This window comes from Apus apus, chromosome 1 (genome assembly GCF_020740795.1).
Source record: "Apus apus isolate bApuApu2 chromosome 1, bApuApu2.pri.cur, whole genome shotgun sequence".
Taxonomy (NCBI): Eukaryota; Metazoa; Chordata; class Aves; order Apodiformes; family Apodidae; genus Apus; species Apus apus.
In genome coordinates this window covers 29419853-29491941 of record NC_067282.1, presented here as the reverse complement: position 1 = coordinate 29491941, position 72089 = coordinate 29419853, and the positions used below count along the sequence as shown (strand labels likewise).

General features: G+C 41.8%; 2 long non-coding RNA genes across 4 annotated transcripts; both read right to left on the bottom strand.

Annotated features, from left to right (window-relative positions):
- Positions 1-36267: 36267 nt before the first annotated feature.
- LOC127392003 (uncharacterized) lies at positions 36268-53608 on the bottom strand. The gene is made up of 3 exons (XR_007891158.1): positions 39448-53608; positions 38161-38223; positions 36268-37760 (listed from the first exon to the last, which is right to left on the bottom strand). It is a non-coding gene; the product is annotated as an uncharacterized LOC127392003 (long non-coding RNA).
- Positions 53609-56003: 2395 nt separating this feature from the next.
- LOC127392006 (uncharacterized) lies at positions 56004-65720 on the bottom strand. Of its 3 annotated transcripts, XR_007891161.1 has the most exons (4): positions 65484-65720; positions 64778-64900; positions 59829-61504; positions 56004-56228 (listed from the first exon to the last, which is right to left on the bottom strand). It is a non-coding gene; the product is annotated as an uncharacterized LOC127392006 (long non-coding RNA). The 3 variants fall into 3 exon arrangements; XR_007891159.1 differs by lacking the exon at positions 56004-56228 and having other exon boundaries at positions 56240-61504; XR_007891160.1 differs by lacking the exon at positions 56004-56228 and having other exon boundaries at positions 56240-61403.
- Between the last annotated feature and the right edge of the window lie 6369 nt (positions 65721-72089).

Below are 72089 nucleotides of genomic sequence, written 5' to 3'. Positions count from 1 at the left end.
TACAAAGCATAATTTAAAAGGGGAACACATTCCCACAAATTATTCCGAAGGCCAAGACTTGCATGAAATTGAAAACAGAATTATCAGTTTACAAGGTAATAATGACTGCAGTTATACGGATGAGGTTTTATATATAACCATTAGTTATGTGACAGAATAACACTGATTATTAATATACATTGTGCATATATATGATGAGCACAGACTTGAAGAGGACAGTTTTCTTGTGACTGTATTATTCAGTATTTTTAATCTGTTATTCTGAAGCAACTGGCACCAGATGCTGTGAAAGTCCTTACCAGAACCAAACTTTTGGGTTGAGGTTAGATATCAAACCCCATTTTCTAGCTGCATAGAAGAGTATGTAGGACTGTATAATGAAAGTCTGGAAGGAGAATTTTGCCTAACATGAAATCTACCTGGTGAATCTTGGAAAATGGTAGAAGTAAAACATAAATAGCACTTTTTAATATAAGGCGCTGAAACAAATCTGTGCTGTTGCCTTGGAGTCAGCATTCTGCACTGCACAAGAATTCCCTTGTCTGTAACAAGAATACCTTTCAGGCTACAAGGACAGGTAAATGGACCAGCAGAGCAAGACCAGCTCCTTTAAACTCTTTATCAGTGATGCCACTGTCTAATTAGCACTTGATTGTTCCTGGGAAATATGTATCATTGCAAATTAAGCCAGTACCCTTCAGAATCAAAATGGAAAGTTGGTTATAAAACTGTACCAGCTGGTAATGGCATCAGCTACTGCTAATGATGCCAGCTGCAGTATGACTGATTGGCCCACTATTCAAGCTTCTATGGAAGAAGCATTTGGGAGAAACTGGCTAATTTGCAGCTCTCTGAGGGTGATGTCATGGTTTACTAGCATGGAAATATTCACCATAAGACATGGACTTGGCTTTAAGCAGCAAGGGATGTGGGGACTTGGGAGTTTTGCATTGTTGTTTTTTTTAATTATACAAAATATTTCCCACGTATAAGTACCTTTCCAATGACTCACAATTGTTCTGGGCAGAGCTAAATTAAATACAGCATGAATTTAAATACATGTAATATTATAAGACACTGGCAAGATGATTTTATGGTCAAGTGCATTTGTGAGGGTAAACAGCTATTCCAGAGGGAAAAAAAGAAAGGCATTTGGACAGATACTTGCTCTTTTATATTTGCTCTTTTTATTGTTAAAAATTTTGGTTTGCAAAGTTTAATGATAAGTGACTGTCTGTAATGGTGAATTTTCTCCTCCAAAGAAGTCTAATGCTACAAGGCCCTTACAACCACAGAATGCACAGAGATCAGAGATGCTGCTGCACCAGCATCCTGGGAGCCCGCAGGTTCAGTGATGTGTATTGAGTTTCTTATTGGGCTAAAAGAGTTTTGACAACACTAATTTTAACCTAAACATGGCTAAAGAGGATCCTTATCATGCTGTGGGTGGGAAATAACTCATATACCCTACATTTGCTCCATCCTCACCCTAACTTAGGACGTTGGTTCTGGTTCAGTAACATGCAATGCTGCATTTGGATTACCATCACAGCTTGCTTCTTAGTATTCACAGCAATCTTAAACTCATTCTCAGTCACATAAACCTATTATGGCAGCTTAGCAAACTATGCTGTATTAGTTGCCTGTTCACAGACATGACAAATAGATATTGCTCAACCCTCCTCTGCTTTTGGGCTCAACCTTCAGTCTGTTCTTAGCATAGTTCCTTAGTTGCTATAATAAACGTTTCATGCACTCAGTGATCACATCAAAAGCCTGTACAAATACTGAACATTGTGTCAAAATACTTTGAAATATGATCCAACCCATGACTGAATTTCCTTCTTTTATCCTGGAATGAACCACCACCTTGCAGGGAAAAAACTCCCACTTCAGCAGAAGTCCTGACACATGGGGTTACCCCATGGGACCTGTAGGATCAGGCTCATTCCTTGCTGCTAAGCAGCTAAGAAAGGCACCTAAGCCAGGAAGCTGGGTGTTCTCAGTCCTACAGTGTTATACAAGCAAGACCTCCTCTCTGCAGGGTGATTTGAGCTCCTCTCTGGTGATGCCCCACTCTCTCCTTTGGCCCTGAGGCAACCTGAAGAAGCCTGTGGTCCCAGGTTGGGCATCTGAGCTGCATGCAGCTGGGTGCAATGAGGCAGAGTTCCAACCTGACCAGGTTATTTTTAGCTGTGTTAGCAACTGTAAATCACCAGTGGTACCCAGGAGCCCTGTGGCACTGGGGGCTGTACACACACAAAAGGAGACAGCTCCTGGTCTACAGAGCAAGTAACAAATGTGTTTAGGGAAGGCCATGTTAAAGAGGTGATATGGCAGCACTAGTACACTTCTGCAAACTCTGGCTAAGAGAATATCTAAGTTATGGTTTTATAAGGTAGACACAGGCCACAGACAAGGGGCTGTAGAGGGGACAAGTTTTTCATCTTCTCAGCAAGGACTCACTACTGAATATCTTCACCACTGGGTACAAAATGGAGGTTAAAAGTTAGAGCTAGTCTGGAGACAAGGTCAAACATTTTAGTTTCTAGATTTGCAAGGTAATTTTATAGAGCATTCAGTATACTACCATAGCTACAATGACGATTAGATAGAGGAAGCTCTTTGCCTTCAAGAAGTGCTCTTTTGCTCTTGCACTCAAGCTCAGGCTGAAATTCTTACTTGGGGGTAAATGAAACCTTGCAACTTCATGCTTAAAATTCAATGCTTGGGCAAGATCTATCCCCAATATGCTGGCCTGTGTTTTAAGGACTTATAATGCATGTAGATTTTCCTATTAGGACTGTTTTCTTTTCATTAGGTTACACTGCATGTGCACTATTTGATGCAATATTTGTTTCTTTTTTCTTTTTTTTTTAATTTGTCCTCTGTTTTCAACAGTTAAAGGTTCAATGAAGTTCTTTTGAATGTAGGTCTTTTGAGCACTTAGGAGGTTTGGGGAACTAGTTCCCTGAACTCTCTCACCTCCTCATTGACGATACTCCATAGGGTTTATGTTGTTACATCAGTTGCTTTCACAGAGCTGAGTAGTATATAGAAATTTTCTCCAGTGAAGGTATTTTTACATGCAGAGAAGATAAAGCAGAAATGAGTCACTTCCACGTTAGGAAGGGAGGGGAAAATAGTGTTATTTGAATAAAAGTCTTCAGGAAAAGGTTTCACAGCAGCTTAGGAGACCTCACAACAAATAAACAAAGAGCTTTACAAGTTGCACATCCCTTCAGGAAATGCTACATGGTGTGTCTAGGAATAGAGGTCACATGGGAGGGGTAACCTAAATGAGCAGAGAACAACTCACCTTGGAGAATTTTTCTCCTAGTCCTTGAATCCATGGAAAGGTATAAAATACCGTTGCAAAAATACACAAAGGCAGGAGTCTGGAGACTGGTGCTTTCAAAATAAGTGTCTGGAGCATTTTCTGCTGAGTCCCTGCTGACGTTTATGAACTCTGAGAACCTTCAGCTACTCTTAATACAAAAGTAGTTCATCTTATTGGCAGAAACATACACATAGACTACACAATTTTAGAAGTCTCAGTTTTCATTTCTGCTGCCCACTGAAGGCCACACAGTATGGATTTGCACTGCATATTTTTTGCACAGCTGGAAAGTGAAAAGGCATGAAAATTACATGAAAATACCCTCCTGCCCCTGCAGACTTTCCAAAAGCTCTCTCTTTCCGTGCTGCCTGAGCAAAATAATTCCTCCTTGGGTTTTCTTGAAAATAGAGCTTTTGAGCCATCTTCCCTGTGAGAGATTCTAAAGCTGGAAAGAGATGAGAAGGATGATTCCTTTATCAGCTCTTTTAATTGGATCCAGTCCTTACTTTTCTGAATGACATATTCCAGCTCCATATTCACAGCTGGCTGCTCCATCAAGTTCCTTATACTTGCATAGCATAAACTGTGTGGAATCCCATATTTTTTAAGAGTAACAAACTTTTCCATCTACTTTTCACAGAATCACAGAGTCACAGAATCACCAAGGCTGGAAAAGACCTTTAAGATCATCAAGTCCAGCCATTTCATGCCATTGGCCTCGGCCCATCCACCCAGCCTGTCCAGGTTCTCCTGCAGCTTCTTCCTACCCTCCAGCAGGACGGCATTCCCTCCCCAGATTGTTGTCATCTGTGAACTTACTGAGTGTGGACTCAATCCCCACATCCAGGTCATCAACAAAGATGCTGAATAGGACTGGTCCCAGTACTGATCCCTGGGGGACACTGCTGGTCTCCAGACACCAGCTGGATGCAGCTCCATTCGCCATCACTCTCTGGGCCTGGTCATCCAACCAGTTTTTAACCCAGCACACGGTGCACCTGTCCAAGCCATGGACTGTCAGCTTCTCCAGGAGGATGCTGTGGGAGACTGTGTCAAAGGCCTTGCTGAAGTTGAGGCAGACCACATCCACAGCCTTCCCCTCATCCACTAGGCGGGTCACCCTGTCATAGAAGGAGATGAGATTGGTCAGGCAGGACCTTCCTTTCCTAAACCCATGTTGGCTGGACCTGATAACCTGGTTGTCTTCTACAGTCTACTCTTTTGTTATTCACAGGGAATTCTCACTTGGAAGCTCTCGAGTCACACACTGCAGGATGATTGCTCTGAATCTTTATGGTGAATCCCATTTCCAATGACAATCTACTCTGTGAGTTACACCAAATAGCCCATAGTTACCAAGTAGTTGGTAAATGCTGGTAACCTATGACTGATCTCCCAAAATAACAGGAGTTGCTCCCGCCATGTGACTATACTCTCTGGACAAAACAGAAGATATGGGCAACTGAGGGAAGTGTGTTTGGAAAAATAATGACAGGAATGAAATTTCAGGAAATCCCACACACTAATAAGGGCTGGGTGGAGATTGGATTGAGAACAGTCCTGAGAAGAAGGAGATGGGGATGTTGATGAGAAGATCAGCATGGATGGGCAATGTGCACTCGCAGCCCAGAGAGCCAACTGTGTCCTGGGCTGCATCAAAAGAAGTGTGGCCAGCAGGTCAAAGGAGGTGATTCTGCCCCTCTACTCTGCTCTCAGGAGGCATGCAGTAATAGGAGAAGGGGTAATTATTTCAGACTGGAAAAGGGTAGATTTAGGTGAGACATTAGGAAGAAATCCTTTAGTGTGAAGATGGTGAGACACTGGAGCAGGTTTCCCAGGGAGGTTGTGGATACTCCCTCCCTGGAAGTGTTCAGGGCCAGGTTGGATGGGGGTTTTGAGCAGCCTGGTTCAGTGGGAGATGTCCCTGCCCATGGCAAGAGGTTTGGAACTAGATGGTCTTTAAGGTCCTTTTCAACCCAAACCATTCTATGATTCTGTGGAACAGTTTGGGAAGGAAATGCAGCCACCAAAGTAAGCTGAGGCATAACCAGCCTCTGAGAGCTAAGAAATCTGGAAATGGTGTATGAAGAGGCTGACAGTGCTTGTCATGGGGCTGAGGGTGCAGACAGCTTTGGAGGACCAGACTCCTAGGTCCCTAGGGACACTCAGCCAGCTTGTGGGGGACCACTTTTCACTGCTGAGTGTGGCACCTTTGTGTTTTTATCTAATGCAGTCCATATATCAGGGGACAGACTGTCTTTCCTCAGTCAGGGCTGGTGAGGGTTCCACTGCCCAGAGCAATCATTGTGGCAACAGTGACCATGGCAAAAATAAGGAACTTCTCGCTAGATAAAAATCTAATCTGTGTGTTGTGTGGTGATGACCCATTACTTCATTAGCTCTGCCCAGTTAGTGTTTCAGACTGTCTGGCTCAAGCATATCAAAATGAGTTCTCAAACAAATGTAGCAGTTAAAACACCATCTTCTAAATAAAGCATGAAGTTCTGCAAAGGATGGATGGTCAGAGCGGGGGTTTTCATGATAGAAGCAGCAGGAGGGTCCCTGCTTCTGCATCACAGAAACCCTAGACACTCATGCTAAAGAACTGTCATTCTACAAAAAGGGCGCAGGAAGGTTTGGGTAATTCAGACCTCTCCACAGGGATTCAGTTGGTGTCAGAGGTTTCTGGGAATACTGACAAACTGACTGAGAAATTGGAGAATGAGCTGGCAAATCTGGTGGCATAAAATAGCTGTCTAGTACTAATTCTGGGGAGTCTGGAGGAAAAAATGCTCTGAGCTATTTTAAGGCATGGATATTTCAAAGCTTGAAATTCAAGATGTTCCTCTCAAGACAGCAATAAGGTCCCTGTGAGTCAGAAGTGAAGGTTAAAAACTCAGAACAAGCCCTATTTACATGTTTTTAACAAATTATAGTATTTGAACCCTCCATATTGTTTTAAATTCTGATTTCTATTGAGACATTTATATTTCTGAAGTCAACAAACAAGATTTTTTTAACTGTGCCATTGAATTTGGGCAATGGTGTAAGACCCACCCTTGCCATTAAAACTTTTTTTGCCCTAAAATTATACACATTTGTTTTGTTAATGTCAAAGCAAGCAAGCAAACAGCAAGAACACACATGAAAATAAGAGAAAGTATTTCAGTTTTACCATGCTGTAGTTTTACTGAGTTTGGTCTATGCCTTTGCCTTGGGTTATTGTGACAAAACATTGATTATTTGGTTACATCTGGTGAAGAAGGAAGTGGATTGCATGAGAGAAAAAGGAGCCGAAGGGCATAAGGATTCAGGAGTGTCATTTCAACAAAATCTTAACTCTGTTTCATTCCACTGTTTCTGAGAAAATAAAACTCACTGCTGTCCCAGATAAAATGTTTTTAACAGTTTGTATAACCAATTCAGAAGCAGATGATGGAGAAAAATGAATCTGTATTTATTGCAGGATGGGCAAGTTCCCTGCCTGTTGGATTACAGAGCTAGCTAAGAAATCCTTCTCTCTTTGCAATATGGAAAGGAAGAGTATTGTTGGCCTTTTTAAAATCATCTTTTTGTGTCAAGAAGAACAGCTACTAAGATGGGCAGAATGGTCACATTTGTTTCCTCCTGAAAAGAACTGATAAACCAGTGGGTTTGAAAAGTGGAGTACAGCTTCAGTGGCTACTTATGCAGGCACAGCAAACTTCAGCCACTTTTATCTACAGTCTTGCAGATGCCACAACCACTAGGCTGGTACCTGTTTAGCACAACCTGTTCTCTCTCTGCCTTTTCAGAAGACCTTGTGAAAGATGTTAGTTTTCTCCTATGGCAGAGCAAAACATCTTTGTCATCTTGAATGTGCATGTGGAATTGGAAATCCAGCTGTGCTCATTCATTAACCCAAGAGAAGAAGAGCTGTATCTTTGCTGGGCTCAAAGACAGGTCTTTAAAAAATATGACATATAATATTGCCAGCCAATCCAAAAATCACCTCTCATGTGTTTGACTGCTCTTGAGAAAGCCAAAGATTTCTAGTGAGCTTTCGTGCTAAATTTTTTTAATACCAAATCAAGTGTTTCTAGGCTTGAATCAATGTGTACTGAAATCAGTATCTTCAGTAGACACTGAGTCCTTTTTGTGTCTGGCTAACGTACAGCAAAAAGTCTGAATTTGTCTTGTTCTCTTTCCTAATACTATCCTTCTGCTCAGCTTCTTCTACCCTATATATTAAAATCTATTGATTTACCCTTATGTCTTCATTTGTATGTTCCACACAAGCATAAACATTTACATTCCAGACATCCAGAAAAATTAAAGTGAACAAGCAAATAAATAAAGTTCACAGAAACTGCAAGTAACCATTAGTATTTCCAAACCTGGATAATTTTTAATTCATTTTCATAGGATCTCAAAATAGTTGTGCCATTTCTCATAACTAAAAAAATGCAAGGGAATACTGACATTTGACACATACTAAAACTGTAATATTTTTTCCACCTATTTAAACCTAAACAGTTCCCTTAATGTACAACAAATTTTTAAAGATACAGAATTCCAAATACACTGAGCTCCTGAATGTGTAGGATTTTTAATTAAAAGCCCATCCCATATGTTAGCACTATTACTTTATACATAAAACTAATTAGCCAGACTACAACCTCTTTTCTGTCTTCTGCTGCTGAAATATTGTTCCAGTACCATTATTTTATTAGAAACCAAGTTAGATTTGGGCTCAAAGGACTCCCACTAGGAGTCTGTGCTGGAGAAGAGTGATCTCCAACAGTACACTGGTAACAAAAGAAGTGTATATGGCCTGTAGCTTCAGAGGGTTATGGAGTAAGTTACATTTTGAGTTGTAGACCTACATGGTCACCTGAAATCTTATGAAAAATATTAAAGAAGATAAAGGGACATAATAAAATTTGACTGGACTTCAGCAGTGTTCAACGTCTAGAGCAGATGTTACTGCAGAGGCCAGAGAGAAAAGAAACATGTGTCGTATGTCAGCAGTACCACCATAACTCACAACCAGACAACACATCCATAATTCCTCACATTTCTTATTCTGTCTTTCTTTTGAGGATCATAAGAGAAGGAAGCCTGGAGAAACAGACACTCTCCCCATGTTTTCAACTACAGTTATCTTCTCAGGAAATAATCAAGAACATTAGAAATGTCTGCCTTGGGTCCTAATCCAGATAACTCCCATCAGGTGATGGGTTACAGTCTTAATAAGAACATCTACAATCTGTAAACAGTGTCTGTAACAGGAATAAAGGGAACCCATTTTTCAGACTCATCCTTTGGCTGATTGCCATGTGCCATGGGATTCTGCAGGGTAAGGATGTCTACCAGAGGAGTTCCTGCTCAGTGAGACCCTCTGCTTCCCTGCAAGCACCCATACAGGAACAAATAACTTTGAAGCATATCCACAGAATTTCTGATTCATTCAGCTCAGGGGAGGGGCCTGAAAGAAGGAAAAGAAAAAGGAAAGATATTTTTGGCCCAACCATCCATTATTGAGTAATATAAATTCAGGATAATACGTTTTGGGCTATTCACTCTCTGAGTCCAGTACAGTGTCTTCTGCTTTTGCTTTTCTATTGTTTTTCACGACACACTCTTCTATGCCCCACATGCCTTCTTATTAATTGAAGAATCATTATTGTATTCCCAAGACCTTTTGAAAACACTTAACTGTATTGATTCCCTCATGAGGCTTGTCATCAGTTCCCATTATTTATAACATGGATTAATGTTGGGTTTTTATATAGAAAATACTGCACAGAAATTCAAGTCAGGCTGATCATCCTCTTCTGTTGTTTTTCTCACCAATTTAATAAAAAGGTTTACTGTCTTTAAAAACAGTGTAAATTAAATCCTGCCTATTTTCTTGCCACTTCTTATCATAGTTGAAATGATAAGTTTTCTAATCTAGCAGGCACTGCCAAACACCCCACAAAGTGTCGCTTGCGCCATACGAGGATAAGCTACTTGATGAGACATTTATAAAAGGCTTGAAATGAAAGCAAAAGCTCAGTGAAAAAAGAGTCGTGTTCTTGAGAGAAGCAGGGTAAGTCCTCCACCAATATAAATGCCTTTGATTCCTACCAGCTGAGAACCTGCTCCTGGGCTGGTCACTGAAGCCGTTCCCCAAGCCTGAGCAAACTTGTTCTTCAAACCCTCTCTACAGAGCTGACAACTGGAATGGTGGAAAACATACCTTTTTTCCACCAAACTCCTGCTGCCTTTCCTTTCCAAACTTAATCCACACAAAAGCCTACAGGAAGGCTGGAGAGGGACTGTTTACAAGGGCGTGTAGTGATAGGACAAGGGACAATGGTCTTAAACTAGAACAGGGTGCATTTAGATTGGATATTAGGAAGACGTTGTTTACAATGAAGGTGGTGAAGCACTGGAATAGGTTACCCGGAGAGGTCATGGAGGGCCCATCCCTGGAGACATTCAAGGTCATGCTTGATGAGGCTCTGAGTGATCTGATCTAGTTAAAAACATCCCTGTGCACTGCAGGGGGAGGTGGACTAGATGACCTTTAAAGGTCCCTTCCAACTCCACACATTCTATGATTCTATGACGAGGTTCCCTCTGCAGGTCAACTCTTGGAAAGTTTTCCTCTTGGATGAAGTTTGGCAGGAGCCCTTGGTTTAGCTTCTTTTTTTTTTCCTCTTTTTTTTTTTTTTTTCCTTCTCTTTTTTTTCTCTGTTATTTTGCTTAGATTGTTGAAATTTAACTGTTACAAACTCCATTGGGGCTTTTGGGACTCACATGTTCTGCCCACCACCCTTGTATATGCCACAGAGATTTTCTCTAATCACTAAAAAATGCTTTGGCCCTTGTGACACCAACTCTGAAGGGCGTCCAGGCAATTTCTGTGGGTGCACACTCTGAGTTTGCATACCATGATACCAACAGTGCCTTCTCTGCATTTCTGCACTGTGCAAAAGGAAATGCCCCAGTGCTCTACCGTGGTAGTCTTTTTTAATTTCCTACACCAAAGGTTCTTTTATTGAACCTTGTATGGTGGATGGCATTCATTGTGTCTCATCTCGTCATTGATTTCTACAGCATTAGCCATCCAGACTTATTTTACCAGCTGAATGAAACAAGCACCTATAAAGAGAAAGTCACGTTGGCAAAATCTGAAATGCAAAATCTTGTAACTGGGTACATAACTTTGTTACCTGTTACCACGTGAGTATGACATAAGGAGTATGATACCGCAGATGGTAAATATGGAAAACTGAAGTAAAATAGGGTGACAACACCCTTCTCACACATGAATACAGACTCCTCTGAAGCACTTCAGAGTATTTAAGAGAAGATAACTTATACCTGAAAATCTGCCTATGTTTATTTCATTCCTCAGCTTTCATACTATTTAATTGCTTTTTTATCTGGTTTTCATGATCCCGCTGCTCTGGTTTCTTTCAAACCTGTTTTTCAGACAGCAGTATTATTCTTTTTCTCCCTCCTTGACTTCCCACCTTCTGTACTTCCCATTTCTATTCAATCTCCTCCGAGCTATTTCCCCTCCCTCAGGCTTTCTCATTATCTTTCCCTTCTCACATGCTTCTGTGTGCCATTTTCTCTCATGCTTATCCCTTTGATGTTGCTGTTTGTTGTGGGTTTTTTCTTTTCCCATGACTTTTTATTCTTCACATACTTTTCCCCATCTTTCTTGACACATAGTGTTTTGCACACATTGACATGCCACCATTTTTTGCTCCAGCCCTGTGTTCATCCATACCCTTGGTACCGTGCTCTCTAGCATGGGCAGAGAGGAAAGAGAATGACTAAGAGATGTTGTGTTGATGGGGAAGGGTATTGAGGGGCTCAGAAGACAGACAGGGAGAAAAGAAGGAAATCACTCTGCCAAACTGCAACCACACTGCACCCCACTGCAACTGAAAGCTTCCCTCTTCAGCAAGCTTGCTTTTCTCCATTGGATTTCACTAACAGAATTCTAGAATTATTTGAGTTGGAAGACACCTTAAAGAACTTAGTTCCAAACCCCCTGCCATGGGCAGGTTCACCTTCCACTTGAACAGGTTGCTCAAAGAAAGGTCCATCCAGTCTGGCCTTAAACACTTCCAGAGATGGGGCAGCCAACAACTTCGCTGGACAACCTGTGCCAGTATCTCACTGCCCATACAGTCAAGAATTTCTTCCTAATATCTAATATAAATCTACCCTCTTTCAGCTTTAAACGATTACCCCTTGTCCTAACACTCCACACCCTTGTAAAAAGTCCCTCACCAGCTTTTCTGTAGCTTCTTCAGGTACTGAAAGGCTGCTATAAGGTCTCCCCAGAACCTTCTCTTCTCCAGGCTGAACAACCCCAATTCTCTCAGCCTGTCTACATAGGAGAGGTGCTCCAGCCCTCTGCTCATGTTCATGGCCCTCCTCTGGACTTGCTCCAACAGGTCAACATCCTTCCAGTGCTGGGGGCTCCAGAACTAGATACAGTACTCGAGGTGGGTTCTCATGAGAGCAGAGTAGAAGGGGAGAATCACCTCCCTTGACCTGCTGGTCACACTTCTTTTGATGCAGCCCAGGACACAGCAGGCTTTCTGGGCTTCAAGTGCACATTGACAGCTTGTGTTGAGCTTCTCACCAACTATCACTCCCAAGTCCTTCTCAGGGCTGTTCTCAATCCATTCTCCACCCAGCCTGTCTTTGTGCTTGGGATCTCCCCCAACCATGTACAGGACCTTGCACTTGGCCTTGTTGAACTCCCTGAGGTTGGCACAGGCCAACCTCTAAAGCCTGTCAAGGTCCCTCTGGATGGCATCCCTTCCCTCCAGCATGTTGGCCACACCACATAGCTTGATGTTGCTGGTAAATTTGTTCATGATATTCTGTGCAACAGTTTATCCCTCTGTTTCCCTTGCAAGTCTTTCCTGAAAAATCAATACCTTTCCACACCAGTCCTCAAGGGTTAGGATTTATTCCAGCTAGTCTTTGTGGCTGTCCATAGACAATTCTCCTGGCACATCCAGGGTCCTATCCACTAGTCAAGTGCATTACTATATACTGAAACATATATTGACCCTGTTCATTCCTCATGATCCTAGCCAAATATGCCTAATGTTTAGTACGTCACCAATTTTAGATTTAACCCTGGCTATGGACTTTTTTTTTTTTTTTTAGGTTCTGGCCTTGCTTGTGTTTCGAATCCAGACTTAATTTGAAGTTTGTTTCTTGACCATCTTCTGCTCTTTTTGCAGAGTAATTTCATTCATCTTGGCTGTACTCTGATTAACCATTATTTATTGGGGAGCACCCCCACACTGACCTTTGGCAGTCCTCTTACTGTCTTCCAGAGGGATCACTCAGGTTAGAGTGAAACCTTTTCAGAACAATCTTTGCCTCTTCTTTATAAGTCTTTGGGTCATATGGTTCTACTTCCACTGCTGCCCTTGACCTTAGCAGACAGGAGCACTACCACCCAGCTTTGCTGGCAACCCTTTCACCTCTAACTCACCATGCCGTGGCTCATTAAGCTCCTTCTGAATTCAGTCCCAGGGTCTTTGGACCAGCGTTCCGTTCAATTTCACAATAAACCAAGACCAGGTCTTTAGCAGATGCTCCCAGCCTAGAGATCCTCATCTGGAAGGGCTCCCCACAGCTGCAGGCAGGCAGGGAGGGAGCTAATGGCAGCGGTATTACCATGACATTTTCCAGGCTCTCTAGATTCTTGTCTCTAAAGTCATTCCTAGCAGCAGGCACACTTTCTGTTCCTCTGCTTTCCTCCGTTAATGAGCTCGGCTGATTAGCCCCCTTGCTGCTTCCATTTCTCCAACCACAGTAACCCAAGCTCTGCTCCCACACACTTTCTTGATACCTAAAAAATGATTGCCCTTTTCTCTGTCTTGACCTTTTCCCTGTCCTCCTTCAGCTGTCTTTTATCAGTAAGCCACAACAGGATCTGACTGCTTTGATTTTAAAGCATGGTAGTAGTTCATATCCTTCCCATTAATTCACATTCAGAGAACTAACCTGCAGGGTCCTCTCAGCAAACAGCCTAGCAGCCAAACAAACCCCAAATTCCCACCTGCAGATAACTTTTACCACCTAAAATACAGAATGATGAAGCAGAAGAACTTTTTGTGTTTTGTGCTTTAGCCTTCTGGTAAGCTACTTAGACACAAGTTAAAGGCTGGCTAAGGTGTGGGTCTCGGCAGATTGTAAATATGCCAGAGCAATTGAAGAGAGTGCACTGGAGTTGAAGTAAAACCCACCCAAAAAGCTTTAAAATCTTTAGATTCACTTTGTGGGGTTTGAGCACAGCAGCCTGAGCAGTGTCCTGATCCTGGCTGCTCATGGCAGGCCTAATTTTATTACTGGTACGGTTTGCAGAGGTGATGAGAGATTTACTGAAGGCCACAAAAAAGGTCCCTCATATCCTGTTCATCCTGCCTGACTCATAATTTAGCACCTCTTTTTGACTCCAGGCAGTATTCACAGGTCTTAAAAGACAGAAAGAATTTTGAGGTTGTTCTGGGACCTTGACGGGACATAAGCTTTCCTTCCTACTAGCATTTCTTTTCTGACTGAATAGCTGTAGTTATATTTTTCCTTGTGCAGATGTTGTCAGTTCTTTCATTTATTTGGCTGTTGTTTCTGTTTGTTTGTTTGTTTGTTTGCCAATCTGTTTCTTGTTTGTTCATCCTAAATTTTGTTGTCCATATTCCACATCCTATTTACCCAATACAAACCTGAATATTATGCTGCTCGTTGTTGACTTTGTGACCCATTTGGGAAGGGGCATGGTGGTTTTTGGTGGGTCATCGCTGGGAGCAGAAACTCAGAAAGGTAGAAAGCAGTCCTTTGGCCATAACATTAATGTCTCTGCTATTCCCACTGTCTCTCTGTGCCTGCAAAGCACTCAGGAAAAGTGTCTGAGATCACTTGGAGCTCTTATCTGCTCATACAGTGACAGTAAACAAGAGCAATGTGACTGGTCAGAGAAAGGGGAGTTCAGCAGGGACAGGCATCCCTCATCTTAACGTCTTACAGAAGAAGATGAATGAAACCACCCATACACATGAGGGGAGCAAATCAAGAAGGCAACATTATGCAAGCAAAGCCAGGATCTCAGAACTACAAAATGCCTCCCTGAACACAACTGTACTGTTGTTCTGATTTTTTACAGGTCAAAGGTGCTTTGAAAGCTTTTCTGAAACAGAAGTGTACAGAACTTCCAAAATCAGTAGTGTGATTGTATGTATTAAAAAGCATGGGTAGATTTGAAGAGAAAATAGTTTAGAGATAAGTCAATTTCTAGCACATTCTTCACTTTATGGAACTCTTCTTCCCCTGGAACCTTTTATTTCTGTTGGCTTTATTTATTTATGTTTTAAAATAATGACTTGGGATTTAAAAATATGACCCTGGTTCACAAAAGCCTGAAAAATGTGCTTCAGCAACTTTTGATCTATTCTTCAGTATTGACCTGAATGCCCTCAACAAATTATACAAGACTATATTCTAGGGTGTTATCTGGCATGCCACTTTCATCTAATAAGTCAAACAGTTATTTGGTGCTTTTAGGGAGAGATGTGAGATTTATGCGCCATGAAAAACTTTAATAATGATTAGGATGTGAATTAAAAATTTATAAACAAGAGTTACTGAGAGGAGAGACTCAGGACACTGCATGAAGTTATGAATAGGGGCACCTGGCACAGTCAGGATAACACAAAATTATGAATGCGTTTATATAATAGAAGTAGATTGCTCTTTGGCATGCAGGGCTGCCTTCCTGCCTCCGTGACAGGCATGCTGAATGAGAATGCAATCTTCCTGGAGAAACTGTGAGACTTTTAATTTGTTGGAGTAGCAAAGGGACTAAAGGATGACAATTCCAGCTGTACCCGATGTGGTTATTGCAAAGGCTTATGTATTCTGTTTAGTCCTGGGTCAGGAGACTGATTGCTGCTGGAGGAGCTGAGAATCCCTTATCAAGTTAATTCAGTCTTCATTCAGGGTGATCTCCCTGAAGTTTGAAAAAGTTAGGCTTTATGTTCAGAGCTAACAAAGAACTTGATAGAAGGCACCACGCATTCATCTATCTTAATAGCTTTTCCCAGATTCTCCTCCTCTGACCTTTGTTACTGTCTGAATCATCTTCTGTTGCATTGATTTGTAACTTTCTTCCTTGTCACTGAGTATTTTGCATCACATTAAAAATAATACCCCCACAAACATATCCTCCAGCTCTATTTGCTCCAATTCACATGCCTCACCCTGTCATCATGCAGCTAAAATTTCTGCAACTACCATGCTGCCCCTTTTGCTTAGATATTTGTGCACTCCATTATTTCATTGCTGGGCTGCCTTTTTCAGTGGAGTAGTAACATATTTCTGCAGTCAGTGGCCATGTAAACTCATTTACTGTGATGCTGGGTAATTGCCAATTTTTTTAAATATCCACTTTAAATAAAAAAAAAAAAGGGGGGGGAGGGGGAGGGACACATAGAAAAAACTGTCTTACAAATAAGGGCAGGCATCAACTTACACGTCTGTGTTTATTCCCTATATGATATTCCCCTGAGGACATAAGCCTTCTCTGCTGAAGTGAGAATCTTGCCATGGGCTAAAGGCTCAACTTCTCCCTCGTTTTCACCGCTGCAAGTGATGTTCCAAAACCACTTATCAGCTAAGAATGGCAGGGGTCTGAGTTGCAAAATGCTGATTTGCCTCTTTCAGTGCGTGGATGCCATCAGTCCTCCAAACACTCAAGTTTCAGGTCTGGAAGAGCAATGACATGGGTCTAACTTTTTGCTTTGGCACTCAAGTGCTACCTCCAGTATGAGCTGCCTTTCCTGGGGGTGCTTTGCTGCCTCCCTTTCTGGGGAAGAAGCTGTCAGGCAGCACCACTAAACAACTCGCTCCTTCCCTGAAAACATAGAGAGGAGCAGCAGGTTGAAAAAGGCCTTCCTCACATGATAGAAATGCAAAACATGCAGCATCTGGAAGGTACTTGTCCAAAAATTTTGCTTCTGCACACCTATTCCTCTCCAAACACTACTTGCTTCCACCTGCAAGATTCCCTTGTTATTTGTTACTTAACTAAATGTTATTTCCAGGCCTATGGTCACTTAACTAAGTATGTAGACACCCTGAGAGTAATTTCTGCTGAGGCAATGGCAGAAAACCCTCTGTTTATCCCAATGTGGCCTGGCAAAGAGAACTCCCAGGCACAAGAGCCTGCCATTCTAGCTGCCCTTTTCCCTAGGACAGCATTGATGAAGCAACTTTGAGTCTTAATATATACTTTACATGGATTTTTCTACAACCCCAAGAAACTTTACTGTGTTACCAGTGTTCCCACAAGTCATTTTTCCTGATGTTTTCAGCAAGGATGAGAAGTTAAGTGAATTCTTCCTCTGGAAATTATCCATTGTGCACCCTTAGGGTTCATATATGTGCTCTTGTAGTGGAGGGTATCAACAGGTACTAAGAGGTCAGAGTAAGGGGAAAGATACTGGGAAAATCTTTGAAAGACTTAGAGAAGTCTGGCAGATGATTTATCCATTTCATTGACCTATTTCACATTATCTAACATGTGCCAACTTTTCCCAAAAACCTGTTATACCCCCGAAATCTCTTGCCACACATATTATGCAGCACAATTCCCTTTGCCCTTTTCTCACCAGTACCTCTAACTAGCTGTTATCTCCTTCCTTGCGTTCCTTGCTTTTCATTACTGCTGCTGTATCATGTAGTCTATTGTCAGTCAGCAAAGTTTGTTGCTCTCAGGAGTTTGTACTTGTTTCACGTTATCAGTTCTGATTGCAGTATTCCCCATGTTGGGTATCTACCTCTCAGTAAAGTTTTCAGGCTGCATTTCACAAAATCACGGAACCTCAGAATTGTTCTAGTTGGAAAAGACCTGAAAGATCATCAACCATAACCTAGCTCTGCCAACCATTAATCTAATTCTACCAAGTCCAGTGCTTAAACCATATTCCTAAATAAGACATCTAAATATCTTTTAAACACCTCCAACGTGTCCCTGTTTCTGTATAGGGACAACCTGTGCTCGTCCTTGACACCAAGAATTTCAGAGAGCAACTTAAGAGTAGCCAACAGATATGGCTTCACCTCTAGGCAGTGTAGCCAGTTGCTGAGGGTGACAGACATCTGGGGAAAAAGGGTGGCATCCATTTTTCTGCTGCAGCCACAAAGCAGGTAGCTGGGCTTTGCAAGGTGAAGGTTACTTATGAGGGAAGTGGGGAGAAAAGCCAGGATGTGGAGCAGTATTTCTGAAGGTGTAGTAGCACTGTCTATGATCACAGCCAAAGGGTGTCCCTCTCATGGACACTGTGCAATGGGATAGATACTATGGCAGCTGTAGTTAAATTAGTCTGGTTCAAGATGTTACATGTCTGTTCTGGTCCTCCACTGACACATTTCCTGCAGCTGCAAGGGCAGAGGGAGTGGAGCACTCCTGACCTTCCAGTCTCCCACAGATGCTACTGAGGATGGAGTCACTGCTACATGGGCTGATCTCTTTCACAATCATGGGGTAGGGCAATAAACTTTGCAGCAGTCCAGACTGCAAGCTCCCCTGCATGCTGGCAGCTGGAAAGCTTCATTTTCACTTGGCTTGGAGACAGCAGAGAGCAAATATCAGCAAAACTAACGTGGCAACATTTCTTTCCCCATGGAAGTCTGCAGGCATCAAAATAGTCACTACCTCTGTCAGTCCAACAGTTGCAGGATTTCCTGGGTCCATCTGCAATCCAGCTGAAGTGTCAGCATCTTGTTGTTGGAATTACAGACTTTGAATCCAATAGAAACACGATGACTAATATCAACTCCTCCTCTCACCCCTTGCACACTCACATCTGTGAATGTGATTTTTGCATGGGTTCAGTGTCATTAAAAGGTCACATCTGGAGATGACGTGAAGCATCATAGCTCCATTGACCCACCCAGTTGTTCCCCATTCTGTATTTACTTAAGCATTTCTTTCTGTATGGTATCTTGCATCCGTCCTTGTTAAATGTTATCCTTTTTAAAAAATTATTTTATGTATTTTCACAGAGCACTTTTCCAATAAGCCAAGTTTATTTTGGAGTCTGAGCCTGTCTCCCAGTCTCTTACAACTTGTTATACAGGCCAAATTATTATCTGTATTTTGTCCTCTACCATCCAAGTAACAGGCAAAAACACAAAACAGAAGCAACACTAAGGTTACCTCAGACTTTATGGAAGTCTTTAAGGAACCTCTTCCTTTTTGACAAAAACCATCAACAATTTATTTTTCTGGAAAGGTTGTCCACCCAGTGTTATACCCATGTTTCCTTAGTTCATTAAATACACTGGTTTCCAATAATTTGCTCCTGACTAATCCACATTGACAGTTACTCAGCCTCTCCTTAGAGACCTACAGTTCCATATTTGTTCATTTTGTTCCACAGATTTTCCAGTAATTTAATTAATCTAACTATGATGTGTTGTTTTTTAAAAAATTTTTAGGTTCTATTGCCCTTATTTTTCAAGACAGGACCCACAGATGGCCTTTTCCAGTCTTCTGGTCCCTCACCCACCCTCCAGGAGCTGTCACTGGTCATGAACTCATCCAGGCACTGCTTCAGCATGTTTGCTAAGCTAACCCAGAGACAAGACCCATCCGACTTAGCTCACCAGAAAACATCTTTCTCAGCTAGGTATACCCAAGACTGCCCATTCTTTAGGTGAAGGCTGCTACGAAGACATCAAGCTCCTAACTGTGCTAGCCACACACTCTTGCCAGCTACAGCTAGAAGGCATCCTCCCTCTCCCAAGTGCTGGTTAGGAGAGACATGCTTAGAGGACAAAACAAGGAGATCCAGCTAAAAGAACCACTGCCTTGTGCAGTGGGTGTCTGGCCACCCTGAAGAGGACAGGCAACTTGGCATGGGGAGAGGAGGGAATTATTTTACCACCATTTCTATTTTTCACCAGAGAGTGTAGTGATAGGACAAGGGGTAGTGGTTTTAACCTGAAAGAGGGGAGATTTAGGTTAGACATCAGGAAGAAATTCTTCACCATGAGGTTAGTAAGGTGCTGGAAGAGGTCGTGGAAGCCCCCTCCCTGACAAGGCCAGATTGGATGAGGATTCGTGAAGCCTGGTATAGTGTCAGATGTCAGAGCTCCCTGCTCATAGCAAGGAGGTTAGAACCTGATGATCTTTAAGGTCCCTTCCAACCTTAACCTTTCTATGACTTTGTGTTTCTACCCTGAAAATGCAAGTAGGACAAAGGGATAAAGGCAGAGGAGGGACATAGCTACTTGAACATAGAAGTAACATTCAGCAAGTAGTTTCAGTCACGGGAAGGACGTAGACGGATGAAAATACCACAGATTTAATCTCAAAGCTTTTCCAACAAATTAAATCCAAAAACCAAAGGAAAACTTTGCAAGATTTGAATCCTGAAATGGATTTTATACTGCAACTATTTTGTCTCTTTTACAAATGAGAAACAAAAGAGAAAAGTTGCTATTTGATAGAGACTGCAACTCATTGCGATCTCAATATTTAAGGTTAGTTAAAGAGCTGAAAGAATCAATTTTTTGCACAGTTCCTGTCCTGAAGCCTTGGAAAATTACCCTCTAGAGACAACAATTATGGGAGTTATGGTGCAGAAAGCCATCATGGGAGTTTACATCAGAACAGACTGAGTTTTAGATCACTTTGGAAAATGCAATCAGAGCTGTGTTTTGAAACAGGCTTAAAAGCAGTTTCTGAAGCAGTTATTAACATGGCTAAGCCTTCCCTCTGCCTTTTTGTCTGCACCAGTAAGTCTAGTGCTCTTCATGCTGACAGCATCAGGTAGGTAGTTTTCCTGTTGTGAATGAAATGTCTAAGATAAATTGTTGTGTGGCTATGCTGCTGGAAAAAATTAGTTGCTTTTACCCTCATTCACCTTATTTGCTTGCATAGGCACTGAGGTGTGAAGGCCTTTCAAAGGGAATTCAACTCTTCCTCAGAGTCACAGTGGTTCTGAGTTTGACCATCAGGTTTCAGTAAAGGAGTTGTTTTATTCAGACTTTGTCTAATAAAGAGAGATTATTCATGTGCTGAGTGAAAAGGTGGGCAAAATGGGAGAAGCTCAGCTGGAAGCAACACCAGCAAGTTGAGGGTCGGTCCTGTCACCAGCCCCCCAAAGTGCATTTGGAAGACTCCCCACACAGCCAGCAGTGAGAAATGGGGAGCCCTGCTCTGGGCTGTCTCTGGGCTGACCCTGAGCACCAGCAGCCAAATCTGCAGGAGCAGGGATGCTCAACACCCTAGTACTGAGCAAGGTTTTCTCTGCAAGTGCTCATCTAGAGTTCAGGACGGAGCAGTGCTGGGACACAATGCTCACTCTGCTGCACTACTAACTGCAGCAGCTCCCCAAAAATGTGCTGCTGCAAACACGAATGCTGATTATATTGACTGACTTCAGCAATCACTCAGTGGGGCAGTGTTTTTGGTGGGTTTTTAGGAGACAGATCAAGAATGTACGGCTGCCCATCAGAAATCACAGGCACCCCAGGGTGCTGCTGCCCCTGGTTCATCCAGTGCTGGGTCAGGGGCTGAGCAGGGAAGGTTGACTGTTTTCTCATAAGATCACAAAAGAATTTATGCTTGTCAGTGAAAGGAAGTTGGGACCTTTGGAGAGATACTCTGGTAGTGCTCTTCCACTTCTTTTGTCCACCAGTGGATGAACTCATCTATGAACGAACATTCTGTTCATGTAATTCACCCAGTTAATTAGTAGCATAAGGCCATAGAGACCAGGATAAAACCTTTCAGGTTATGAACTTCAGGCTAGTTCAGCCTGGTTGATCCTGGTAAAGAATTCTAAACAACGGTACCTGGAGTGTCTTATTCAGGTGCTGGTCATTCAAAGCCTTTAGTGGCTTCAGCTTCAATTAGTCCACATGCTTTGTGGACACCACAGCTTCAGCAGCTGTGGAAATGATCTGTACAATATCTGCCTTAATAATTTGTTTTTCATCCCAACTTCAGAATGAAAATAAATAGTGTCTGTATGTGCATGCATGTACACATCAGCTCACAGTCAAACCTTCCTGGAGTTTTAAGTGAAACCAAAGAGAAAAAGTGTTGTAAATTGTGTGTTGTATTAATCTTCCTGAGTATTTTAGTAAAAGCAGTGTACAAGGCTAGGGAATGGACATTAATTCCATTTGCAGAAATGCAGAAGAGGTGATAACCCTCTCATCTAGTGCTGAGGGCACCACTTCAGGGTGTGAAGGAGTTAAGTTTGTATCCTTTCGCTGTAACATCAGTCAGAGAGGTTGCTGTCATTAGGGTCTGTTTATAATCAGTGGACTATCTGTATCTGGAGCAGATATCTGGTTTTGATTTGAGTTAATTTTCAAAAGTGAGGGGTGCTGTCAAGATGATCCCCATCTGAGGTCTGTGCTGTTGAAACCCAATCCCTTTGACCTAGAAATGTTCCAGTTTCAGTGTTACACGAAGTCTGATTCACTCTGACTGCTGCCTCTCAGCTTTGCTCAGACATAGACTGAATATCCATATTATTAATATAAGGCAAAACTCATGGGATTCTGGGTGCTTTAATGTTTCTTCTAAATCCCATTAAAAAAAAAAAAAAAAGAAAAAAAAAAGTCATGATGTCCTAGTAGCTGGTCTATTGTAAACAGGCAGTAGAAAAAAAGAGTTCTCAGTCTCACTGCTTGGAGTATTGTTTCTTCCATCCTCGGAAACAAAGAATGAGATGTTAGCAGTTTATAGTTGTCAGTGCCCAGTGCTTTTCCTTAGCAGACACACTGAGTAGTCAGGAACATACCTTTTTAAGCTTCATCAGACGACAGCTTTTGAGGGACAGATTCTTAACACAGAAAGATCCTTCTGAGTTTTGCTTCTATTAATTTTACATATGGCATTTTTGTTAGCCAGAATTAGATAGCACCACTTATTTATGAACAACCCACGAAGGAATGCATGAGTCAATATGGGACACTTTCCCGGTTTCTGGTGCTGGGTATTCAGAAATCAAGAATCGCATCTATGCAGAACAATCATCAACAGAGATATTTCTGTGGTAAGTCTGGATTAACTTGGAAAGAATTATCACCCCAGCTGTATGAACTGGTTTCCCCAAAGGACGTTTCTCCCATCCTTCTCCTATAGGGAATGAGTAATGATTATAGTGGAGTTTTTTAGCTGTGCACTAGTGGGCTCCGTTTTTTTCTACCCCTTTATTAAAATACTCTAACGACTGCTCCTGAAAAAAAGAAACAGCTGGCACATGTTGTGACTGAGAAATGCAAAGTGATAATTGTAAAATCCTTGTCACTCACAAGATTTTTTGAGGTTAGCCAATCCTGCCTGATGAGAGGTAGAGGTTCTTTAACAATCCCTCTTCAATGTGGTACTATTCATTCAATTTTAGAAATGGGTGCATTGGATAAAGACGTGAACAAAAAGTGAATTACAACACAGTGAAATTAAAAGTGTGATGATCACCTGCTGAAGGAGATTATCTCAACCACACTATGTATTTATGTATGCATGTCGTCAGTGCATTCACATATCCCTGGGTTGACTGTTCCTCACCCCTGCACTGTGACTTCTGAAACAGTTTACTTAAAGCAGTTAAACTGTCCAGTACTGTTGTTCTGTAACTGTAATAATGTAGATTTTAAAAAAAATATATATTTTTTCCCCTGAGAAATACCAACAGAAAGAAAAATAAAATACTAACCCTTCTAAATCAAGACTAGAGTTCCACAGGTTGTTAGGTTGTTCCTTTTCCCTCCTGAACCCCTTGGTTCTCACTGGAACAAAAATAATAATAATGACAATAACAAGAAGAAGAATTAATTAAAAAGAAACCTAAACCAAAGAGCTTCCTTCCTGTCTCCCACACACTCACTTCCTGCCCTAACCCTGCCTGAAGTGACTGTTAGAAAAAGAATCTTCCAGCCCTCTAGGCTCAGCTTTTCCAATCCAGCACACCAAGGATCTGCAGCAAAGGAGGGAAACCAGCATTTATGCATTCCACCCCAGGAAAAAACACATCTGGTATCTGGGGTGTAACGCAGTACACCACTTAGCTTAGTGAGGGGCAATAATGCCCGTCTCTTTCTTTCAGACCACGCTTGAAACTTAGGATGCCTCACCATCCGAACAAACTCAAAATATATTCACAAAACATTGACAGCAGTTCATGAGCAACTTTGAAGTAGACTGGAGACAGTTTCTGAGCAATAAAAAAGGGCTTATTGACTTGGATCAGACTGTGTTCTCCCTCTGAGATTTTGGATTCCTTGCATAAGAGAGATCAAACTGAAATTGATGCACTACCTTGTCAAGGTTCACCTTATGTTTTGCTAACAATAAGAAATAACATTAAAGTGTCACAGCTTGGTGTATGGTTGAGCACAGTTTAGGAATGCTCAGATAGGAAGGTGGTAGCTTCCCTATGAGGGTAAGGTGTAAAAGCAGATCACAGGCAGCTCAGAGATGTAACAAGAATTGTCAATGATCGGGTACCAGATGATGCTATCAGTACCTAAGCAAAAACAAAGTAATAATATCCCTGGCCTATTCTCTGCTAGGTTTTGGTCACTCCTGCAGGTATGCAGAGAGAGGACTCACAGGGAAATCAAGTCCAGTGAAATATGGGAGATTGGGCATAAAAATCCTTGCAAATTTGAGCCCCACTGCTTAAGAACATGCCCAAACAGCGTTTCCTTTCTCTAACACCAAGAAGTCTAGGAAAGACTGGGTAAGATTTTCACTCTGTCCCCTGAAGTGCCCGAAATGACTGAGAGGAACTGCTTGTAGAGGGATCACATAATCCTTTACAGACACTGTCCTATAACCTCCTCTAAATTTCCAAAGGAAAATTTGTTCCTAATGTGTTTGCTGGAACACACTGTGGTTCCATTAGGCCGCCAGGCTGCTTGTTTTGTGTGCAAGAGATATATAGCCAAAGCAATGCAGATTCTAAAGCAGGAGTGTTTATATCTGACTTGGGTCAATTTCTGGTAGTATATTACAGGAGAACGTTGACCTGAAACTTGCCAGAAGTTTTCCATGACAGATAAAATATCAGGTGAAATTAGAAAGCAGATTAAATACATTCAATGTATGTGTTTAGACTCTGGAATGCATCCAGATGAAATCGGTATATGTAGGCAGTAAAACATGATCATGATTTGTTTTGAATTGACATTTAAATTATGAACCAATTGTTGAAAAGATTAGCAAGTAAGTCTGGCTTTGGAGCGCATTTTGGTTACTCATAAGCATTTAAAAAAATGGGCACAGGCTCTAATTAATTTTAAGAGGATATCATTACCAAAATTCATGTCCAGAAAAATCTTACTTTCCCTGAATAGTAAGAAAAAGTTCATTAATATGACTACTTTGTGGTGATTCTTGGATAACCTTGTGATTTAGGAGCACACATCTGTCTCCCCTAACCAGGTCTTTCAGCTCTCATTCAGCATCCCTGTAAGAATGTCTGCCTGAGGCATTTGCAGGTTTGTTTTAGTATTTCTGCTGTGTGTACTGGGAGCACAGGGAGTTACTTGGAATACAAGGATTTCGTGCTGTTCCTCTGGATAGAGGTGAATTTCATACACAGCTGAAAGCAAGCAGTGATAGTTCAGCTGGTCCAGTGGGTCTACTCATAGCAGTGAGTCCTAACCCCATGAGAGAGGACTAAAGACTCTAAGAATAAAGACCTTTTAAATTTCAAAGCACAGAATTAAGCTCAGGCACTTCGGGGGAAGGGGTGAGGGAGACTGTTCATCCTGCATAATAAAAATTGTTTAATTAAGGCTCAGAAGTTTCTACAAACAAAATTGTTCTATCAGAGTAGATAGTACAAAGTCTAGCTTGTCTGTGTACAGAAGAATTATTTGCAAAATTCTTGAATGCTGTGGCTACTTTTTGCTTAGCAATATTAGACACTCTGGTCTTCTTCTGGAACTGAATTTCAGTTTTTCTATTCTCATTCTGCAGTTCTTCAGCTGTTTTTCAGATGTATTGTACTTCCAGAACGTTAGGCAAGTCCAGTGATGTAAATACATGAGGCATACACTAGGCAACTTGGTTCTAGGAAAATATTATTTTTGTTTTTAACAGACTATTGATCCTCCAAAACAATCCAAGCCTGAAAGTCCTAATAGTCTAGACCAGAGTATCATTAAATACTAAATAACCCATGTTAGAAGGGAGTTCTGAAGGTCACTGCTCACAGTAAGACCAACTCTGAAATTGCATGAGGCTGCCCAGAACCTTCTCCTGCCAATTTTTCAGCATCCCGAAGGATGTAGATACTATAATACCATTCATGTGGCTCCTATATCGGATTGTTAATATGAAGCAATGTTCTCAATAGAAACAATTCTCCCTTCATGTGATGCAAACCATATGGTCATATTTATAATCAAAGAAACAGTCAGAAAACATTAACTTGCTAATTGAAGCAGCTTTCCTGGATTGTTAAGATCAGAAGGATAGCTGTGAAAAAGTAGTCCAAAATCCTGGGTAACATAAACTGCAAAGTTGTCTTCAGACAGACTGGAAAGTAGTGTTCAGGCTTCCATAGATTTAGCAGCTCACTGCTGTGAGACATCTGAGATCACCTGTGGAAGCAAGCCTTATATTGTTAATCACAAAGTGTAGTTTTAGCTGCAATCTTGCAGCTATGCTCCATGTGCAGAGTCTTCTACTCATTTGTGGAGATTCCTTCATTTCTGTCTAGCAGACAGAGAAGCTTCAAGGGCTCTCTATCCCGAGCAATCATTTCAGGTTAAATTTTAGTCCCTGTGGGTTGGTTACACCGTTCTTATTCAAGCTCAGCTTCAGCAAAAGGATTAGGTGCATGACTAAAGGCTGTGAGATTGGGCCCTTTGTATCGCAACTGTAAATCAGGAGGCAGAAACAGGCTGTGTCTGCATTTGAATGAGCTAAAAAAACAGGAGTTTCTAAATCTCAGCAGGCGCTGCTATCAGGAAGATTTTCAGAAAAGATCTAATCCTTTCTAGTTGCTGGGTAGCTGAGGTAAAGGAGCCTGTTAACATCTTATTTTATCTCATGCTGTGTTGAAAGATGTAGCTTTCCTCTCAAAAAAAAAACATTTTTGCCTCCAAATCGGCTGAAACACATCTGCCATCAATCATGGAGCGACAAGGCACCTTCTTCTGCTTCCAGAGTGCTGGTTTGCTATTCGGGTACACCTCTGTATTGCTCAAGGCATCAGTTCAGCTCTTGCCTTGGAGACCCATCAACACGTGCCTGGGGCACCTTTGCTCAGCTTCACAACACACTGTTCCTGCAGCACTCCTGCACATCCCCTGCACTGCCTCTGCAGAAGCACTTGGCTACACAGAAATTAAAATCAACCATTGACTCTACATATGGACTGTTCAGTTGTCTTTTAACGTTGGCTATATTTGTAGGGTCCAAAGGCATTTGGAGTTCTGGAGGGTAATGACTCTGGATTTTCAGTGTGGTCCAAGTTCAGATTTTGAGTCTGAGATATGTAGCTCCCCTGCATACCTCTGGTTTCTTATTTTTGATTGATGACTCCTTCTGCAAAGACAGAAATCCTAAAATTTGGGTGGTGCGTATGTGTCTTTAACATGTAGAAATGGCCTTGTTTCTCTGCTACACCTGTACTGGTTTAACATAGCTCTTGACAAGATTTCCTTTTACACCGCAATCATGCTGCTCAACTGCCTCCTTGGGATTTCCTGGCTTTCCCTGCCAGGAATAGGCTAGGAGGCAAGTGTTGGGGCAGTCTTGTGCTTCTGGTTTACGGTGGTGCTGAGCAAGGGCTGCTTGAAGAAAGCAAGTGCTTAGCAGTATCCAGTGAAGTCTTCACACCCACTCCTGGTTGGGGATAATCTACCTGATGTATTACCAGTGTCCCTAATGGCACAATTTCCTTGAATAGTTTCCTAGTTCAAATTGAATGAACACTTGCTCTTCCACTCAGTGAAAGTCTTTTTTAGCTGTGCTAGATGGAAGTTTGCTGCTACTGAAGGGTGAATCACAGCTACAGTGCAACAAGTTTCCAGCTCATTACACTAATTTAGCATTTGTAGTATGGCCCAAAATGACTTCAAATGTGGGAAAAGGTACTCTTGGTTGAAGAAGACCACAAGTTACTGATTTCATTTGCATCTATGAATAGGACAGGGGTGGGAACATAATGCATTTTAACGTGCTGGTTAAATTGAGGTTAACCAGGGACAAAACAAGTTTTACTGATATTCCATTCTTCTTGTCTGCCATCAGAAGTGGAAGTAAGGTCTGTTTCAAAAGTCAGTGTAAGTTGCAAAGTCTGGCTGGGTCTCTTTTTCCCTTCAGGGCTCTGTTACAGTTTACCCTGTGGCTGATGCCGGAGGTATCTTAGCCTGCCCTGCCATGTGCTAGGTAGTCTCATATCCTGCTGAGGGATGACAACTTTAAAGAACAATTCAAATGTATTTTCCAATGAGACTCCTTGAAGAAGGCTAAGAAAATATTTGCAGTCACCTTTGCTTGTAAGAGAAGAAAACAAACCTCATTGTTACTGTAAAGTGAGACTTTTTATGTGTGCTCTGGCAAACAGGCAGATTTTCCATGCCTCCCCAAAAACCATACCAAGCTGCCTGTGGAAAGTTTCTGACTACAAGGGAGAAAGATTAATAATCTTTCTATCTTGGATAAACATTTAGTTAGTGACATACCAGTACCAGATAAATGTTAAACCTTTGTGAATAAAATATTAGGGAATAAAACTTTTTTTTTTTTTAAGTATAGGTGAAGAAAAAGCTATTTTTTCTAGTATGTTATAGTTCAATTTGGAAATGTATGATTCACCTGCCTGGACTACATTTTCCCAAGTACCATCAGTATTACAGACAATGACAAAACTGTGACATTCAGCTTTCATTGAGCTGTCAAGCCAGAATTACTGCAGCATATACCCACACCCCAAGCCTGCAAAACTGGTTGGAAACCTCAGGAAAGTGAACTTCCATGGAACATTGGTTGTTGGTGTCCCAGAAAACACAGTACGCTTGCTAAGTTTGCTCTAGACCCCCACTAGTGCACAGAGATGAAAAGTAACAGCTCAGTTATTTAAACTATCTTACCATTGCAGAAGAGGTTTGTTTTGGGCAAAGGGTTAAAGGACTGTTATTTGTATAAGGAACTTGTCTACCTGTGGTTAATGAGCCATAAAATATTTTGTTTTGTTAATCATCACTGCTGCAAAACTGTCCAAATACCTGCCTAATCTTTAATATGTTCCTCAGTCTGTACATTTTCCCTGTACTTTGCTGAACTAGGGCAGGATAGAAACTAAGCACAACATAGCATCTTTTGACAAACTTTGTATGATACTACTGGACAGATAAGAGTTAACAGGCTGTGCTGCTGCTGCCAACCTCATTTCAGATATATGACACTCAGCTCATTCTAGAATGCATTTAGGAGCAAGGATGGAGCTGAAGAATTTTGGAATGTCCTAGGGCAGGATCCACACAGCCAAATGTCCCAGCTGGCTGATCTATGGTAGCTTTGAGCAGTTCCATGCACTGCATAAGTCAGAAACAACTTCAACATCATCAGAGTAACAAATTGGCTCGTTATTGCAGAAGGCTTTGTGGCTTTGCATGAAATTAGAACATTATAAAATGTGATAAGTGAGACTTTCAAAACTGGATATTTCCTTCTAGACCTCTGAGTTGATTTGGTGCCTATAAAAGTAGTTTCAGTTTCAAATGTACCTAAAAAACCTTTTTAATATACCTTGTCTGCAATTTTTTCTGCCAAGTGAGATTCAAACTCCTGCATTTTTGCAGGGTCAGTAGAAGCATCTGAATTTTCATCCCATGGGAAATTCAGGTACTTAAGCAGTTGATATAAATACTGATGCATTACACTGAATTCTACAGCACTTGTTCTTCTCAGAGTGCACTATTTCCGTGTATTTTTCTGTGTGAAAACTGTTTCAAGTCAGTATCGGCTATACATCTGTTTTAAGCTATAGTAGATTGCATGCAGATAGCAATTCAAACATCTTAGTCTCCCATTCTTCCTAAAGGTTTCAAGTTGCTGGAGGACGGGAACCTCAATGCATCCTGCTTCTACCAATTTGATGCAGTGGAAAAGCACCTGGGGGTGCTGATGGACAGCCAGCTAAATATGAGCCAGCAGTGTGTCCCGGTGGCCAAGAAGGCCAATAGCATCTTAGTTTGTGTCAGAAATAGTGTGGCCAGCAGGAGTTGGGAAGTGATCGAGCAGCTGAACTCTGCACTGGTGAGGCTGCACCTCGAGTACTGTGTTCAGTTCTGGGCCCCTCACTACAGGAAGGACATTGGAGTGTTGAAGTATGTCCAGAGAAAAGCAACCGAGCTGGTAAAGGGTCTAGAGAACAAGTCTTGTGAGAACTGGCTGAGGGAACTGGGATTGTTTACTTTGGAGAAGGGGAGGCTGAGGGGAGACCTCATTGCCCTCTACAGCTACCTGAAAGGAGGTTGTAGTAAGGCAGCTGTTGGCCTCTTCTCTCAAGTGAGTAATGACAGCACTAGAGGAAAAGACCTCAAGTTGCACCAGGGGAGGCTTAGATTTGTTATTAGGAAGAATTTCTTTACTGAAAGAGGGGTCAGGCACTGGAACAGCCTGCCCAGGGAGATGATTGAGTCACCATCCCTGGAGGTATTCAATAAACATGTAGATATGGCACTTCAGGACATGCTCTAGTGGGCATGGTGGTTTTTTCCTGGGTTGATGGTTGAACTCAGTGATCTTAGAGGTCTTTTCCAACCACGACAATTCTGTGATTCTGTGAAGTGTCAGCAACAGACACCTGTAGAAGGATCCCAGGTGTCGCGAGCCGGTACCGCGGGCTACTGGTTTAGACTTATGTGGGGAAGAAAAGAACGGTTTCCCACACCAGGTCAGCAGCAGAGAGTCTGAATTGCAGCACAAAGGAATTCCAGCTTCTCCAGCCAGTAAATCACCTTCACCAGGGGCCTAACTTAAATGCCTCTATGCAAATAGATGTAGCATGGGGAATGGATAGTGGAATTGAGTGCACCTTCAGCAAGTTTGCCAATGACACCAAGCTGTGTGGTGAGGTATGCAAATACACATACACACTCACTTGACCAAAATGTCATGAACCAATCCACTTAGATAGTGGAAATGTGTAGATTTGGGTTGTTCTTACAAACAATCCTGGTTTATGTTGGTTGTTAGGTTTTTTTAATTCCCACATAAAATGTAAACCTAATCAACAGTAGCTAAATTTTGGTATAAAAACGATTGTGTTGAAAAAAATCGCTTTCCATGAAATAAAATAGTCAGGAAACTCCTGAATATCACTATTCTTTTCTGGAAGAATAAAGATGAAATTGCACATGCTCATCGAAATAACACAAAGAAGAACAGCCAGAGGCATACGCTTCATAGACAAGTGTGTTTTTTGGAAGCATACCAGCTATCTTACTGTAAGAGAGATAAACCTTAGTTTAAAATAATTTTATTTATGATTCAAACAGATCTAGCATGCTCCTTACCCATCCTTCTGAAAACTTGAAAGAGTTGCTGAAATTTAATATGAGGATAAGCTTACCTCATTACTTTTGTTACAGCTAAAGGGCTTCCCAGCTGCAAGATGACATTAACCTGCCTTTGTTATTAGGCCTTGTCAAGTTGGACTTGAGTACAGGGGTAGTTTTAAGGAACAAAGAACTCTCTGCTGGTTGTTACTTTATGTTGGGGTTAGGTTTTTTTGAGGAGGAAATATTTTGGATGATGCTTCTTTGGAACTGCACTGCAATTAGGAACAGCTTTTAAGCTTTATACACACCTTTTCAATAGCTGTCTCAGTTTTGCATATGAGATCTATGGCTGTTGTGCCTGTCTCTGTTCCTGAAAGGAATGAGAGATCATCAACATACAACCAAAATGCTGTGGAGAATGATGGCATGCTGAGAAACATTGGAGCCAAAAGAAAATAATCAAGAAATACCAGAGGAAAATGCCACTCAAATTTAGCCAAAGACATTATAAAGCCTGATTTATGCTACCAAGTGAAAGGGTAAAGCCATGTCTGCATTCACTGAATCCTTCTCTCTCTTGGCAAAAAGAAGAGCATGTGTATTAAGCTGCTGCCTCTCTGTACAGAATTTAAAGATTAAGACAATGAAAGTAACTCAATTATGTTGGTAACTGTGCAAGCTGCATCACCCCTGGTGAAGGAACCATGGCTTTTTCCTAGTCACAAAATAAACACATAACTAGTGAAAAAAAAAAAAAAATCATTAGAGAAAAACAAAACCTAGGACATGAGACAGAAGATTATTTGTACATGTGTCTGGCAGGGAACTGATGGGTGCAACAGAGCCTGTCTCAGCTGCAAGGCAGGTGGGAACAACCACCACTTAGTTCTTAGGACTCTGAGTTAGAGCATTTATCCTCTAGCCTTAAGTATAAGTGCATGTTTTCACAGGGGAGCTCCTGTGAACTGGCTATATACAAGGAAAATAATGTTTGCCTGTTTTTTTGCCTTGAGTGGTGAATGAAAAAACAAGTTCTTAATACAGCAGATGTGATGCCTTGCCAGCATTCACCTTGCTGAGCACAAGCAAAATATACCCAAAACCACACACAGCGTGACAAAACAGAAGAGTATGGACAGCAAGAGACCTTCCAAGACTATAGTTAATCCCTATGTTTCCTTTCTAGAAAATAGCTTTGACTCAAGTTTGCAACTACAAAGTTTGTTTTGTTCACTTCATGGAAAGAATTAACCAAAAGATGCAGCACAGTGCAAAAAATACAACACAGATACCTAGGGTGGAAAAACACCTGGTCCTTGTGCATGTGGTACACAGGGAAAGCCACTGGTCATTTGTGGGCTGTAGCTTGTGAGTTTGTCAATGTTAGATAAAGTCTAGGTAGACTTTACAAATACTTACCTAAATTAACTGATCACCCTTTCCAGATGGACTAGATGATCTCTAGATGTCCCTTCCAACTCTGACAATTAGGTGGTTCTAATGTGATATATCACACACACATGGCAATATTGTTTGTATTACCTACCTGGCAAGCTACATTTTCTAAAAGAGTGGAATAATGAATGATAATTAAAAAATAAAAAAAACAACATAGCTAACAAAACATGTTTGTTGGTACAGCTAGAGATAATCACTTTCCTTCCTGCCTGCCTGCCTGCCTGGCTTCCCTTCCTCCTCCACTCTTATTGTCCCCATTCCATAATTTAATTTTGCCACTACAAAACTACACATGCAACGAAAAAAATGGAGTTTTCTCACTTTTTTTCTTAATGTCATAAAGCTGCTGCACAGTAACTACAGGCCCCACGGGTGCCGCTTGGACAATACAGAACCTCACCTGCAAAAGCTGTAATTCTGACAAGGGTGAGCTGCTCCTGTGGCACAGTTTGTCACTCCAAATGGTCCAGGAAGACACAGTCTGGGAACTTGAACAACAACCTCAAAATAGTGTCCATTGGCTGAACTCACAGACACATTCCAAACATCTAGGGTATTTGATGGGCAACCTCTGAGCTCTTTGACCCCATGGTGCAGAAAGAAGGAATAAATGTTTCCCATTTGTGTATCACTGAGAAATGAAGACTGCAATTCCTCTAGTTTAACTTTCAGTGAACAGTACTCCTGTTACATGTCTCCAACATCTCTCCTTCAATAGGAAGCATATTCCTCTGGAGGTACCTTATCCCTTCTACTGACCATAGGGGGATGCCAGGCTGACAGGTTCAGATACAGATGTATCAGAGCAAGAGCTGACACACACACAGCATGTACACATACAGGATGGTGCAAGGGGACAGGAACTTGGTTATCAAATAATAATTGCTCTCATATTGACCAAAATGAGGCTTTAGGGGATGTTACTTTCATGCTGCCACCTTCTTAGCCTTCTGTTTTCCATGATCTTATTTCCTAGAGAACCAGACCAATATAGGGGAGAGTAGCCCCAGGGACTGGAGAGGCTTCCAGAGTGAACAGGCTGCACTGCATGTGCAAATCCTCTCCCTTCCTATCACCATTTTATTTCAGTGCAAGGAGGTGAAGCCTCTGGTCTTATAGCCTGCTTCTTCCTCTCCCAAGACAAGCTTCTTGTCTACTCCCTAAGAAGAACTCTGAGCCCTTCTCAAATAATATCCATGTTGTGAAAAGACCAATATGGCACATAACAAATGGTTCTGAACCAGAGCTGGTCTACAAAACATTTTTGAAGACTATGAATTCCACAGGCCAGCACGAGTCACCAGGGTAACCACAAGCACGCAACGATTGTCACTGCTCTGAATGACGAGCTGCTGCTGCCTGTCCCACTGCTGACACTTCATTCCCTGCAAGAATATTTGGGTGTCAGCAGGCACTTCAAAGTCTTTGTTCCTTCTGTTTTGCTTGGCACAACAATAGTCATTTTCAGAGGGAGAACAGACAAGAGAGTAACTGTAGAAACACGTGGCCTGGTGAAAGTCACAGCACAAAAATGCACTGATGGTGATCCCCTGAGCATTTTGGTGAGGAGGCCCCACTGGCAGCAGCATGGCCAAGTCCCATCAGTCCCATTCAGCATCAACCAAGTAGCCCTCTGCAAGTCAGAAGGTGTTCTGGTTATTTGTCTCACAACTCATTTAAACTGTAAAAACACAAATGTGCTTGATTTTTATGTTTACTTTTGACTTCAGCAGATGTCTTGTGGGCAGTAGCTGTCTCCTTAATCTTCCTGTGGAACAGCTTTCTGATATATTGTACTGGGGGAAAAGATAATTGCATCAGAGGCTGTCCTCTTCCTCCACAGAATAATTTCCTCACCCTTCATCATGTTTTTATTTTTAATTATGCTGTATATTTGTTTTTTTTCAGAACTGATAGCTCATTAAAACAGCACCCTAGCCATCAGACATGACGTTCCATCTGGGAAATAAAGGAAGCATAAATTTTAAGCCAGCCAATAAATCAAGCAATGTTCTAAACCTTTAAACCTAAAAATAAATAAATGGATAAATAAATAAATAAAATTTATGTGTGCCACATTAGCCAAAAGTATCTCTTCCTGAAGCTCAAAATAAGGCAGTGCAAATCGTAGGCCTTACTGCTAATTTTTATTGGGAAAGGGGGTCCTCATATGTAAAAGAAGCAGTTCTGCTGCAGAGCCCAAAGGAGCTTAGTGTCTCTGCCTTCCACCCACCTGTCATCTGTAATTTGGGAGCAAGTGGAATTTTCTGGACAGATTCAGCTCGTGTACTCTCACCAGATTACTGTGGTTGCACTGCAGAAACAATTGCAGCAAGAATGATGGGTACTAGCTGCTGGATTGTATACTTTAGTTGGACAACCAACTCACAGCTCTCATTTGGCACCATGGCATGGATTCCTGTCACCATGGCATGGATTCCAGTCACCATCAGGGACGCTGCTCCAGGTGGAACCTGGTGTCTGTGGTGTATCAAAACACAGCAAGTAGCTCTGTGTATTCAGATGTTTCATCCGTCCTTTTCCCCAAAAATGCCTTGTATGTATGCAGTGTCAGGACATGTCATGAGAGGACAAATATTCACTGCTCTGGTGAAACTGTTAGTGGCACTCAAGCATTACTTTCAATTTAAGAGGATTTAGGCTCCATATGGGTGCTAGGAACCTCGTCGTGAGAGCCTTTCCCACAGTTTCAAATACCTAACAAGCCTGCAATGTGAGCAAGCCTGCCTGAAAAGGCTGGTGATGCTGCAGGCTCCATCTGTTGCTCACTCACAGCACATATTGTCAGGAGACCGGGAATGCCACTCTCCCACCTTTCCATACTCTCACGCTGCTTTGCACTGATGAGATTTAGGAAGCACATTGGTGGCTGTGTTCAGAGGGGAACACGACAACACACTTGTCATGCTTTCTCTCTGCTGACATGCCTTGTCCACAGACAGCAAACTGGGCTGCTGCTGGCCTTATTGTCTGGAAAGACAAAATCCCATGGGATTATTATCTCTCAGTTGTTTTCAGAGCTGGGTGTTTCTTTCCCCTGTTTTAATTCATCAGTACTTCAGTACCATGTCTTTAATCAGTGTTGTGCCTTGAATTTCCTGACTGTGCCACAATTTACCCTTCCTTTCCCTTTGAGCTTCATGTCATTTCCATCCATCATGTCCCTGATCCCCTTGGACATGATCCTGCCAAGCAGAGCACATGAAGCACCAAGTACCATGGGCTACGTCAGATGGCAGTGGAAGCCGGGAAGGCAGAGCATAAGTCAAGTGGGACAAAAATTCAGAAATGCTCAAGGACTTTCAGATTTTCCTCAATGGAGTTCCCAGCCCTGAGCTGATCATGGGTCAACTGCACAAACTCCCTGCTATTGTTTTAAAGCCTTGATTATCCTTCAGGGAACAGTGAGGGACATCACTTACTGCCGGGTGAAGTCACCTTGTGTGGTGGTGACAGTGTGAACACACTTGTAATTTGTACACTCCAAGGTGGCTGGGTGACTTTCATTTAATTTGGGATTTGTGGACAAATTGGCATCGATTCATGGCCCATAGCACCAGAGTCCCCAGGATTAAGTGTGGCAAGCTGGACTGCTATGCTTCTTCCCCAACTCTGCAGGACATGGATTCCTGAATTCATTCCAACACACACATGCTTGAGTGGATGCCATGATGTAAATGAGAGGAGCAGATTGAGTTCCCCTATGGCCCTAAGACAGGGTGAGAGTAGAAGGCAGGCTGAAACACAAATAAGCCATCACCCCACACGGCATTCATCTTCCCAGCTCTGAGTCACACCTTTTCTCCACTCTGATACATTTGATACTTTGGGACACAGCAGACAAAAATTAAGGCTAGTGAAAGGAAAAAAAAAATAATCAACAAACATCACAATAAGTATTCCTTTAATGGAATTAAGGTAAAAGAGAATTCAAAATATGAAGGAAGTTCTAGTCCCAAATACAAAAAGCTCAAGAAAACAGAGGAAAATTAAGGTTATTAAAAACCAGTATCTGTTGGAAAGCAAACCAAACCAAACCAAACCAAACCAAAAAAAACACACAGATTTTTTCTCAAAATTACTGTAAGTAATTGTTTAAGAGAACTAAATCCCTGTTTGGCTGATTATCTGCTTTGCATAAATATTGTGGAAGGGCCCTAGGGCATTGCAAATCTATCACAAACTAAACAACTACTACTTACAGGTAAACTTCTGAGGTTTATTTGAAAAGGCAAGGTGACTTTCCAAGTGTTACATATTCGATTTTGTGTGTGCAGAAGTAACAACAAACACAGTCTGTGCAAGTACTTGTTTTCTTAAAAGAGGAATCTATGATGACAACATTCTTAATAAATTCAGTCCACATTAATGTAATAATGTTTGTCTAGCAATACCTTGGGAATCACAGGTAGCTTTAGCATTAATTAATTCAGTGCAATTTTCATGCCTTATTGACGTATTTTACATCTTCTGCTGGATCTGAATTACCTTAGGAAAATAGAAAATTTTTCAATGTACTAATTTTCAAGATGCTTTTCAAATACAACAAAGCACACAACAAAGAAAAGCAATCTCTCAGGAGCATCAGCATGCAAGATGAATTTTCCAGCTCATGATCGGCACCTATATTTCCTGACTAGTGATGTGAATTCTTAAAATAAATTGAATGTCAAAATAGCCAGATCCTCATCTCACGGTTATAACAAATCATTAAGAAGTAGGATTTAAAGCTCATACCCTAGAAAAATGCTGCCTGGGAGAGGAAATGAAGGTTGTGATTAGTTTTAAATAACTCACAGAGAAACTCCTGAGTGACTGTCCTAGTCTGATGGACCACTTTTGTAGCTCGGTGTTTTGCATAGCCATTGTCAACACAAATACCTTGTGTTCTGATATCAAAGAGGGAGAGCTTTTACTCCAGACACTCAGGAGGTAAAAGTTAGAAGTCATAAGAGATTAAGCTATGAAAAAACAAAATACAAATGCTGGGGATAAAGCAGCTGGCTGTGAAGTCTCTAAGAATAAAGTACAAAAATCGACAAAATATGAGTTAGGACAAAATCTCACAAGCAACTATACTGCACTGCTTGGCCGCAGTGGTGGTTTCTCTCTGGTTTTTAATTCATCATCTTTCAGACCCGAGTCTGAAATACTTAAACTGTGTTTCATTTCCTGCAGTTCCTGTGGCTCAGTACAGCAGTGACAGCAAGTGGGACAAAGAGGAGTTTCACGCAGGAGGCAAGATATTGACATCCACACTGCAGAGCACATGGAGGATGGACTGCTGCTCTGGGCTTTCACCATGCTGGGGATGATGGAGCCACTGGCTGACCCTTATAGGACAGAAGGACAATTTGGCACCAAAAGGGTGGAATTAGCCCTATGAAAAAAACAGGTGGTGGAGTCAGCTGTTATTCCAGAGTTGCAGTTATTTAAAACAAACTCTCATTTCACATTTTTCAACAGAAGGAGGAAAATGGGGAGATGATGATGCTGAGTAAATACCTGGTTACACATGCCCATTTGGAAGCTGTTTAATAAGGGCAGTTACATTTAATAACCAGGGGCATACAATCACTTAATCAGGGTAACACACAGACAGGACTTGCAATAAAACCTCACTGTCCCTTTGTTGCCATGGCAGTCTCAAGAAAAATATTAGGCTGGAGATAACACAACCATCAAACTCAGGATGTGAAATTCCAATGAAGTCAGGTTATTGTCTTACAGAGTAGCTCAGTAATTCAATAAAAGCCACTGTCTTCAAAACTCATACATACATAGACCAATGCTGGTGTGCAAGAAACGCAGGGGAGAGAACTGCCACATGCTCTTGTTCAGTCCTGCAGGAAAACAATGAGACAGAGGGTTTAGCAGCAAGGCTTTTTGTTGTAGTCTTCCTCTTTGTGAGCACAGAAATATTCAGAATTCATCCTGAATATGTCATTCTGTCAAGCTAGCTAGATTTTGGTCTGATCGCTCACATTTTCACACCCTCAGTGCTGAACAGACTTGCTCTTCACTCAAAATGACCAATTACTAAAAGACTAATTTTTCAGTGCAGGCAAGTAGTTTGAGACGTGCTCAGGACAACCCATGGAAAGATAAGCCCATAGGTCACTTTTCTTACTACAGAAAATCAGTACAGACCAGTTTCTCCTTAGGGCCAGGACCCAAAAGGACTTGCGTCCTCAAAGTACAGATGGAGTACCCCACTGCCAGACCAAAGGTCATCTGCCATCTAACTTACAACCGTCTTTTCTTTTTAATGAAGTTCATAGCACCTACACCTCTAATGCACTTTTGGAGTGAATCCGGGCTTACACAGCACAGGAACTGAGCCAGATCAAGACCCCCTCATATGGTACATATCCCACAAGGTCATCACTGTCAAAACCTGCCAGACAGCCAGCATCAGGTTTCTTGTAAAATGAAATAGCAGCTTTCCCTCTATCAAAAGCCAGAAGGTAGTGGTAGTCAAACGAAGCAGCACTAGCTTTCTTATCATCTTGAGGGAAGAACATGAGCATCACAACATCTTATAAAGAAGGATATTGCCACCTGTCAGACCTGTGGCCACCAGTTTGGCTGAGGTGCTTCCTGGAAGCTTTAGTTCAGATGTCTATGTTCAAGCCAGATCCTGTCTCAGCATTTACTAAGATGTCCTCTAACTCCATCCCAGGCATTCTGCAATGGGGAAACTTCTGCTCAACGTGCTGCTATTTTAGCTCTTCTCCTGACACATCTTAGTCTATGTCTATAAAGCTCATTAAGAAGGACCAGAGAAAGGTCTTCGCTCCCTCTGTAGAGCAGAATGACCACAACCACCCAACACAACACTCAGCTGTTCTTCATGACCCCCCCCCCCCCCCCCACAGTGACACTCAGACAAAATTGTTCTTCTTTGTGTGTGTTCTGGCAAAGTAAAGTATCTGAAATGCTGAAAGTGCAGCCCAGCTGAGTGGTGCTGCTATAGCATGAAGCCAAAAGTATGTGTGGCACAAAGGAAGCTGCGGGTGCTGAGGGGTAGAACTGTTGGAGATACTTGGAAGGATTGTACTTCATACCTGCTGCATTCTTGGAGGGATGCTTGGAATGGATCATTCCCAGAAGCAAGGTCCCACCACTGTCATGAAGAGGACTCACTGGCATTATCTAAAACAGGGCCACAAAGCAATGTAGCATCAACGTGCCGCCAGCCTCTCCAGGAGCAGAACATAACCAGTGAACACACACTGCTGGGTTTCACTCCTAGGATCTGGCACAGCAAAGTTAGACAACACAACACCCCACTTTCAGCCGCTCTGAATCCTAGTGGAAGAATAATCAGCGACTTTGAAAAACACAACACTTTCAGTCGCGTAATTTTAGGGGCTGATTTTGCAACTGAAGATTTGGCAGCTAGCTTTTACCACTTTGGCCAAAGCCTGTAAATAATTGAGATAGGAGCTATTACTTTTGCCACTGTGTGTGCTTCTAGCTGCTGTGAACACCTGAACTTTCTCTGAGTTCCCATAAATCTGCTAATTATAAGAGACGTGAACTCTAAAGCACATGGAGGACTGTGGGATTTCTCATTTCAGTTTGGTGTCTACTGGAGGCCATCCAGAAGTGTAAACCTTACTGGGTAAATTAGAGGAAAGACCAGTGAATGTGAAAGAAAAATTATACCAAAATGAAAGTGTCTATACCATCCCAGCAAAAAAATAAGGGCGTGATGGATCATCACCTTGTAGGTGCTGCTCCTCTGCAGCTCAATGAGGCCTGATCCAGGCCCTGATTAACACATGAATTTATTTTACTGCCATAGATTAAATATGACCTTTTCTAGGGTAGAAAACAACAGGAGATCACAACGATCCTTAAAAAAGAGATTGTACACTAAAACACCTACTAGGATCTGGCCTGCATGAATAACAAATTCAGAGACATAAACAATCTGTGCCAGTGAAACCAAATGTGTGCTACTTGTATCCCTGACAACCAACTATGGACTAAAGCATATTCACAATTTATTTCAAATTTATTGAACATTTCAAAACCACAAAAAAACCCCAGGTGACTACATATCCCAGTTGCTAGGAACAGAAAATTAATTTGATCTTCCTTGCTGCTTTCCTCCTCACACACACAATCCACCACACCATTTCTCTCCCAAGCAAAACACATGCTGATTTTGCAGAACGACTCAGATTTTCTAAAGCCAGCCCTGCAGCGAGAACACACAGCTTCAGCACTGAATCTATCAGTGCCATGCCAATGGTCTCTGTCAAAGGCAGGCACCACGCCAGCAGCATTAAACCTTCTCAGCTTCTGCTGGCTGGGGGAGGAAGAGGAGTCAGAGGTAGTCCTTGTCCTCCTGAGAAAGCCAGTCTTTTCTGTTCCTAGGGACTTTATTATTCTGCATGTAACACAAATAGACTGAAAAGACTGTCTCGTCATGTAGCTCATTCTTCTATCATATGCTAGCTAATTTCATTCAGTGATCCTTCTATTGAACACAGTAACTTGGTTTTGGCTACTTGTTTTTTCTTCCAGAAAGACCTCCAGCACTAATTTGCAAACACGGATGAAAAATTTGCTATGACCAAGTCTAGGTTTTTTCCAATGGTGAATCACCCTCTCTGTTAAAAGTGTCTATCTTACATGTCTTCTTGGTTTGAATTGAAATTCTCACGTGAATGTTGCTTCTGGTTCTAGAAGCATTAAGCCAATGAATCACCACAGATCTGATCCAGCACAACAGCCTCTGTGTGTAGCAAAGAAATCCATAGCCTTATGAAATGCAGAAAGCTATATGGACAAATGCTTCTTATATATCAAACCTGCTGGTACATGAACCCCTGCACACTGTACTGAGCTAACAGCATTGCAGGTGCAGACAAGCAACAATTTAGATTTTTTTTCACCCAGTATCACAACCTAATATTCAGGAAGGCAAATGCTAGTAGAGATCAACCCCAAATAAAGAACTTTCAAGAAGAGTTCAAAATCAGCAGGCTGCAGAAAAAGAGACAAAGACAATATCACATAATTGTCTGAGTTTCAGGCTGAACTTATGAGGACAAAATGATTGCATCAACTGTTTCTTTATCTTGGATAGTTTGAAAACTGCATTGGAAACTACCCAGTGTTTTCACTAGACTTGAACACTGCAGTTCATCTTCCTCATTTGCCTGCTCATCAATTTGTTCTGCAAACATCAAGGGAATTTAACATCGATCTCAGCTCTCTACACCAGTTTCTTGGTTAGTTATGCTAACCCCTTTTGTGGAGACAAAAACTGTCAAGAACATGTTTTCCCATGAAGCTTTGACTCATAAGGGCTCTGCTTTCTCCACTTTGAGGTCTGCCTGCCTGCCTCAGCCTGCAGGAAATCAAGGTCCTGGTGGCTTTCAGCCATGTGAATGTAGGGAAGAATTGCTGAATTTCACAGATAATAAGCACACACAACATTGGTGTCTGCAATCTGTCAAAACACTGAGTGTGGGATTGTAATTAAAATCTTCCTTATGACAAAGTCTTGCATTACTCCAGCAAAGAGTCACCTTCCCAGTGTTTTGTTTCAGGATGGTTTGAATGCCCTCAAGTGTCCTTCCATATTCATTTTGTTCACAGTGAGGTCCCACACTTTTGGAACAATTTACATCTAAGGATCTACTCAAGCCTCACTGAAACAAAGGAACAGTTGAGCATACACTGTGAAAAACAGGACTGTATTGCACAAACAGTTGTAAACAGTGTCATTAATAGCAAATACTAACATTAGTGAAGCAATAAGCCTAGGCACATTCATTAATGAACCTCATCAGTTCACATAGTCAAAGCACAATGCAATTAGCTCTTTTCCAAACATCTTTGTGTACAATGCCAGCAAGCAATGCCAACTCCACTTGCTGCAGAGCTGAGTGTTTCAGAAATGTACATTTTGTGGTGACTTCCTAATTGGAAGTACTAGTGCACACATCTCCTCAGAGCAATGTCTGGCTGGGTATTACTGCTCACAAGTAACCATGAATGAATCCCAGCCAATTTTGGGTGCTAGTTATGTAATGTATTAGTTCTGCTGCATTTCTGAGAACCAGGCCCATCAAAATAATCCAACACATCAGCCATAGGATATACCCAGGGCAGTGACTACTTGTTCTTGCTCTTAAGCAAGGACTCGCTACACCAAAATCTTCTTTTTGCAGGGATCGTGGTGTCAACAGGAAAACTGTACAGATTGTCAAACCTCTGAGTCACTGAAAGAGCATGAAAAGATGAAGTTGTGCTGCCAGTGCAAAGACTGGATAAGGAACCCAAGGGACTGCTTTGCAGCAGGACACCAGACTTTTCCTGGCCTGCTGGGAAAAGCTTGAGTCCTGTCAACTAATTGCTGTAAACTGAGATTCAAGTCTAAGTGCTAAGTAAAACTGAAGATACCTACATGTACCATAGCATTTTGGAGGTGCACGCAAAGGTAGTGAGTTTAGGATGTAGCTTATGTACTGTCACATAGTTTAGTCACATACCTGTGTTAGGACTCTCACCTTCACAGCTCCAGGGAACACCTTGTTCCCAACCAACATCCTGTTAATTTTGAAATGTAACTGATTGACAGACTCTAAGATGCTTGGAAATATTCCCACTTAACAGTGAAACAAGAGTAGTAAATAAAACCTTCTTCACTCCTTAAACCAATTGGAAAGGAAAGTTAATGACAGGTTGACATAAGTGGAAGGAATCAGGATTTAACCATTTTTTTGTAAATGGCCCAAAGGTTGAACTAACAAACTGAAGCAGCAAGTCAGTGCACTCCTCACATGGCAAGGAAAGGTTGGGCATCTTCTGCAGACATGCATGAGACTTAACTGCAGAAACTCTCATAATCAAGGAGACACTGAAGGTGGAGAATAAAAGACATCATCACCACATATTTGGATATAGGAACCACTATAGAGAAAGTATGGTACTAATTGGAAAATCAATACATTTAAACTGCTGCCTTGTATTTCAGTGAAGTTTAAGGTGTAATTCTTTTGCCACCTTTTGGTCACCTTAAAGTTGAATTCAATTATGAGCTGATCACTCTTGGCTCCCTTCACAGCTGGTGAAGAAAAAAGGTACATGTCAGAGTGACTCATCTCACCACACTGGTGACTTTAATGTCTTTTAGCTGGTGGTGATCTCTGCAGGGTTTTTTTTAATAGATCTTTGTACTTGTACACACACACACACACATATAATACACAGAGTTTTAAGAGAATAATATTGCACAAAACAAAAATAGTATGCTTTACTAATTATCAAGGTAATTAAGAAGACACAAACAGTTGGTTGTTACACATTGGAACACCAAAAAAATCACTTTCACCTTGTAATGTTCTCCTAGACTCCAGTATTCATGTTTGGCCTGAGGAGATGCCACATGTCTATCTCTGCAAGCTTGGGATGTAAGTATTGAAATCCCCACCAAAGGCTACCCTAGAGAGGCACAAATTCATAAGTGCCCTGCAATAGAGTTAAACATTGGTATATATATATTAATAAAGAAAACAGAACTACAAAATCAACCAACGAAAAAAACAAAAAGTACAACAAAACTATGGAAACTTTTAACCTATTGTTACATGTTACTGTAGCAGGTTTGTATGTCTTGGAGCAAGCTTGTGCAAGGTTGGTAGTTACTCCCCTTAATAGGAGTTTAATAATTAACTTGCCCTTAAAAGATGGTTAGTAAGTTTCTAACAGGTATGGATCCCACCATTCCCCAGAAAATAGCTGTCTGTATCAGTTTCATCAGGTGACCAGTATCTCCAGCAGTAAAACAAACCACATCCAGACATGCCCCTTCTCTGCATCAAAGACAAAGGATATCTATGGGACTATTTCAAAATCCTATTTAAATTTTAAGCACCTGAAGTTAAGGTAAATTAGATCATTAAGGTCATTAAGTTAATGATAGTATTTCCACTCATGAAGAAAGACCTGAATAATAGATAATTTTAAATTAAGCAAAAACTAATTTTTTTTCCCTACTTCACTAGAGAATAAAGACCTTTGTGATGGTAGAAAAATATAATGCAATCTGGTAAGTATAGGGAACCAAGCAGCACCATAGTAACCTGAGTTTATCACCAACAGAAAATCATTGACTGCTCTTCACTCACCTGACCTGGATAGTTCAAGGTGGCCTGACTACATCCTCCTGGCCCAGCACAGTGAAAGGAGAAGTAGCTTGTCTGAAGCTACTGAAGTTTCCAACCAACTGTAATACTGTTACGTCAATGTCAGCAGCTTTGATGACTTGTGCACTGTACCTTGAGCAGCATTTAAGACACATATTCTTTCAAAAATTGAGTGTAAGTCCTCCACAGGAATTCTGGCCTGAATCTCAGGGCTGGTGGATGTATATTCTTTTACAGAGAACTTGTAGGACAAAACCTCTTTAAGAGTCTATGTGGACCTTGTTCCATGGCCTCTGCTGCTGCTACCTGCTCCTTTAAGTTCAGCTGTGTTTGGTGAACTGAGCAAGTAAGAGAGCTGCAAACAACCCACGTGCCCCTCTCCTGTTGTCACACCAGTCCAGAGTGCACCTCCAATGACTTCCCAAACAAACAATGTTACTGGTGCACCTAAGTAACACCTCTCATCCAGCTACAGTGGGTAATCATGTCTAAAATAGGGAACAATGAGCCATGGCAACCCCGTTTTGTAGGAACTCAGGATTTAATTCGGCAAGTTGCATCCTCTTTCTATGACTGCTTCCCTGCAACTAGTTTCTCCCAAGTGTTCTCAAATCTACTTCTCTGGGTCTTTACTGCAGGGTTAGTCTGGGTTCTTGCTCAAAGACTGGCTTCCTATGACATGCACACAGGAGAGAAATCCCAGATAGGGTGGCTACAGCAAAACCAGTTGAGGATTCAAGATTTTCTTTGGATTTGGCCTGGACTGACAGATGTCTACCTCTCAAATTAACTCAAAAACTGTTACTTCTGCCACCCTGTCCTGCAGATTCATAGAAAGGCCTTATTTTCTTGCCTTCTCAAATCATCCTTTCAGCACTGGAAGTTGCCTAGGTTGTTTTAGCATTGAAAGATCAATTCCTTCTCATTGCTGTGCTGTGTTTCTGCCATCCTTGTGCCACATTTGAACAGGAACTGCATCCCCAGTCCTGACCTTGCCTGCACCAGGCTTTTGGTAGGAGTTGAGTAAGACTCCTCATTTGGGAAGATCCCAGAAATCAGAAACTTTGAAGTTTCTATGCATATGACAACAAAAGAACTCCCAGAAGAGAAGCCTCAGCATGGGAAATAAATAGAATACTAAAGACTATGTTCAGGATGACCAAAGAAAGCAGCACGGCACTTGACAGATCAGCAGTGTTTGTCTCATAGCATCTCTGTTGAAATACTGATGATTATTCTCAATTTACTGTGTGGTAATGCCAGTCTGGGCTCAAGGCTGCCTTGCAAAATAATAACTGACCAGCTCAGGGGGATTTTGTTGATTGTCTTTACTGCCTACACTTCCACAACACTATGTGTTTCTACATCAGTGCAAAACGCCATCAGCATCCTTTTTCCCTGGAACATGACTTTCATTCACTGCCACAACAGTGTATTCCTTCCTGTTGTTGGCTTAGTTTACTGAACTGGAAGAGTAATGGCACTTCCAAACAGGTTTTCCCACAATACCAGTATTGGATTGGCACAGCTTGTGAGCAGAGCCAGGACAGATTTATGTGGCACTGAAGTGAACAAAGCAGCACAACTAAAATTTCACGTGTGCTGGCTTCTCAGTGAAGACATATCCTTGATATAAATTACTGACATTTTATAAGCAATAATTTTCTACAGGACAAAGAGAATCTAAATTTGTGTTGAATATTAGTAGATCGAGGGCTAAAACAAATAATGTGGATAAAAGACATTTCTGGAAAAATTAACTCCCACGGATGTGTCTCTGTTGCACAAAAGGACTTTGCTATAGTTTATCAGGATACATTCAGGGCAATCACAGCATTTTTTGTTAATACTTACATACTTGAATCCTATCTGTCCTGCTAAAGCAGGATCCCCTAGAGCACATTACACAGGGCTACATCCAGGTGGCTTTTGAATATCTACAGAGAAGGGGACTCCACAGCTTCCCTGGGCAGTCTGTTCCAGTGCTCTGTCACCCTCCCAGTAAAGAAGTTTTTCTCATCTTTAAATGGAGCTTCCTATGTTCCAGCTTGTGCCTGTTGCCTCTTGTCCTGTGACTGGGAACTACTGGAAAGTGGGACTACCTGCAAAGTGGGACACCTTCAGGTTCTGTCTATCAGGTTTCATGCTTTTTTTGCAAAGCAAGGACTGTGAAAAGTGTATCTGAGGATATTATGGGGAAACCAGCTGCAGGGAAGCAGTCATGGGAAAGGCGATGTAGCTTGCCGAATGGAATCCTGAATTCTCCCAAAACAGGGTTGGTGTGGCTCATAAAAAGGACTTAAGACTAGAAAAAGTGAAGGGGGAAACTAGGCATGATTCTAGTTCTCCAGAATAACTAACGAGGTAACCAAAAATATGGCAACGTCTGATGGAGCATGAGGAAAGAAACTCACAGTGATAGGAACCAAAGTCAAGTAACTGGTATCACTTCCATGGGACTGCTTCTCTCCTAGCTGGGTTACTGATGATGGCTGGCAAGAAACTGCTTCCCCAGCACGCAGTAACACAGGAGGCTGATAAACAGACTGGGCAAGGTCAAACTGTTGGAACAGGATGTGAAATCAGACACCACAAGGGACGACAGCATGAGGTAAAACAGCAGCCACATTCAGAGGAGACATCTGGAGGAAAAGCAGTCTGAAGAAAGACAGAGATTAAGACAAAGGCAGTGGGGTGCATCAACAAAGGAACTAAGTGTGAAAGTGTAAAGGTAGAGACAATGATATGGGCAAAAGAGTATTTGTCTCAATCTCACTGAGACAAAAAAGGAAAAAGTGGTTTTACTGGGCTGAGAAACCATTATATAACTTCATTATGAGGTCTGGCTGCAATAGATATTTAGGTAATGTTACTAGGAAGAGAGCTTTACTAATAATCACATCATTAAGGGACACTTTGATGTCCTAGACAAAGAATGTAGAAAAAATGTGCATTAGCAGGCTAAGTTATTTCTAGGTGGGATGGATGGCAGATTTCTCTGCCAAATAGTCAAAAAAAACCCAACAGATTATATGCTATTTTTATTGGACTTGTAATTGCCAACACCATTTAAAAAGATTTAACATTAAAAATAAAATCCCGAATACTAAGAAGCTGAATTTATATTAAATAGAAGCAAATGTGAAAGTAGGCTTGCAAGTTCTTTTCTGAAGACAGAGCATTATTAGAAATTAAGGAAACTAATTAAATCACCTGATAATGAAAATATATAGTTACATTGCAAATATTTTGAAGGCTACTTGGAGCTAACTACTTATTAATGGAGAAGGATGCAAAAGTTGCTAGGACTACTATACAAAAGACTCGATAACTGGTTAAAAATCTGGTCATCAATATTCAAATATTTGAATTTATATTTAAACAGAGGCAGAGCAGCTCTGTTCAGATGGCCAAAGCAATAGGCACTTTATTTTGGGGGAAAGGAAAACAACTTGATTTCTGTATCCTTTCAGAGAGAAGAGGGTAGATGTAGGTTAGACATTAGGAAGAAATTTTTTACTATGAGGGTGGTGAGACACTGGAACAAGTTGCACAGAGAAGTTGTGGATGCTCCACGCCTGGAAGTGTTCAAAGCCAGGTTGGAAGGGGCTTTGAGAAACCTGGTCTAGTGGGAGGTATCCCTGCCCATGGCAGGTGAGCTGGAAGTAGATGACCTTTCAGGTCCCTTCCTAAGCAAACCATTCTGTGATTCTATGAAGTAGGTTAAACCCAGTGGAGAAAAAACAGAAGACATTGGTTGCAAAGAGCAAGTGTGTTAAGTAATACATTAAAATGAGTGACTGTGCACATATTTAGCATGGAAATGAAAGGCCTCTTGCCATTGGAAGAGAGAGAGAGGCTATGGAACCACATTTTGGTCAAAGCAGGGGCACAAAACCTAATGAGAGCTAAGACGGAGCTAAACGAGTTGATATGTTATGATTACAGCAAGAGGGAGTGGCTCTGGGGCTCAGGAGGCCCTTCCTGTCTAATGTCTGCTCCTGCTTTTGTAAGGCCATTGCCAGAAGTGCAGTGCTGCTGATTAAAACTGCTGAAAAGTAGGGCAAACTGGACATGCTCCTTGTTGTCTCCTTACAAAAAAAAAACAGTGGAGGAAATAATAACAGAGGAAACTGAAGACAACATATATTCAAAGGTGCAATATTCAGCTAACACTGATGTTCTAATATTGGACTCCATGATTTTGATTTTGATGCAGTGCGAGATGCTGGCTATTGGGCTGGGACTGCTAATAATTACATGGCATTGATTATTTTTCCTGTCTTTCACAGTATCAGAGTCGATTTCCCTCTTTGCTGATGCATAGAGCTTGCCAAAGTGCGTGGGCTGAAGGGGAAGAGCTTAGACTTGATCAAATACACCCCTTCCTTGCTAGCAGCATCTTCAGTGCCAAGGAAATAATGGCTCAGCCCTGCAGAAAGCATCCCATGGTACCAGTGACTGCCACTAGCATAAAAGAATTTGGCTGCAAGGACACCTGCTGCCTGAGGCATTTACCTTTACAGAGTGTATCTATAGTCAGACACCCTCCAGCAACCACCCTGCAGACATAACCAAACTGGCCTTCTGTTTGCTAGGTGGGATGCTGACAATAACACCTCTCTTGCAGTTGAGAATTTAGGAACAACTTCAAAATCTTGCTGGGAAGATGGGTAAATACTTGAGCAGACAACCACTGCTGAGCTGTGCCACAGCTTCTCCTGCTGTTCTGAGGGGAGCTCAGGTAAGACAAATTGGCACATGCAGGGCACAAGGAAACATACTGAAATTATGTCTGGTAAACAAGAGGAGCAGTACACTGAAAAATAATGAACCAACACAGCTGTGGCAGAAACTAGACCTAGATAGTGAGCAAAGCAATGAGGGAATAGTCTAATATCATCTAATGGCCTCTCCTTTTTGGGGGGCCTTAAAAATAGCTTGGATGAGGGAAAATCAAGACCAAGTACAGAGAGACTGAAGCAATGTTTTGTACTATCCTCATGTCTACAAGCCCATAATCTCCTGGGACCCTCCTCCTTGGAAATGTCCCACCTGTAACACAGAGAGGAAACCCATTATATAGTCACAGCCATCAGCTTCACCTACATACTGAAGAGTGTCTGGATTCAGGACCTTTTTTTTTCTTTCTGTCATGAGTGATTTTCTTTCTGAAAGGTTGGTTTGTGTGTTTGCTTTGCTTTCTGTTTAAGAAGAATCTGCATTGGAGAACTGGTAAAGCGTCAGCATGAGCTGTGAGCCTCTGACCAGAGGCAACTCGTGCAAACACAGTAAACAGCCCAATGCTCTTGGAATGGTTGAAAGACTTTTATATATATATATATATATATATTTATATATATATATGTCTCCTTTGTGTATCCTTTCAGAGAGAAGAGGGTGGATTTAGGGTAAGCATTGGGAAAAAAATATTCACTTTGAGGGTGGTGAAACAGAGTCACTAGTTGCCCAGAGAAGTTGTGCAGCCCCCAGCACAAGAAAGACATGGAGCTGTTCGGGCAAGCGTAGAGGAGGGCCACAAGAATGATCAGAGGGCTGGAGCACCTCTCCTATGAAGACAGGCTGAGAGAGTTGGGGTTGTCCAGCCTGAAGAAGAGAAGGGAGACCTTATAGCAGCCTTCCAGTACCAGAAGGGGGCCTAGGGGAATGTTGAGGAGGTACTTTTCACAAAGGCATGTACTGATAGAACAAGGTGTAATGGTTTTGAAGTGGAGAGGGAAGATTTAGATTAGGCATTAGGAAGAAGTTCTTCACTGTGAGGGTGGTGAGACAATGGAAGAAGTTGTCCAGAGAAGCTGTGGATGCCCCATCTTTGGAAGTGTTGAAGGCCAGGTTGGATGAGGCTGTGGACAACCTGATTTAGGGGAAGGTGTCCCTCCTCATGCAGGGGGCTGGACCTAGATGATCTTTAAGGTCCCTTCCAACTGAAACTATTCTGTGATCTGATGATCATTTGTCGTGCCTGACCAACTGCAAATAAGGAGTACATTCACTTCTTAACATTCCCTGGATGCTGTAGCATGCACAGCCTCTACTCTGGAGCACTGCATAGCTTTTTTCTTTTCTTTTCTTTTCTTTTCTTTTCTTTTCTTTTCTTTTCTTTTCTTTTCTTTTCTTTTCTTTTCTTTTCTTTTCTTTTCTTTCTTTTCTTTTCTTTTCTTTTCTTTTCTTTTCTTTTCTTTTCTTTTCTTTTCTTTTCTTTTCTTTCTTTTCTTTTCTTTTCTTTTCTTTTCTTTTCTTTTCTTTTCTTTTCTTTTCTTTTCTTTTCTTTTCTTTTCTTTTCTTTTCTTTTCTTTTCTTTTCTTTTCTTTTCTTCTCTTTTCTTTTCTTTTCTTTTCTTTTCTTTTTTTACTACTTCCAAACTACATTAAATTATTTAAATCTTCTGTAGCTATCAGATTAACTCATTTTTCTTAATGCTAAAATATTAGGGTTATTTGTGGGAGCAGGGAACAAAGGATACTTACTGTATGCTTCATGGGCTAGCAGTTGATTCTTACAGCCCCTCTATTAAATCCCTCTCATTTTCACCTGGCTTATATGTAGCTTCTCTCTGAAAGTGATTTTTGCTTCTCTCTGAAAGCACTACAACTGAGAGCTGGTTTTGCCTGACTAGCACAGTACTATTTAACATTCAGGCATTATGTTGCTACTCTTCCCCCTGCTCAGGGCAGGGGGGTTGGAACTTGATGATCTCTAAGGTCCCTTCCAACCTTAATGATTCTATGATAGTATGATTCTATGATTCTCTTACTATTTAAAGACTCAGCAGACAAACCCAGGCAGAGAAAAATATTAGCAGCACATATAAGGAGGACACCTTAGGTTGGTCACAGCAAGACCAGCTCTGCAAAGAGAGGAAGTCCCCATCTCATTCATTGACCTACTTGGGACTCTGGCACTCAAACTTCTACTTGCTTCACACCTATCTGGGCTCAACCTTTTACCTAAATATGAGCCTGAGTATGGCAGAAAATTGTTTTGAGCCAGTCTGCACTGTGTGCTACAGCTCCGGTTCCCCAGAGGAGCCATGAAGCCCTCTGCAATGACTAGCATGCCAAAAACATGTGGCTAAAGATAACATCTGGCACCAATAAGTGACTGATGTCACTTCCATGTCAGCGGAAACCCAGTAAGTTATTCACCTTGGTTTTTTTTATTTTTTAAGTTCCAACAATCTAAAAAGGATCTGTTTTGGTTTGTTTGGGTTTTTTTAAACTGAAATAGAGGACAGCTCCTGACAGCTAGAACTGCACGTGACTGGCAACCGATACATTTAAAAGGAAGATTCTGTCCTGTCACACACAAAAGCTGTTTCAATATTGAATAACGAGTCTAATTTTGGGAGACTACATTATCCTCAAAGCTCTTGAACCCCGAGATCTTCCTCCTCTATCTCACACAAAGTTCTCTTTGCATCTCGTGTGCAATTTCTGTAACATGGTTCTTATGAGATTTTGAAACAAACTGTTCCCTTGTATCAGAGTTAATTGTAATTCTACCTGAGTAGACATGTCAGGAAAAACTTTGCTTCAGACAGATAATTGCTACCAACATAAGAAAGAACTGAAAATAGGGTCTAAGCATGAGTCACATCAGACACTTCTGTGGACCTGCACAGCAATCAGCTCTGTCTAAAATTATGCATTTGGTGCATGTCCAGTTTGACTGCAACCAATCAAAAAACATCACTTCAAATCCTTCTCCCTGCAACAGACAAATTCTAAAGTACTCTAAGAGTTTAATGTGTAGTTCATTCTGACTGCTTTTTAATGTCATTTTACGTAATACCACATAGGCTGGGCCACAGCCCTTGATAAACAATTTACAGAATGCTGAAAACAGAACAAATGTTCACCAGGACCCTGCTTGGCTTACTGCCTTCCTGGGTTGGTTTGGTGTGCAGCAGCACACAAGGAAATCTAAAGAGTGAAATGGCACTTGAAGGAAATTATCTATTTAAGGAAATTTTATAGACACAGAGCCATATCATTCATAATATCTTTTAAAAAACAGGAGATAGAGCAATAAATTATTAACAGAAACCAAGCAATAACCTCCACTCAGGGAAAAGACTATTTCTCTAAATTAATACATTTTAAATAGGACTGGAGGAATAGAAGATTCAGGAGTCCCTGCAAGTTCAAGAGAAGATTAGCATTGTTCCTGTGGCTTAAAGGCATCATCTACATGCCATAAAGATCCATGAGCAGAGCACAGTCGAAAACCATTTTTGAGATTAAGTGCTTTCAAAAGAGAAGGCCTTCAAGCCTGATAGGGGTTACTTTTAGAAAAGTTACTACACTGACATATTTTCAGCTTCAAGCTAGTGGTTATCTGAGCATAAATAATAGGAGCTAAGATGAGAGAGGTCAAGTGTTTACCCTCCTGCTTCACTCTCCCTTGCTAAGGTCTGCCTCGCTGTAGCAGGATCTCAGAGCTGTGAGTGGCACATGATTGTGCATTTGGTCCTTCAGGTTGCAGAATGAGGGAAGTTTAAAAGGGTAACTTAGACTGTTACTGCTGTGAAAGTGTCTCACATTTCCATGTTCTTTTAAGTTTGATAACAGCCACACGCTTTTGAGTGAAGAGCACTATGTGGTGTTTAAATAGCAGATCTAACATCTATGTGATCTATGTGTAAGTTGGAACAATTACAGAAAAATCATGCAATAAAGAAAGGAGACACTCAGCCACCTCAAACAAATTAAAACACCAGAATCTAAGCCTTCATTATAGACTGATGACCTGCTAAATTACATTGCCAGGGCACATGCAAGTATTGGCAGTCTAATTCCAGCCTAGCTCTGTGGAGAGACGAGAAATCTTTCTCTCAAGCCCATACCCAGAAGGCAAATGGGAAGAACAATGGAAGTGGAAAGGTTCATAGGGATCTGCTGGACCTTACTGATACTGCACCAGAACTTGATTAAAGAGGTTATGAGGAGTTTCATCTTTCTCTGATTGTCTCAGCAGAGAGACTGTAACTCTAACAACTCTATTAAGAAATGCAATGGATAGATTGAGAGTGTTAAAATGAGGACAGTCACTGACCCATTATCTCTGGGAAGCCAGTTATTCTCATAAATGGACTCTTTCAAGGTGTAAGCTCAAAGCAGTAGAAGCTTGCTCAGCAGGAATGCAGGCGGTGGAGAGGCTGGACTGTCACTGTGGGTCCAGAGGAGGGTGGTAGCAGGAAGTTCTGCTGGAGCACATCTGCACCACACAGGGGACCATAAGAGAGGGGCCCGTTAACTAGAACTGGCCTTGGGACAGTGTGAAGCACCAAATCCAATCTGGTAAGCTCTGCCCTGCATTGGGGATCAGACTAATAGGGCAGCACTGAGGTAATATGGTTATATCTGCTTTTTAGGACAGGAGCAATGCTGCTCTGTACTGTAGCTGTAGGTGCACACTCCAGACTTTCTTGGGGTGTACCATAGATACAATAGAGTTGTTTTCCTGCTCAGATTCCTTCTATGGGCTTGGAGCAAATATTTTAGCTTCATTATTCATACATAGGTGAAATAGGGCCATTAGACCTACCCACCTTTCCCGGATATAGTGGTGTAATTGCTTGTGGCAGCTTTACCATCAGACCAATAAAGGTCATTACAAAAAAACTCCTAAAACTCCTCTCCCTTCATCCCAGGCCAATGTAAAATTGTTCTCAATTTTCACTTTCTCTGTGGCCTCTTTGGCAGCAGAAGAATCTGTGTTTTGCTCTGATTTTGGGGCAAATAATTTTAAAGCCATTGAGATTAATTCTTTGAATGACAGCTACAGGCTTGCATGGTTCCCTGTGTGCTAAACTGCTGAGCTTATTAGCTGCATTATTAGAAAAACTAACTGAAATGAAGTGCAGTTTAGATAATTCATAGAATCATAGAATTATTTGGATTGGAAAGGATCTTAAAGACATCTATTTCCAATGCCCTACCTGGGCAGGAACACCTCCCACTAGACCTTAGGAATGTGGTCCAAAGCTCATAAGTAAGTAGCTTTAACAAGTAAGTCTTTCTAGTAAGTGATAAAGAGGAGTTGCCTGTTTATGTCCACAGCTATTGCAAGACCCATTCAGCTCCAAATGCTGTTGTACCCAACCACCCTCTTAGCCCTGTAGAAGCTAGGAGAGCAGAAGGGAATACATTTCTTATCGCAAGGAGTAAGACTTATCCATCCATTCCTTATTCATCTGAAGATAAAAATCCTGTCCCTCAGGTGAATGTGAATTGAGTCACTTAAAAAAAAAAGAAAAAAGAAAAAAGAAAAAGGAAGAAAAAAAAAAAAAAGGATCTGTTCAGATTTTTCTCCTGTGATCCAGCTGTGAGGAGTTATGAAGTGGGGGATGGCTTGTGCATGCACACCCACTGAAGCATTAGTCCTTGGCTTGGTAGCAGGCAGGCAGACAGACATGAAGAGGCAGTCTGTCAGGGCAACTCACAAGCTATTGCAGAACAGAAGGTTTAGTCCAGCTTTGAGATTCAGACAGGAGGATCTCATCTCTGCTAGGCTGTAAAAAAGTGCAAGCAATATCAACTGTTCACAGTTAACCTGATGAAAACCTGTTTCTCCGTTTGCAGAGAAATGACAGGACAAATATGGAAACCCTGCCACAGGCCTTGGGAGCAGGATGCCATGGTCTCATGGCTCTGGGCCTGAGCAAACTGGGCTGCTGGCCTCCTGGGGCAGAGGATAGCAGAGACATCTGCATGGCTTTGCATGGCATCAGCCTGGATCCAGCAGGACTACTGAGCTCTGTACCAGTGCTAGCCAATGCCTCTGCCTTCTTGCACTTCTCTACTGTGCTCCCAGGCACTTGGGAGTTCAGGCTGTGCTCAGACTGATTTAATGGTTTAGTTTTGGGCTCCAAACCCACCCAGACATGGCTATGGTTAATGTTTTAGCTATTTAGTGCTCAAAAGTATGCATGGTTCTAATACAGAGACCTTACTTCTCGAAGCTGATGTTAATCTTGGAAGAGTATAATTTAGAAGTGTTTTCCTTATGCAATCAGTCTTAAAAGCACACATCAATAAAATGCATTAGGTCAGCTCAGTGACTGGGGAGTAGCAGCCTCATGACAGCATTTGGATCATACTCAGGGGTGACAGTGCCTCTCGTGCTGGGTCTGAAAGAGAGCTGTGATACACCGTGCAGACAGGTCTGTCTGCGTGGAGCTGTGGTTTGTGAGACAACAGCTTCTTTGGGGATGCAAAGGTCAAAGATGGGGAAGGCAGGACTGAGCACTAGCAGCTCCATCAGGCCCCTCCTACTCTGCAAGGTGATGCATTCCCGAGTGCCATCCAGCATGGTAATGATATCATGAGCACAGTATCTGCCACAGAAGAACAAGGGATCTTCATAATGGCCAGGGGAGAAAAGAGGGCCTTAGTAGCAAGGTGTGTTAAATGACAAACACATGAGAAATCTCATTTCAAAGGGTTTAAACGGGTCTTGTGCCAGAACAATTCCTGGATCCAGGCACTAGGTAGAGCAACTGAGCAGGAAGAAGAGTCTGACATGGGCAAGCTCAGGTGGATTTTCAGCTGTCACTCTTCGTACAGATTGTCTTCTTTTAAGTGATGCAGAAATTATGATCATGTTTTCTTTACCATCATTCCTGCCTCGATATGCAAGGTTTGATCCTCAAAAAGCTGAAAAAGAAATAGGAATTTTCCTGTGAATGCAGTGGACTTTGTTTCATGTCTTTACTTTGCATTTGGATTGACATTTTTCAGACAGTGACTGCTTAACAACAGAGAAGCATGTTACTGTGGTTCATATACTATCATGATTTTTTTTAACTAGAGACAAAACAGCAGCTTTTTCAGATGGAGTTAATTTTGCATTAAATATGATTCATTCTTTTTCATGTGCCTCCACAAGCGGTAAGTTTTCATTTCCATAAAACACCCTCACTTCAGAAGCACCAGAAAATGTGCCAGCTCTGTGCCTTTTGAATAATGAAGTAACCATGTTTGGTATGAAAACATAGACTACAGCAGTTTAATTAAGACAGTTCTGGAAAAGTGAACAAATATCAGAGCAAATGTTCATCATTAAATGAAAGACAAATTGCTACATTTTGTTTGGATAGTTTATATATTTGGCAAGGGAAGACATATCCTAGACAAAGACAGCTTTCTTCCAGCTATTCCTAGAGTGAAGCTGTATTTAAAGGTGGAGGCAAGATGGGTTTTAATCACAATATTGAACTAGTCAAGTGTAGCCTGGAGTAGGAGAAAGAGTATATGGTGCTACTACTTAGAAATGGCATCCCTTCTCATTTACTTTCCAGCACAGATGAGGAAGCCAAGCTGCTCATATAGGAAGGAATATTAGTATTGTAATCCTGGCTGGTGAAATTCAGATTTCTTATCCTGGGGGGAACTTCAAGGGGAACTTAGTTTCATTCTAGAAGCACAAAAGAAGAACAAAAAAATACTTCACTCTGACTGTTCTTACATATTTTGTTTCAGCTGTGTCACTCTGAAATTAATGTGGTAATAAAGTCAAACTGAAATGTTACAACCTATTATCTAACAAACATTTTTATAACTTCCCCCAAACATTTTGACACAGTCACAGTACACAACCATGAATTAATTTCATTTCTTTCAAATAGCATTTGCTGGCAGAAAGCTGTTACATTTACAATTGTTGATAAAACTCTGATTAGAAAGGAACTGATGAATGAGCATATGTATTTCTCCACCAGAGACACATGGACAAACTTTGAAATGCTTGAACCTCACCTAGGCCTGGAAGCAATCCGCTAATAGAGGGATGCTTCCACACACAGGAGATTGGGCTCTCCCATGACCAGCCTGTCTCTGCAGAGTGGACTTCTCCACAAATGTCCACATCATCATCTGCTCCAACAAGGAGCTTTCCATCTTTGACTACCTACCTTCTTCTAATGTAACTGTGAAAGGAGGAATAAATGAAAGAAAAAGCATATTTAATGTCCCCCAAGTGTCTGAAATATCCTTTACTTAATTTTCTTCAATTTTCTTACTGCCTCAGCAAAATCTTTCAGAGGCCCATATTCCAAAAAGTATACTGACTGCAGTGCTGTCCTCCCTAGTCTGTGATTGATCTTGTTGTTTTCTTCTCTGTTTGTTTGCTTGGGTTTAGATGCATTACCTTTACACTTTAAGACCCTCGGGGTACACAGCTCTTATCTGTCACACCCCATTTACCACCGAGCTTTTTGCCCATCAGCAGTGCTACCTAAATAACAAAGAAGACAGTAATAACAAAGTCAGCTGAAGAGAAAAGGAGCCCCCAGATGTCCAGAGAATGGGTGGCAACAAAGGTAGAGTGAGGAAGGAAACAGGGGTTAAATCTAGCAGGCACTAAAAAATTCCCTAATCCTGGCCTGCTGGGCGGGATATTGGTCCCTTGGGGTGAGCTGGGACACTTGGATCCAGCCAAGGCAAGGATATAAGAAGGGCTGTTGTACAACTGGATCCTTCCCCATGGGAAAAACAGGGGCTTCAATCTTTCCACCTGGAGGCATTGGTTCTTCCTCACCCCTGCCTCCATCAGGGGCACTTAATGGAAGTGGCAGGGCTGGGAGCACAGGCTGCCTCAGTGGAGGGAAGGAGGCATCTTCCAGTTGGGCACCCCCAGCTGGAAGCAGTGAACTGGAGCCATCCTGCCAAGTGGGCAGCACTCCCCTCTCGTGACACAGGCACCGAATCTCTGGAATTTCATCCACAGCTGGAGGACAAAAACAGGAAATTTTCAGAAAGGGAGACTTTGTCTTGCCATGTTCCTGACAGGAGACAGCAAGCCAGGCCATAGTCTCTGTCAGTGCTCTTGAATACATTAAATTAACACAATCAATTGGTAATGCAAAGCAAAAGGATGAAATAAAGCATTGCTCAATTATAAGTACTGGGAGATCACCCAGCTCTTAAGAAAATAAGTGAAAGGTTATCTCAAACAAATATTTTAAGTGCAAAGTCACTGCTTACTTTTCCTTCTGCATGGTTGGTAAGTCAAGTGTATGTAATGTCAGCCTCAGGTGAGATCTGATTTCTCTCATGTTTTCATGGGATACTTGGTACTCTACCATAAAAAAGGTCAAAGGTTGAGAAAAGCCCTCTAAGAGGAAGGAGTTAAAATACTTTACAAAAAAAAAAAGAAAAGAAAAGGAAAGGAAAAAGCAAACCCACAACAACACAAACCTAATGAGCAGACACCGAAGAGCAGCAGTAGTACAGAAATGGATCTGTGCACTCCACTGGGAGACAACACATCTGTCCTGACTAGTTATTGTATCACTATGAAACACAGTGGGTCAGAATATTATTCGGATTAAATCAGAATCTAAGACAAAGGAAATGTAATTTAATTAACCCATTCTGAATGGTTATAGGCAGGGATAATCAAGGGCAGAAGCTGCACTGAAAATAGCTTCTCAGCAGTGACTAGGACAAATATCAAAATGAGGAAACCTGTGGAAAAACTGAGGATTATGCGAAAAAAATGCTAATTAAACATTAATAGCTTCTATGTATTTAATTACTCTCAGCCCAAAGGAACCCACAACATTTTGCAGCATAATATAGAAGCTAATTAAGAGAGGTCACTTTATCCAGTACTGAAATGGATTTGCCTCCTGTGTATCTGGCTGATAACAACAATTATTAACGGCACAGCAGCAGTAGTGAAAAACTGCATAGGTCTGAAAGTATAAAAGAATGCCAAGACCATCTGCAGCATCTGGTAGACAGGTCACTCAGCCTGGGCTCAGGTTTAATTTGGAAGGAAGTTTGAGTTTATCCCTTCAAAAGCTGTGCTGGTAGGAACCAACCCCTCTGAAGTTTGCAATGCAGAGTCTATGCCTGAACTATTCTTCCCCACTCCTCTTACACACAGCAAAGGGAACCAGGTACTTTCAGGACATGACTCTCATGATCAAAAACAGGCATTTATTTTAAATTGAGATGAATCACATCCTGAAATTATAATCATATCTTGGCTATAAAGGGAGCCTGGACCAGTAATTTGAACAGCTTTATTGTAAATTTATTTCTTTCTCTCACATGAAGGCCACTTGATGCATATAGACACTAGGTGCTGTGTGCAAGACAATAGATTTTGCTGGGTTGATTTTTTTAATTTTTATTTTAAGGAAGAGAAGAAAAATATAGAAAAAATGAAGTATTTTCAAGATAATAAAATGTATGCTTTTCTGGTCACCAGTTACTCTAAAGGTGATGATATTTTTCTATGCTTCTCACCTTCATATTTCTTGCTACTGTAACATTCCCTCTTCCATTTTCTGTACATGTTTATGCTTTGGAGGTGGGAGCAGCTTCTAAGTTCCAAATCACCATACCATGGGAGGAAAAATAGTTCAGGATACTTGGAGAAAGACTATGAAACTCACAATCCTCTTCCCACTCTTTCCCCTTCCTCCTTTTTTTTCCTTTGAGTTGAACATAGAGATAGTAATTGCTTGAGGGGGCAGAGACAACAGCAAGGACTGCCAAGCCATAATCTGAGCAGACATTCAGGGAAATAAGAAGAAATCTGGTAGGCAAAGTTTCTGGAACAAGAAATAGCTGTAACAGAAAGATAAGCTTTCTAGAACAAACTTCAGGTTGTTCAGGAATAAGCTGTGGTTTAAGGGGCATGTTACTGATTTGAACAAACTCTACGTCTAGCCCAGCCTGCTTTTATGCTTTTGCTTTTAGTCTTCCAAAAAAAGAAGAAGCATGTGTAAAAATCAATATTTCTAAATATTCCATGAGTATGGTGACCTGGATAAGTAATAAAAACGACAATACTAAGTCCCCAGAGATGGACTGAGAAACAGTGGCTTTAGTGACTAGCATGATATTTGTCAACATGGAAAAGTTACTTATTTCTTAAAACTTTCTAGTGTTTTTGAGAGTTACTATTTTCTCTGAGATTTTTCTCTTTCAAGAGTACTAAAGGGAATTTGTCATTGAGCAGAAATGAATTATGCTCAACATTCAGAAGAGGCAAAAATCGGTACCTAGGTATTACCTCCAAGTAGCTGATTCTGAAGATGCAACCAGAAGCACTACAGAAAGAATCTTCTGCAACCTCTTTTCAACAACTACGATGACATTTAGACCTTGATATTCTTTTATAGCTACATGGAAAGCTTTCATAGTAGATAGACATAGTAGATGTCAGCTAAATATATAGATACATATTGTCCAGCAGCTAAATTATCCTCTCAGGTGTCTTGCTGCAAATGGATGAAATTAATTTGTATAAAGACGTGTTAAAACCGAGCCATATTCTGAAAGGTAGGGTGCAATGTGAAAGCAGACACAAAGCAATGTGGAAGACTGTCAAGAAGCAATGTTATGAAGATCCAGCAGGATTTTTTTTTTAAAGCGTTCAGAACAGATGGTATGACAGGTCCATATCCTCTATGCAAGAGAGATCAAAAGCTGGAAGAATGGTGTATTTTCAGTTCATTAGGTTTAGACCATCTGGTTGTGGTGGAAGATTTTGAACTCAGCAAATCTAGGTCCTCCAGAGCCCTCATGAGTCAAAACATCTCAGTCCTCTCTGGTTTTTGCAATGAAATCATGCAAAAGCTACAAGTTTACCTTTGCCTCATTCTACCAGTCAATCCTATCTGCCCATACTCTGCTTTTTCTCTTCATTCTTTAAACTCTGTGAAATTTCCATCATCATTAGATGGCAATTTACCAGTCAGATTCTGCTTTTAATTGCTCTTACAAGCTTTCTTTAGGTGCTTCTTTCCTGGAAAATCCCTTGGGAGCATTGTCGTCACAGATGCTGCCACCAAACACATACAGAGATTAAGTGACCTGTGCAACGTTACAAGAGAAACCAATATCAGAGGCAGGTCTTCAATTCAGGAGTGTCTCTCATTCTTCTTCCAGGATGATGATAACAGCTTTTCCTTTTCCTGATTGAAAACCAAGCATGAGGAAAAGAATTTAAAACCATAGTCAGTATTGAGGGCTAATTCACTAACAGTATGAGAACTTCAAAGTTTTGAGGATATAAGGATGGTGCTACACATAGAAAATGGCAGAGCTGTCATGTGGCCTTTGGGCTGGGTGAGGTGTCTTATCTAGTGGTAGAGCTGACATTCAGCAGTAGCTTGTAGACACCAATTTCATAAATCAACTCAACAAACCTGAGTGCCTAGGACCATCTGGGATGCCCTATGATTTCTGAGATATCTGCATGAGGCTGATGTGCTCCACAGCATCAGTTTCAACACAGCACCAACAGACTCTGACAGAAGTACCAGTTGTCTTGCTCATTGAGAATAGTTTAAGTCCTGGAGCCACTAGAGAGGAGGAGCAGTCCTTTAGGCTTTCAGGGGAATGTGGAGGACCCTGTGGTGACAGGAAGGGTGACGAAAGCCTAAGCAGAACAGTCAAGTACAGGACACAATGAGTTGGAACAAGCCTACAGTCCATGAGTTTGAGCAGTGGCCACGTGTTGTCACCAGTGCATCCCCTCTTTGCATGCACCATATGAGACTCTGAACAGTCACCTTAGGCTGAACCCACACAAAAGATTTTGACACTAAAAACCATGCCCAGGGAGAGCTAGAACACAGTGCTTCCAAACGTGTTTCACAGGCAGCAGCACACCAAGTTTCGGGGCAGGGTACACAATCCCTTAGTAGGAAACTCAAAAGGAGATGGAGCATTCTGCTTCAGACACAGGCACCTACAAGAAGCCAGGTTCCCCATCAGGCACTCACACAAAGGGATTGCTTTGGGGCAGGGGATGGCAACTGCCTGAATCTTTTAGAAAAGGCTGGAGAGAGAGTCCTTGCCTTTTCTGTAAAGGATGGGAGTTAATTCCCCCTTACCTGAGAAGCAATGGGCCATGGTACCACTATGAAACAGTGCAGATTCCTGTATTTCTCTCTTTCCAAGTTCCATGTAGGCATGGAGTTGGAAGTGAACAGGGGAGGAAGATGGCATCCTTCCTTTTTGGCCTGGGATACAGAAACATGAGATCTTTGGTGCTAAATTATGAGAGCACATCAAAGTCTCATCCCGTGGCCCAGCAATTTCAGCATCCAAGTGCAGAGGGGATGTCTGGGCTCTGGCTCCAGCTGTGCTCTCTGTGTGAAAGTATTCCTGGACGAAACTGTACATTGGCTGAGATGCAAGGACTGAACCCAGGGATGCTACTGAGATGAGTGCTAGCTTTGTCTTGCCTTCACAAATTCCCCACAGGACTGGAGGTTAGAAAATTAAATCTGCCTCCCCTCCCCCAGTCTAAAATTATGATTGCAACTGTGACCTACAGCATGGATCTGTCCATCCCAAAAGTGACCCTCCTTACAGGCCTACCCAGAACAAGTGACGTGCTCTGTTTGCTGCACATAGGGGATGCACAGGCAGCCTCACACAGCATCTGTCCAGCAGACAGAGATGGAGAGATGGTCTCAGCCTGAAGCCATATCCAGGGCTATAACCCAACCCTCAGCAACAGGATGAGCTCCCTTGCAATCTGTACCCATCAGGAAATAGCAAGTGTGTTGCTGCAGTGCTAGTGGTCTGAAAATAGTGCTAGAGAGCACTGATGGCATCTACGAGACCATTTATTGCATGCAGGAACACAAGACCTTCATAAGATCTGTTCAAGTGTCTCCTTCTCCGTGGCTGCACACAAATCTCAAGCCAAAGTGTGTTGTCATCTTTGGAGTATATTAATTCAGGTCAAAATTGAGATTAATGAGCCTTTTTCAAGTTATTACACATTCTAGCATAGCATTTGGTCTGAAGGCCAATTTGCCCATGTTGTAGTGTTCTGGGACTTCTGGAAAATTATCTCATAGAATCACTGGAGAGCAGCCTAGGAGAATTTTGATTTTTGTCTAGGGTTACTAATATTTATCTCTGAATGATGGATCAGCTACATTATACAGTTCATATTTCTCATAAGACTTTTGCTCATAAATCAAGAGGGATACAGCCTCTTATGTACTTCATCTAATGAAATATAGATTAGTCTGTGGGAAGGTTTTTGGAAGTCAGTTAGATGAAAGTCAGCCTGTGCTTCTTCTCACCAGCCCTTTTTTTTAAAAAAAAAAACCAAACCTCGAGCCAGATACATCCATTAAAAAGATATTAACACAGGGAAATTTTGTGGAGTCAAAATGAGAAATTATTTGTGAGGTATAAACAGGCAAGTATCTTGTTCAGATTATAAGACACTACTGAGCTGCAAAGTAACTTCCTAAACAACCTACTTATTGCAGTCCTACAAACGTATTGAGTAAGTTTGTTTCCATAAAGTTTGTCCAGGATTGGGGGTAACCTTACAACACTGCCAGTACATGCTGACACAGCACAGGTTACACGCACCTCATGGAACCAGTGCGTTACCATTGCAAAATGAAAATACCCAGCTCAGCATGGGTTGGCTCTAAGGAACTGGAGATTAATACAGTCTCACTTCTGTTCTGTGTAAGCCACCCAGCCCTCACTTTAAGGCCTCTGAGTCTCATTTTCACCTCCACAAGATAACTGCCTTCAACTTGGTGTAAATCAGGACCAAAGAAGGGGCAACTGAGGACTCCCAGGAGTGGCTCTTTCTGCCCAAAAGCAGCATACAGCCCAGCTCTCAGGTAGAAACCTCACAGGAACCCAGGGAGAGGGGAGGAAAGCAGCTCTGCTCGCTTGCCTGCCATCCAAGAAGCAGCTCTGGACAACTTCCCAGGTGTTCTGGCTCCCAGCTCCCAACCACTGATGCATTTCCTCCATGGTTGGGACAGGGAGTGAGGCTCAGGCTGGTAACCACAGCAATGTTCCATCATAGTCAACTGGGTTGGGCTGTGCTGGTTACCACCAGTTTTTCATAGGCATGACCAGAGCTAAGAGCTGGCCAGGGTGCACATAAAAAAAGATGGTGGTCCAGGATGAGGGAATGTGAAGAAGAGGGGATGGCAACCTCTGGGAAAGAAAACAGCAAAGAAGGAGGGGATGGGTAGTGGAGAAAAGGAGGTAAAGGAGCCCCAGGGGAGCAGTGGCCCAGGGCATGGAGGAGGACATACTTGGAGACTAAAACAGACTGATATCAACCACTGCAAGCCCATTTTACAGTGGAGTAAGTGGAATGATGTTAATATACAAGAGCTATTTTGTGTCCCAGAAAAACATCTTGGGGTGAACAATGAAGCTGCTGCTCACACAGAGCAGCCCCTTACTCTGCCAGTAGCTCCAAGGACGGAAGCAGAGATTATCCACACCGTAAAGCAACATGGAATAAGTAGCTCATCACAGTGGCTGGAAGTTGGGGAGGACATATTAAAGAAGCAGCTCCGTTCTCCCTAAAGGACATAATAGAGAGATAATAGAGATTTCCTGAGAGACCCAGTCAGAGATGATAGAAAAGCACATTTCCCATTATCTGCTTATCTAAAAGGTGATTACTGGGTGTCACTCACAATCAGCCTTAAGGAAACAATGCACTGCAGCTTTAAGCATGATAATTCTTGTCAAATTCAGGTAACAGAAACATAATCACAGTGTTCATTCCTCCCAGGAAGAATACTCTTGCAATTTTTTAGATACAGAAGTTGTCCAAGTACAGTAGTTCATACCACTCAGATTGACAGAAATTTCTTTGTAATGAAGTTTGGGAATAAATAATACTGTGAGAATCCTGGATTTTTGCTAGTTCAGGGAACAGTTTAAATTTGCTCCCCTGATCTCCACGGATCTTGAGGGATCTGTGTGTATGACAGAACCACCAGCCTCTGCTCTGGCTCTCTGAGAAGACAGCAAAATGATCTGAGGACCCTCTGCTAAGAATAGCCAAGTGAATATTCAGTAGTCCCTGTCGAGCTTTTTAGAAGGACACAGTGAAATCAAAGGGTTCTTTAGGGAGGAGAAAAGGGTAATTTTTGGTACCTCTCTCTCCCTGGCTTTGTCTCTCATCATTGCCTGGTCCCTGGTCAGTTTGAAAATAGTGTGTACCCCAGTGTTAATGTATGATCCTCTCCAGGCTTGTTGTATATTTAGTGTTCAAGTCTTGAATGCCTATGTTCCTGAAGACTCTCTTAGAAGGAAAGTAAGTTCCAAGCTCGTTTCATTGCCTTCTTCTCTCCTCCTGTTCTTCCTGATCATGAGAAGAGCTTGTCCGGCTTGTTTATTTTTAACTTAATTATTTGCTGTGTGGTGCCATAGCTGTTTACACATGCAAAACTGTGTGGAGTCAAACACTACCTGCAGCACTGGATCATTTCTAAACTTCTCATAAGAGAGTCCAAATTTCAGGACTGAATGCAAATAGAAGTGTTCACCAGAGCACAACTGCTGCCAAGAATAAAGAACAGCATTAATGAACAAAGTTGTCCTCAACAAATTAAGTAAATGGCAAAAGGAATAAATGACAAGGCTGACATTTTAATAGAGGACTTTCTTTCTGAGTCATAGCAGTGGGTTGTGAACCGTGTTGAGCTTACAATCAAAGGGTGTTGATTAACTTTTTTCAAATTGCTCAGCAACATGTGCTATTTCATACACTTAGTTCAGGTGTCCATAAACTATTTCTTGCCCCATTTTTTACAATGTGATTATTTTTAGACTTTGCACTCTTTCATTTTCCTTAGGTAGCAGGTGCTCTTGAAAAAAACACTAGAATTTAAAAAACAAAATGCAGAAGAGGAAGACAAAAATTACATTCATGATGAAAAGTGTGAGGTTTTCCACCAGGCTGGAGAGGCCTTTGTCAGTCATTTCTACATATAATTTATTACCTGTTTTTGACAGAAATGGCTACAGAGTATGTAGATATGCTAAACTTACCATGTGCCCTTTCCACCACTGCAGATTTGCATTCACACCAAAGTTTTTTTCTTTTTTCTTTTTTTCCCAGCTGGATGTTACTTATGGGTACTGAGATCCCAATCATTGCTATTTATTTGTCCTCCCCAACAGCTTTCTATCATGGCACCTAAAGGTGAGTGTTTATACACAAGGGAAAAGTATCACCCAGTTTTAACTTGGTTACAAACTTTGTGGTATCAGGTATAAAAGGCTTCTTTAAAGTCCACTTATGTGACTCAAAAACTTCTGGATGTTCTTATTTAAAAAAAATTAAAAGGGAAATGTAGAAATGCAGATGTTGTTAAGTCTTATTCTTGATAAACTGCTTTTATCAACTCTGTGTTGCTTTGCACAGAACTGGACCACAAACATACTACATAACACTGTGTTCATGGGGAATAAAAGATAGCTGTTCAATATTGCCAATCCTTTCTCACAAGCTGAGACTACATGGTGGAGGAACTATCCTGGAAAATGTTCCATTAACAAGTCTCAGGTGCTAAATTCTAATCCACCTTGGAGTGCCAATCACACCGAAATTAGCCTGTGTCTCAGTACATCATTATTAAAACAAGCAGCTGATTCCTATTAGAAGTAGTAGAAAGAGGTTCATCTGTAATAATTTCTCCAAAAGACACCTTGGAGAATCAATATACGTGTGAAAAGTCCAATGCATTCAGCTGCATATTGTAGGTGATGAGAGGCTGACACCAAACAGAAAGAACTACAAAATAAGCAATGTTGATAGTTACTTCTCAGAAGCCTTCTTAACTACTGTTATACTGACTAACAGCTATAGTTAATAATCACAGAATCTTAGAATGGTTTGGGTTGGAAGAGATCTGAAAGATCATGTAGCTCAAACTTTCCTGCCATGGGCAGGAACACCTCCCACTTTACCAGGTTGCTCAGAGCCCCACCCAACCTGGCCCTGATCAGGGATGGGGCTTCCACAACCTCCATGGGCAACCTGTGCCAGTGGGTCACCACACTCACAATGAAGAATTTCTTCCTAACAGCTAACCTAAATCTCTCGGTTTGAAACTGTTCACCCTCATCCTATTACTTCATACCCATGTTAAATGTCCCTCCACAGCTTTCCTGTAGGCCCCTTCAGGTTCTGAAAGGCCACTATAAACTCTCCCTTCTCTTTTCCAGGCTGAACTGCCCCAACTCTCTTGGCCTGTCTTCATAGGAGAGGTGCTCGAGCCCTTTGATAATTTTTGTGGCACTCCTCTTGACTCACTCCAACAGCTCCATGTTCTTCTTATGTTGGGGGCACCAAAACTGGACACAGTACTGCAGGTGGGGTCTCACAAGAGCAAAGTAGAAGGTGAGAACCACCTCCCTCGACCTACTGGCCATGTTTCTTCTGTTGCAGCCCAGGATACCGTTGGGTCTCCAGGCTGCAAGCTCACATTCCTGGCTCAGATTGAGCTTGTCATCAGCCAGCACCACAATAAAAGGCTTAAGAGAAAATGGTAACTACACAGATAAATAACAGTGAAGAAATGGGGACCCCACCAGTAAACATTTCTAAACTCAGATGATTCTGCAGTATTTATAACAAATGCTATACCTCTGCTTAGCTGTGAAGCACATGTACATGGCATCTGGTGACCTACAGGCTGAGAGAAGATAAGGACAAATACAGTGCCCTGCATCTTGTTACTAAGCACGATTTCAGCACTCCTTCAACATTAAAGCAGCCCAAAGATCTAAATAGGGTCAATAAGGTAAGCTCAGAGATGTTATCCCCCACCGACAGAAGAGCACAATTTGTATTTCTGAACCTTGTGACATGTTGACTTGCTGTAAAAATCAAGATTTCAGATCTACTAAGAAAATGCTAGTTATTCCACCTGTTCCTCCTATTTTAAGGCACTTTAAGACCGAATTATGTGTTGGTCCTTCACAGCCCGAATGTTACCTTGGGGTATGTCCAGTTACCCACTTGAGATGCTCACTCTGACAGAGGAAACATCTTCACTGAGACCCAACACACATTCAGCACACAAGGAATCAGTGTCACAATGAAGAGTTTTGCATCACCAGCCAGATCATGTTTTTTTTATGCTGGAGAGTAGGTGCAGTAGATCAAAATAAGAAAAGTTCACTGCTGTTTCCTAAGAAGTAGAATCCATGCCATTTGTGGGGGTTTTCTTTACTGATCCCACACTTAATCCAGTCTGAGCACTGTACAGGTTTTAGTTATGTTTTATTTAGCGGTCTGGGAATACTTTGTACTCTCACTGTTTACCCAGTGATATTCTGGCATGAATAACAAAGTTGCCATATGCTTCTTCTAATTATCCATTATCCTCATTATTTAGCCACTGTCTGATTCTCAACTGCAAAAAGTCCAGCTCAGCATCAAGGCTTAGATTCAAACAAACGAATTTTTCAAGTTACTTTAGGTTAACTAAAAAAGAAATCTTAGTGGCAAATTACACATTTATTAAGATAGATTACTGAGATTCCCTCCAGGACATGAAATTAAAAGCAATGTGCCGTGTGAAAGGTTACAACACAAGGCTGGGAAGTTTATTTCATCAGCTTTTGCAATTTTTCCCTGATGTTTTGTATCTATCTGGGACACATTTGCCTCAAAATATAGAATTTCCAGTCAGGAAGAAGGTAGGAATATAGGGGCTTTACTAGCAGATATAAATATGTGATCATCCCACTGTACTGAGTGCTTATCAGGCAGCACCTTGACTACTGTGTCCAGTTGTGGTCCACACTATTCAAGAAAGATGCAGACAGTCTGGAAGAGATCTAAAGAAGGACCACAAAGACCATCACAGGGCTGGAGAACCTACCCTATAAGGAAGACTGAAGGAGTCTGGTCTTTTCTCCCTGGAGAAGAGATAGCTCAGGGCAACCTCTTCACATTTTCCAATACTGAAAGGGTGGCTACAAGTAGGATGGAGTCTCTCTCTTCACAAGGACCCACATGAAGAAGACAAGGGACAATGGGTATAAGTTGCACAGGGAGAGTTTTCATCTTTATATAAGTAAGAATTTTTTTACAGTGAGAACAACCAACCACTGGAACAACTTCCCCAGGGATGTGGCAGATTCCCCATCACTGGAGGTTTTCAAGATCCAGTTGGACAGGGTGCTAGATAATCTCACTGAGGTTCCCTTTCCCAAGAAAGACTGGACCAGATGATCTTTCGAGATCCCTACCAGCCTGATCTGTTCTATGATTCTATAAAGAAATGTATAAAAAGGTGCAAATGTGTGGGGGTTTTTCTTAAAACATTGTGGGGTGGGATGGTCATGTTTTGCAGACAGGAAATACAATCATGGGTTGCTTCTGAAAGTTTTAGAGATGCACATTTGACCTAAAGCCAACCCCACCCACTCCAGCCTCTGCACTGAGCCTTACACTGAGACTTTTCTGGTGCTACTGAGAAACTCTGGTTTCTCACAGAATCACAGAATCTTAGGGGTTGGAAGGGACCTCGAAAGATCATATAGTCCAACATCCCTGCCAGAGCAGGGACACCCAGAGCACATCACACAGGAATGTGTCCAGGTGGGTTTTGAATGTCTCCAATGAAGGAGACTCCACAACCTCTCCGGGCAGCCTGTTCCAGTGCTCTGTCACTCTCGCAGTAAAGAAGTTTTTTCTGATGTTCACATGGAATCTCCTATGCTCCAGTTCGCACCCATTGCCCCTTGTCTTATCACTGGACATCATTGAAAAAAGCCTGGATCCGTCCTCCAGACACTCGCCCTTAACATATTTGTAAACACTGATGAGGTCACCCCTCAGTCTCTTCTTCTCCAAGCTAAAGAGACCCAGCTCCCTCAGCTTTTCTTCATAAGGGAGATGTTAATCTTAATCATCTCTGTAGCTCTGTGCTGGACTCTTTCAAGCAGTTCCCTGTCCTTCTGGAACTGTGGGGCCCAGAACTGGACACAATACTCCAAATGTTGCCTCACCAAGGCAGAATAGAGGGGGAGGAGAACATCTCTTGACATACTAACCACACCCTTTCTAATGCACCCCAGGATGCCATTGGCCTTCTTGGCCACAAGGGCACATTACTGGCTCATGGTCATCCTCCTGTCCACCAGGACCCCCAGATCCCTTTCTCCTACACTGCTCTCCAGCAGGTCAGCTCCCAACCTGTACTGGTACATGGACTTGTTCTTCCCCAGATGCAAGATTCTACACTTGCCCTTGTTGAATTTCATCAAGTTTCTCCCTGCCCAATTCTCCAGCCTGTCCAGGTCTCACTGAATGGCAGTACAGCCTTCTGGTGTGTCAGCCACCCCTCCCAGTTTAGTGTCATCAGCAAACTTGCTGAGGGCACACTCTGTTCCCTCATCCAGGTCATTGATGAAAATATTGAATAGTACCGGTGCCAGTACCGACCCCTGAGGGACTCCACTAGTCACAGACCTCCAACTAGACTCTGTCCCATTTACCACAACTCTCTGACTTCTTCCTTTCAACCAATTCATGATCCACCTCACTACCTGATTTCCTACCCATTGGGATGCTCTGATCCTGAGCTTCCAAGAAGTGGTCCTTGTATGTTGACCAACTATCTTGAGCCCCTTTACCATCTAGTACCCTGTCCCATGGGACTTCTCTTAGTAATTGATTGAAAAGGCCAAAGTTGGCCCTGTGGAAGTCCAGGGTTCTGGTCCTGCTAGGCATCCTGCTCCTCCCACACAGGATCTTGTGCTCCACCATCTCGTGATCACTGCAGCCAAGGCTGTCATTGACCTCCATCCTCTGGTGTCTTCTCCATACTCCTGTGGTGGAGTGTTCACATTGTCTGATTTTAGGACCTTACATACAGGACCATTCAGAACCCCTAAGTATTGAGCTCACTGCTATCTGCCTTCAGGCAGCCTCTGTAAGAGACAAGAGACTCCTTCCCCAGCAGACCTGCAGAGTTTGCTTATCTCTCTTTCTCTCCACCATAGGTCTCACAGGAGCTAGTGAAGTCAAGAAACTGTTCTCAAACATCTGTGAGATTCCTGAAACCCTCCCCTTGTGCTGAGCACTCTGCCACACTGCAAAATCTGCAAGTATGTCTAACAATGACTGATGGATTGCTTTTTTACAATAATGTGAGATGTGAAATCTGACATGCTGTCCCATAACAAACTGGGTGTGAAAGATTTGAAGTTAGAATGTACCTTGGATATAATTTATGAAAAAGTACAACTCATTAACACTGTCACCATCAATGCAGAATGCCGAGAGCTTTCTGTATATGTGACGTGCTTCATCTACTGCATATGAAAGGGTTTAACAAAGAGCCAAGTGACACAGATGAGAGGTGATGGAAATGCACTAGAAGTAATTGCACAATGTCATTCTGTTTTCATGAAAGCAATGACTGATCCCAGCCTATTCCTCTGCCCTTCTTGCTGAACCTCTGATGATGAGACGTACCCAAAATGAAGAAGAGAGACAAAAACAACTGTCAGGACATAACAGGTTGCAGTCAAGCAATTGCAGAAATTATGGAACTTGGAATGCGTGTCCTGTCTCCAGCCAAGAAGGCAGGCCAGAATCACACAGCTGGTGAACTGGATCCATACTCCAACTACAGTCACCAAGGTAACTAATAGAAATCTTCAACTCTGGCTAACCAGAACTAGTCTCCTACTAGTCTGGAGATGGATCATCTCTACATGATTCACTCATCTTTGAGT